We start from the raw sequence: 72,089 nt of genomic DNA, 5'->3' as shown, positions 1-72,089 counted from the left end.
GCCGGCCATGTAAAAGGGAAAAGGGGATGACCGCCCAAAAGGGATTTAGGGTTTTGTATATAAAGTTGAAAAGTGAATGAGAAGCTCATTCTTGTGTGTGGCCAAAAGTAGCTCCCCTCTTCTTCTTCTTCTTCTTGTCCTTGCTTGCTTGAGCTTGTGCTTGAGAGAGGGAGTGTGAGAGTGTGAGGGAGTGAGTGTGTGAGGGTGAGGGACCGAGGAGGAGAAGCTCTCCATATTCTCCTCTCTTCTTCTCTTCTCTTCTCTTCTCTTCTCTTGTCTTGCTCGCAGCAATGGAGCTTGGAGCTTGGAGCGGGAGGATCGAGCTTGCTTGAAGCTTGCACTTGGATCGTGGAGCTACCGGAGTGCGCGGGGGAGGAGGCAACTCAAACGGCACGGAGGTTAGCTCACTACACCTATAGATATGGATGGCGCGTCAGTTATGTGAGAGGTAGCCATTAGTGCTCGGCTTGGAATGCTTGAAACAATAAGCGGTCCGTGGATCTTGGCGGTTGAGTGAAAGCTCCCACACTAGAATTGGTATTATAGCCAACTCGACAACTAGGCAAATAAGTGAATAGTTGTGCATTTGATTGGAGGCTAGTGTCTTATGATTGATGGTTGCAAGTCTTAGGCACGAATACATAATTGGAGGGTTAGTAGAATTTGCAATCATGCATAGAATGTTTGCCTATAGTGTTAATACCATAATCATTCTATGACATTATTTAGCATCTTTGTAGGCTTAACTTTCATTTGCAAAGGTGCATTGTTGACACAAAATGGGCAATTTGATTTTTGGCTCAAGGGATGGTTTTCTATGAATAGAAGCATTTTCTTTATAATGATTTACACTCACATTAGGTTTAAAACACAAATAGCTTGCATAGTCACATCAATGCAGTCAAAAGAGTGAAAAGTTTACTTATAAAGGCCACTAATGCTATATGTTGAGGTCCACATGCAACAAAAGAAACATGAAGCCTTTCTAAAGAGCCACTGACTCTTTTAGGAGTCTGGTTGCTTATGTATTTACCATTCCCTAAAAGAACAAACATGCCTAGAGCCTTGACTCAAGGAGCTAGGCTAACTCGAAACACTTACTTGTAAATCTTCCATCTCATATGTATTCAATTTGAAAATAATGCAATGTATTGGTTGACTCTTGCAGCATTAATACATCTATATTGAAATTCAAAATCCTAAAATGTATTTAGTAAATCTACAGCATTAAGGCACACCTTAAACAAATGCATGATTTCTATAGTATGGTTCAATCTTAGAGAGTGATTAATATGATTAAATTTTAGAGAATGATAAGGACAAAATTCATATACCATGTAGGCTCATCCAAATGGTCATCTATGTAAACTAATAGTTCTTATCACACATTGCTACTAGTTATCTAGATGAACTCAACACTAGTTTGGAGTATTTATGGTGTGGGAGCTCCCATAATTTGTGCCAAAAGGTCACTGCCCTGAAGAGTGCCTTTATGGCTATAAGTGTTGCCTGTAGCTTTGCTTTGACAATGGGATTTAGGGTGGAGGGCTTGCTCTTACAAATACATGCTATCATAATGATCAATGGCCTTTTCATGCTCTTCCATGCTATCCCATTCATGATAATAATCTCTCTCTCTTCCACTTTATGAGTGGGCTTAGGCACTTGTGGTACAAGCTACAACCCTATACCTCTACTCCATATAGTAGTGTTGGTGTGACTAGGGTGTCAAACAACAATTCTTTGGTGCAAGACTCCTAGAACTATGTAATGTGCCCGCCTGAGCTTTCCTTGGGTAGTATGTTCTTAGTAGCCCATCAAGAGATGCCCTAGAAAACGTTGCACGAGATTTTGATGAAAACCCTCGCAGTTTGCTAACTAGGCTCACTTGAGTCTACCCTGCAGTGGAAGTTTTAGCCATTCCCACGAGGATTGACTTAAGCCTTTTTGGTCAAATCAACTACTAATAGTTGATTAGTGTTAGCAGTTTGAGTTTCCATTCCTTATAGAAATTACTGACTGAAACATGATTGCATTGTGCTAAGTTCAAAGAGAATTGGAGACGAAGGGAAGTATCGCAATTGATCCCTTCTGCCCATGGTTCTAAAGTGATGCGAGTCAAGCTTTTTGATCTCTAATGGTCCATTAAAAATGTGATTTTTTTTCCTTCTTAGGAAAGCTCTTGGCTTACTAAGACCACCTAGCCATAGGTGTGGATCCGTCAGGGGTCCATCCTCCCACTTCCCTCGAGAGAGTATTTTTAATTACCTAATTACCTACCACCTCAGGTTCAACATATAAAAATAGCTTCTTTGAATTATCTCCTGATACAAATTCGTTACACGCCTTTAATTCACAACACAAAAACATAGTAAAGCAATCCCTTCTCAATAGTTCCTTTAAGAAAAATAACTTGTTACAATGTTTTCTGTTCTAACTAGAATGATGTCAACCTAAATGTATTATTCATTCCAGTTCCTCAACTAATATTGGAACTTTCAAGATATTGTTTGAAAATCGAAGGGTAGTTGGCAGTTCGTAAGAGCTAAGACCAGAGCCCTATGGTATCCTCACCTCCTCTTGCCGACTAGAGTTTCCTACGACAAGAACTTTTGCGTCATGATTGGTCTATAATCACTAACGTGAAACAAAAAAAGAAAACCCCTTGGAGTAGGTTTTATTTACACTGACCGTAGGGAGGTCTAGCGCCATCAAGAACACTGCCTCAATCGGTGTTCTGTGCTCAATGGGATATTGCCTCAGTCAACGGTCTATACTCAATCATCCATCTTTTAGCTTGATGATTTTAGGAAATATTAGTACCTAACTTATAATCACAAATCTTAATTCAAATGCATCAAACATAAACTTTTAACAAATTTATTTTCAAGGCAATTATTTTCTTTCCAAAAATAATAATATCAAGGCAAAACTTAGGGTAAGTGGCAATACCTTCCCATAGTCTTCTCGGATTTCCCTTTCCTCAAGATCTAGTTGGACTAAATCTAAATAAGAATTCTATTCTTGAGAATAACTCCCTTTGAGTTTGGTGGGTCCTTTCCCGTGATAGAAGAAATATTGGTTAGTTTTATTACGAAAAGTATTCTTTCGACAATTCCATCTCAAGGTCTTTTATATACTGAGAATTAGCATCTGTGATTATCCATCAGAGGTTTCGTTCGATCAGTACAAATAAAAGTTTTTAAGTATTTTAGGGACATAGTACCTTCCTTATACTCTCCTTAGTACATCTTATATAAACCCAAATTACCCCTTGGAATTTGTGATTAAAAATTCATTTAAAGGATTATATGCAGAAAATGAATAAAATCTTATTTTACGTATGCAATTTTTTGTTTCTGATTCATGGGATGATGACCTGCTAGCTACATTATTATCAAAATATAGTACCTGGGGATTCATGACGAGTGCTTGGTTGATGGTATTCACAGCTTCATTTGTAATCCTAGTACTCGTTGTTCCGTGTAGTGATTGTGTCCACAATGTTATTGGCAGCTCTTGCCTCCGCGACCTTCACAACTTTCTTCTTTGGGGCGATGGTATTTAATTGTGAGATCATAGAGGGGATTTTGGGTAAGAGAGCTTGATGGTCGTCACAATTGGATTGATGGGAGATGGGGATCACTAGGGATTTAGAAAAATTGAGAACAGTCTTGATTCCATAGGGAACTGGGGCAGAAGGGATGGAGGATTCGATTCCAAAAGCCCACGGAGTATTCTCCTTGTCTTCGTGATGAAAATTCCCGTCCTTGTGCTTCTCTTGCTCCACTCCTTTTTGCCCTATACTCTCGAGAAGAGCCTCTCCTCTCTTGCTCAAGTTGCCTCCCAACGACTCCTCATGTCTCGTATTTATAGCTAAATTGAAGAAGAAGGGTTGTGGCCAAGAAGAGGAGCTCTTTGTGGGGGGTATCTTTGGCAAATTAGCAATGTGGAAGCTTTCAAGATGCAATCTGATGCTAACAATTTGATCTTTGAGGTCCAAACATGCCATGATTGATTGGCTTGGCTCTCAAATGATCTTGCTCCAATCTAAGCCCCTCGTCGAACTGAGAAGAGGGGGAGATTGCTAGAGTTTCTTGCTAACATTGAGGACTCCAAGGAGAATTCATGCTTTTTCTTCAACAATCAAGGACTCCAAATTTGGGGAAAGTCATGCGTCATTTTTTGATAAAAAAGAGGGGGTAGCTTGTTCGTCGTCGTTTTTCTCTTCTTCTTCTTTTTATTTATAAAGCTTTTAAGTTTTAAAGCTTAAAGCTTTTAGACTTGTCTTTCTTTGCTAAGTTTTAAATGGGTTTGATCAATTTTGATTTATGGCTCATGACTCGCATTCGCATAGTGACTTCCATGAAGGATGGCTACGGTCCTATTCCACTCGGGAAAGTGTCGTGTTATGAACCTTGAACTATTTTGCTCAAGACTTCCTCTATTTGATAGTCTAGAATTCTTCAAATCTATTTTGCCAGAAGTCGAGAAGATTGAAAATAAAGTCGGAATATCACAAACTGTATGTGAGTACATTCACTCTTAGGTGCCCCTAGTGCTGCATAGCCTTGTACTAGAGCTCCTAGATAGACATATTCCCTCACATGCTTCACTATGTCTCCTCTAAATGTGAATTGGTACATGGATCGATTCACCCATGTTGCTAAAGTGTTGAAAATCATGGTTTTTTTTGTAAGTTTTATCATGAGGTCTCTATCTCTACAAAAAGACATGCAAAGCATCTAGGTGACATTCAATCCCTCTAGTGAATCTAATATGAGAACAATATCATCTACATACAATAGCATCAATATTAGCACCTTGCTAAGCTGGCTCAGGTTCCTGCTCGTTACTCAATGTAATTAGACACTTTATCTATATATAAACCAAATAAAGTGGGTGAAAGTAGGCTTCCTTGTTTCACTCCTATAGTACTGTCAATCTTCTCTGACAGCTCTGTTAACATCAATTTGAGATGGTGAAAAAATGAAGGAAAAAATAAAAAATGGTGGAAAAATAGCAAAGACATAGAGGCGGCCCCTAAAGCTAAGCGGAGGTAAAAAGTGCAATTTTAAATGAAATGCGCCTTTAAAAACTCTAAAAACTCTTGTAAAAGAGCACCAGGCTCCCTCCTGTGCCATTTGTAAAAGAATAGACATGTATAGGCTTAGGGCATGAAGCAAAAAGAGGGAATTAGAAAAATGGACCTTGCCACAATGGCTGGTCATGTAAAAAGGGATGGGTACCCATGGGATTTTAGGGCTTGTATATAAAGTTCAAAAAGTAAATGGAAGCTCATTCTTTGGTGTGTGGCTAACAAGAGTCCTCTCTTCTTCTCTTCACCTTGCTTGTGTGTGTGCTCTTGAGAGAGGGAGTGTGAGAGTGTGAGGGAGTGAGTGAGTGTGTGGGAGTGAGGGATCAAGAGGGTGAAGCTCTTCACCATCTCCTCTTCTCTCTCCTCTTCTCTCTTCTCTTCTCTTCTCTCGCGCACGCGGCTATGGTGGATAGAGCTTGGAGATAGAGGAGGCTTGAGGATGCTTGAGCTAACATCTAGGATCGTGGAGCTACCGGCGTGTGCGAGAGATGAGGCAACTCAGCGCGTCGATTAGGTGAGAGATAGCCATGAGAGCTCACTTGAAATGCTTGAAACAATAAATGATCCGTGGGTCTTGGCAGTTGAGCGTGATCTCCCACTACATTTTGGTTTCATTGCCGGGACCAATGAATTCAAGCTTGAGCACTTGCACACCTCATATCAAGTATCAAAGTAAGGGATTCATCCCTGAAACGGAGCTTGAGATAGGTAGGAAGTTTGGGTTTTTTAATCTTTGAAACAAGCATTTTGGGTTATTTTGTTGGTTTGATAATTGAAAAAGATGGAGAAATCATTTTAGTTTTTTGCATCCGATCTTTGTTGCGTTTAGTGTAGGTTAGGATTAGAAAATCGGATCAGAAAAGCGTAGGGTTTGCTGCTGTAAAACAGGGCAAAATAGGACACAAATCATGCAAAAATGGGAAAAAAGAGTGCTTGGGATGTTTAATGTCAGCAAGTGAGTGATTGGGGGCATCAAGACCTTACCCAAGAAGGGGTTTAAGGGCCAAGAAGTTAAGGAAGAGCTCATTTCATACCCTGACATTGAGAGAGAGAGAGAGAGAGAGTTCTTGGAGATTTGATTCGATGTTGCCGCTAGGGAGTCTACCGTGCTTTCCAGGTATATCAAGCCCTTCCCCTTATGCCTTGGTACTGATCTGGAAGCTCTTGTGTGATATGATTGCATGTGTCGCAAGATTTGAGCAAATTAGTGCCTTCGCTACCATCGTCGTGCACCGTTCAGCCTGTTCAAGTGGTCGCGGTGGTTCCTGGGCTGACTTCCAGAATTGGCCCTCGATCAACTCGTCCACTAGTCAATTCGACCTATCCGAGCATATCACTTGGCCCACTCGTAACTCGACCCTTGGCCAATCTACCCCATTCGTCCCTCGGCCCGTTCGAACGAATCAACCCGTCCAAAAGTTCACTCAGCCATATCAAAACTTGGTCCTCGATCCGCGTGCCTCGGCTTGTCCAAATAAGATCCCCTCAGCCCGTTCGAGTGAATCTCCTCGTCTCGTCCGAATCACCCTGTCCGAGCTTCCCATTTGGCCCTTGGTCACGACAACTCGGCCCACAATTTCCATTCGACACTCGGCCCGCCGTTTGAATCCATCACTCAGCCCTGCAATTCTGAAGAGTTGGGCCGAGTCAAGATTTTTTTCATATTTTCAGGAAATTAGACCAGACCCGACTAGATTTCGACCGCCACTTAGCAGCTCGAGTAGGCTATTGCGAGATCCAGAGTCCTAGCAACAGCTAGTTAAGCCAAAGACCCTGAACAAACCTAAAACGGGTAAGACAACGCAATGAGAAACCCTAAAGCCAGGCAAGACGGCCAGAAGTGGGTCAACAAGCCTATCAGGCCTAAAACGAAGCGAGAGTACGTAAGCCGCTTAGATACTTGTTTTTCACACTCACCCTGAATTTTCGTATTTGAAGTACACTTAAGGTCAACTGAAAGCTTGATTGAGCACAAGTGCATGGGAAACAACACACACTGAGTAGAGATAAATTGAGGATCGGATGCAATAAGTCAAGGAACTCACTCAGATAAACACCTCAAGGAACCCACCAATAGGAGAAGATCCTAAGACATAGACGAACAACCGAAGCACAGAGTAAAACCAAGCAAGCAGCGCTAGAGAAGTGGATCTAACCAACTTGCTGAACTTGATTGACAGCTTGGTGGAGCACGAGAACGTGATCATGACAGAGGAAAGCTCAGACTGCAGGCTGAATGAGGAACTTGACTTAGGAGTTTTTCTAGAGGCAATTTAGCAGCTAGTGAGCAGCTACGATGCACACGCTCGATATGAGCACCGCGACAGAATGGCAGAGGCCATCATAACAGACTTGGAATAGGAACGGAAGCTAGCCCATAAGGCGTTGCAAGGCATAGTGAAATACAACAAAGACTAGCATGGTAGGAGCTTAAGGCAGAATGCGGAATTCCACGAGGTACAACGGGTGCTGAACCTAGCATGTCCGATCATGAGAGAGCCCTAGAGGGAGACTTGACATTGAGTGAGCTTCTCATGAAGTGACTGCTCAACAACATAGCAATGGAGTAGAGTGCTACTGATCTAGCAACATCATTACTAGCAGGATTAAGAGCAAACCAAGGCCCTAAGGGCTAGTCTAAAATCCCAATTGTTGCAAAGTAACTTGACAAGTACCAATTCCACGATAATCCATACAACTTTGTAGAGCGATTTGAGCAAGTTTGCGAGGCCAACGACCTCACTGACTTGACTCAATGCTCTCAAGCATTCGGGCTTTGCTTAGGCGACAAGGATAGGTGTTTACCACAGCACAGAGGAGCGGGAAAATGGAGCAGAGAAGTGGGAAAATGGAAAAAGGAGATAACCGAAAGGGCACAGGACAAAGGAAGGAAAAGGCGCCCCGGATGGAGGTCAGACCCCGAAAAATTTGAATCGAACCACCCGATTTTTGGAGTCCGACCTCCATCCGGGTCTGACCTCCATCAGGGACCGACGGAATCAAGCCTCGAGCACCGCGCGCATCGAATCAAGCATAGAAGTAGGGTTTGCAGCCCGAACCGGTGCTAGAGATAATTAGGAGATTTAGGAGGTTTTAATCCTTGGAGCAAGTAAGTATTTTGATTTCTTGTTGAATATTAGAGCAAGACCATCCATCTCCATCTCTATTTTTTAATTTTGTTGCATTAGGTTAAGATTAGGATAGGAAAAAGAAGGAAAATAGAAAGGGTTCTGCTACTGGAAACAGGGAAATAGGGGTACAAATTCTGGAGGGCCATTCGATTCGAGCACCACAGTGATTCCAGGTATGTTTGGCATTTCCTTGTAGTGTTTTGCACCTATTTGGAAGGCATTAGATGATTCCATGGAGTAGGCGTTGAGCTTGAGTCATCGCGCGTAACCCGTGGGCTGTCGTCTGTGTAGTCGGACCAAGTTGTTTGCGTCCGATTCCTAGAATCAAACCACCCGATTTTTGGAGTCTGACCGTTCGGCTGTGAGAATCCGACCGTCCGACTACGAGAATCAGACCACCCCGTCCGATCTGATTCCAGCAGTCGGACCTAGTGCCAAAATCAAACCACATGTCCTAGTCTCAAAATCAGACCAACTGCAAGGATCAGACCACTTTTCCTAGTGTGAGAATCGGACCATTGGTCCTAGCATCACAATCGGACCACCTTGTCCGATTTTCACAGTCGGACAACCCTGTCCGATTTTCACAATTGGACCAGCCCATCCAAGTCTCAAAATTAAACCACTTCACTAGAACTTAAAATAGAGGGTTTTTGAATCTGCCTGACAGTCTTGGCCACCATGTTCACATCTCTGACCCCCCCTGAAAACCCAATTCAGCCCTTAGAAGCTAGAGATTAGACAAGATAACCAAGGATTCATCCTAAACAGCTAGACACAAAACAGACCGAATTTAGAACTTGACTTGACTTTCGGTAACCAACCAACCAACCCTGAAGCATAATAGAGAATGCAGCATGGACTTTCAGTAAGACCTTAGATCAGCCAAAACCTGCGCTTAGAGCCATATCAGGCTACGAACATGAGGGGAAGAGTGGAGTTTGCATTGAGCATTTCCTGTATCTGCACCTCACTTTTGATTTTATCACCAAAGGTGCACTACAAGAAAAGAAAAAGCATGTTTTTATATTGAGCACTAGAAAGCACGAAGCACAACTTGTGAATAAGATTGACAACTGCTTTCAATAACAAGGAACTCATTAGGAGATATAATAACATCAAGGAACCCACTATTAGGAGAAGATCCCAAAACATAGTTGGGTGCCTGAGAGCCCCATCAGTAGGACCTTAAGAGGACACGAAGATCCAGAAGGTGACAACATAGAGGATCGGACGCAGCCGGAGCTACTCAAATTGATCGACGACCTTGTGGAGCTGGAAGTGGAAGCAATGTCAGGATCACGAGGCGGACAAGGAGAGGACTGACTGGACTTGGGAGAATTCCCAATCTTAGTGCAAGAGTTAGTCAATGCTCTAGCATACAGGATAAGGGAAAGAGTATTGACCAAGGCCAAGAGCTGGCTGAGGTGAGAATGGAGCTTGCATGATTGCAAGACCAAATGAGGAAACCTGTGCAGTTGTTTGTGCAGTGTATACACTGTGGCAATAACCCACCTCGCAGCTGAGTGCCAAGATCCTAGATCTAGGCCGTGCTTGAACTCAGTAGGTTCAGTCATGATGCATTACATTACAAACTGCCAAGGAGATTCCCATATGCGTAGCAATATAACCCTCCATACTTAGGCAACACGCCACCTAAACTCTTTGGCAGGGGAGCCCACTTGGCGCTTCCAGCGCCAAATGATGCAAGACCGGCCATTCCTAGGCTAGAGATGAACCCAACAGGCATACCCAAATCACCAGGGCCCTATGTAACCCATGTTGGGGGTAAAGGTGCCTCTGCCTAGCCGCATGTAACTACAGGTGGTGGACGCCCATCACCGTCACTTTATTCTTTATTCTTTTAGTGACAGTTTGAATAAAGGAAGGCCCGGTCACACATTGTGACTATTGGAGTTCCCATTTCTAGTCTCTCCCTTTCTTACTCTTGCTCTCCCGCCATAGCTCTCGAGTCCAACCTTCGATCCGTCGCTCCCTTTCAATTGGTATCATAGCTTTGTTTTTTGACTCTTGAGCTTGGTTTGTGGCATTCTCAGCATCCCATCGACTCCCTACTTGCATTGGGTCTCCTTTCCGACAGCATATCCGACTCCTTCGAGCTCCCATCACTCCCCGGCTTCCCGAGCACCTTCTTGGTATTGTTGGGCACCTTCAAGCATTACATCAGAGGTATTTGATCATTTTCTTTAGGGTTTACTTCAGTTCTCAGGTCTCATAGGTTGTAAACAAGTTGTGGGCAGCCATAGCTCACACCTCTTGGAGCTTCCTTCACCTGGATCTTGCTTCCAACCTATCAAGGCTTGCTGAGGCTTGGTGTAGGCCTTCTTTGGCCCTCATTTGTGCCCCCTTTGGCCCCATTTTTGACATGTGGGATAGTAGACCCCCCAGCCAGCTCACGTTTTTTTTGCGCCTGTTTTAAAATTTGGCCCAAAAATAACTCTTTTTGTCATATCTCGGGCATTCGGAACCCGATTCAGGCAAGGTAAGAATCTAACTTGGGATTTTGGCACACTTCTGACGCGATGGTGATGTTGAATTTGCCAAATTCTGATGACAGAATCTTTTGCAACAGATTTCAGGTCTGAGACAATATGTGTTTGTATGCCTATGCTTGTTTGGGTATAACTACATAATCGGTTTGATGTCTATTGCATCCCGATTGATTAGGGGATTAAAGCTACATGTAATGCTATGATTTTGGCCTGATTTTTGGGCTGGAAATACATAATTCATAACAGTAAATGCATGATGAGTACTCTTGGGCTGAAGCTATCTTTCATGCTTTGACATATGCCTATTGGTTTCAGATGTATGTCTTGGGTTATGCTATGATGTATTGATCATCGAGGGACGACTTTGAGCTTGTCATTGAATCCGGATGATTTTGGAAGCTTGAGCTTATTTCAGCCTACATTTATTGACATTGCTATATGCTTTGACAGTGATGCTTCTTGGGTTTATGCATACCGTTGCCTACGGCTTGATGCTCATGTCACAGTTGATTACCCTATGCATACATTGAGCTTGAGTGCTCATTGAAGCTCCACCTTGGATGCATTTTGGATTAACTGGAGTAGTCTTGGATGTTATTTGGCTTGTCAGATTTTGGATTGGGATGTATTTGATGTCTTACATGCTTACAGATGCTCTACCACCTACATGTTTGGGATGTATTATTGATGTATTGTCTTGGACTTATGTCATTGGCACTGTGTCTTACCTTAGCTTGAGCTCTTGAGCTCGTACATACGACTTTTGTGCAAGTGGGAGTATTCTTGAATGCTTATTAGACATTGAGCAGACGGTACTTTTATTAATTGAGCCATTACATGCCATTGAGCAGTTTACAGACACTTGAGACTTTGGGACTTATTATCTTTTGGGATGATACATCATATGTCTTGGTTCACTGTATGCTTATGAGCTAAGTCTCAGTTTTGGATCTGTATCTTTGTGAACTGACACCTACTTGTGTCAAGTTTTGGTAGTGGCAGGAACACTTTGCCCCGTTGATTAGGGGGTGTGCCTACTCACTGGGACAGATGTTTGTATGGCATACTTGGGTGTTGGATTCATGCTTATCAACCGTCATATGCTTATGCTATGCCCGCATGATGCCGGCTTTGGTCTTGGCAATATCTGATTTCCTTGGGATCCGATTTTGACACTATTAGCTCTCTTTTACTAAAATCTGAAATTTATTACAGCAAGCATATATGTATGGACTAACATGGATTTTTCATGCTGAAACACTCTGAAATGATATACTTTCACTAGTACTTGGTGGGCAGTAGCTTTGGTTCCACTTTCCTTGCCACTTTTCCTCGATTTTGGTGATTTTTTTGTCATTTTCTACAGTAAACAGCAAGTAGTTTTGAATTACCTACAGTCTTCCAGCCTGCATTATGGTGAGTTCATCCACTGATCATACTATTTTCAACATCACTAAGCTTGATGGTACGAATTACTCTTATTGGAAGAGCCAAATTTGGCAGGTGTTGGTGCAAAAATCACAAATCAAACCTTTGAGGTTAAGCAGGCATCCACCTGCAACTATGCCAGATGAGGAATGGCTTGAGCTTGATGAGTTATGCAAGTCCACAATTGTATAGTCTCTCATAGAACAGGTTCACTATAATGTATTTGAGGAAGAACAAAGTGCATGGCAGTTGTAGGATAAAATAAAAAATCTCTATGACAAGAAAAGTCTAGCGAGTCAAATGTATTGGCTGAAGCAGCTTATGGATCTGCGCATGAAGGAGAATGTGACTATGTCTGCTCACTTGAGCCAGTTCCATGCTATACTCAAGAACTTGACTTCGCAGGACATCACTTTTGCAGAGGATGCCACTCCTCTTTTCTTGCTTGGTACTCTTAATGAGTCATGGGATGTATTCTGCACTACATTATGTGCCTCTACTGCTACCTTGAAATTATCTGATGTTGAGAGTGCTCTTCTACAGGAAGAGGTTAACCTTAAGAATTTGGATGCCTCTCGTGTGTCGCATGCTATGACAATTAGAGGTAGGAATTATGGATATGGAAAGCATGGCAGTGGCAGTGGCTGTGGACGGGATTCTCAAAAATCTCGGTCCAAGTCTCGTGGGAAGTCACGTAGCAAATCCTGTGGTAGGAATGCAGATGTTACTTGTCACCATTGTGGGAAAAAGGGCCATATTAGGTCACAAAGCCATGAAAGGCACAAAGATAAGAGGAAAGACAAAGTGCAGGATAAGTCTTCTGATCGCGCAGCATAGTACTTGCAAAGTCCAGTGTTAAAATTGAAGAGATCAATGTTATGCAACCTGAGGATGTTGATGATGATGATTATATCCTTGCAGCTTCTTCTAGTGCTTCATAGATGACAGAGATACACTCTATGTATGCACAGTGTTGGCTCTTGGACTCAGCCGTATCCTTTCATGTGACACCTTGTCGAGAGTGGTTTCATTTGTACTGTACTGTTTCGGATACTGTGCGCTTGGGTGATGACAGCTCTCTTGATATTGTGGGCATTGGTGATGTTAGGCTACAATTTCCTTCTGGCAGCAGTTTTGTTATGCAGGATGTACGTCATGTACCTGCTTGGACACGCAGTCTCATGTCAGCTAGACAGCTTGATGACGCAGGTTATCATGTATCTTTTGGAGACTCTGCATGGAAGATCACTCATGGCAGACTTGTGATTGCGAGAGGTGCCAAGGCTGGCAGTCTCTGCCCCTTGATTGTATCAGCTTCTTCCCTTGATCATGTTTTGTCTGTGGGTTCTATCCCACATGTATCTCTTTGGCATGCCCGTTTGGGCCATATGTCTTTGAAGGGAATGAAAATGCTTTCTGGTTTGCAATACTTACCGCCCCTTGATTATACATGTTTTGATTCATGTGAGCATTGTCTTTATGGCAGGTAGACTAGGTCTACACATAAGAAGTCTGGTAGGCCACGCATGAGTGAGCCCTTGGCATTGGTACATTTGGATGTCTGTGGGCCCATGCCTTGTCAGTCTATGGGTAGTGCAAAGTATTTTGTTACGTTCATAGATGATTTTTCAAGGAAAGTTTGGGCTTATCCCATTAAGCTAAAATCCGATGTCTTGGCTGTGTTTCAGAGATGGCTTGCATTGGTTGAGAACCAGTCTGGGTATAGGCTAAAATGCGTAAGGATAGATAATGGGGGTGAGTATGTCTCACGTGCTTTTGAGTAGTTATATAATGAAGGGGTATTAAGCGTCAGTTGACCGCCCCCTACACCCTCCCCCCCCCAAAATGGTTTGGCTAAGTGGATAAGAGGGGCGTCAGTTGACCACCCCCTACATCCCCCCCAGAATGGTTTGGCTGAGCAGATGAATAGAACCATCCAGGAGTGTGTATGCAGTATGCTTAGCCATGCAGGCCTACCACAGAGCTTTTGGGCTGAGGCAGTTAGTACAACTGTGCATATCATAAACAGATCACCCTCTAGTGGTTTGGATTTCCAAGTTGGAGAGGAGGTATGGACTAGAAAACCTCCCTCTTATGCGCATCTCCGTGTCTTTGGATGTGAGGCATTTTGCCATGTGCCCAGGGACAAGAGAAGTAAGCTGGATCCCAAGAGTGTCAAATGCATTTTCCTTGGTTATGGGGATGTAGGCGAGATGGGTTACCGTCTCTGGGATTCGTAGGTGTGGAAAGTCATCCGCAGTCATGATGTAGTTTTCCATGAAGACAAGATGCATAGGTAGCCTGAGAGAGTTGTTGAGATCCGTAGGGTCATATTTCAGGAGGATCCGAGAGCTCCCGCACAGCTAGTTGGACAGCCTACAACTGCAGTAGATGCTCATGGTCAGGGCGTTGGACAGGCAGCTGGGTAGACAACAGAGCCTGCCATGAGACGGTCTATTAGAGACAGACATCCACCAGATAGATTTCAGCCCTCGATGCATTATGTCTTGGTTACAGATGCAGGAGAGCCTTTCACTTATGATGAGGCTATGCACAGGGGTGATAGTCACTCCTGGGAGAGAGCTATGCAGTCTGAGATAGACTCCCTGCATAAGAATGACACTTGGGATTTCGTTTCCTTGCCTACGGGCAAGAAGGCTTTGCCATGCAAGTGGGTGTACAAGCTGAAAAGTACCCTTGGACACCTCAAGCCGGCATACAAGGCTAGATTGGTAGCAAAGGTTTTTAAGCAGGAGCATGGTGTGGACTTTGATGAGGTCTTTTCTCTTGTAGTTAAGATTACCACCCTGCGCTTAGTCTTGGCTTTGGTTGCTCAGCTTGACTTGGATTTATACCAAATGGATGTCAAGATGGCTTTCTTACATGGGGACTTGCATGATGAGATTTATATGGAGGAGCCTAAGGGCCTTGTAGAACTTGGCAGGGAGCACCTAGTGTGCAAATCAAAGAAAAGTCTTTATGTCTTGAAACATGCACCTAGGGAGTGGTATCATAAGTTTGATGCCTTTATGCAGTCACAGGGCTACAGCCGAAGTGCTATGGATCCGTGTCTTTACACGAAAAAAGCCTGTGATGGTTCTTTATTGATTTTGGTACTCTATGTGGATGATATGCTAATAGCAAGGAAAGCTCATGATGAGCTAGATGTTCTTAAGGCTCAGCTTAAGAAGAGCTTTGAGATGAAAGATCTGGAACATGCCGCTCACATACTTGGTATGCGCATTACACGCGACAGGCATCAGGGACTCCTCTACTTATCACAGAGGGAGTACATTCATAAAGTCCTTAAGCACTTCCACATGCATGACGTAAAGCCTATTGGCCGTCCATTGCCTTCTTATGTGAAGGTATCACAGGCTGATTGTTCGCAGATAGATGAGTAGAGGACCGAGATGGCCAAGATTCCCTATGCATCTGCAGTGGGCAATCTTATGTATGCCATGATAGCCACTCGTCCAGATATTGCCTTTGTAGTTGGTGTTGTGGCACGCTATATGGCTACACCTGGCAAGAAGCATTGGGATGCCGTGAAGGGTATCATGAGGTACCTGAAGGACATTGCAGATATGTGCATATGCTATGGCAGCCAGGATATAGGAGTCATGGGGTATACTGACTCTGATTATGTAGGACATGCAGATAGTAGAGGAAGTCCACTTCTAGCTATGTATTCACATATGCTAGAGGTGTTGTTTCTTGGATGTCCAGCGTGCAGAAATGCACGCCCCTTTCTACTACAGAGGCCGAGTATGTTGCAGCCACTAAGGCTTGCAAGGAGGCCATTTGATTGGGTTTAGTTTGCTAACCTTGGTATTGATGCTATCCCTACACTGCATTTGAATTCTATGAGTGCTATTTAGTTAGCCAAGAATTAGGTCTTTCATGCGAAGATGAAACACATTGAGGTGAGGTATCACTTCATACATGGGGTCGTTGAGGACAAGTCTGTTGATCTTGTTAAGATCTCGACTGACCAGAATCCTACAGATCTGCTCACGAAAAGCCTCTCTACAGAGCGCTTTGCCTTCTTTCGAAGGTTGATGGGCGTGGGATGAGATGACGTCTTTCCTCATCCTATTGTACATGTGTACATGTTGTATTGTCTTTTTTCTTTTCCTTTTCACTCCTCACTAGGGCAAATTCACCTTTAAGTGGGAGGTTGTTGGGGGTAAAGGCGCCTTTGCCTAGCCGCCTGTGTATTACTACATTGACAATCACCACCACTGCACACTACAGGTGGCGGGCGCCCATCACTGTCACTTTATTCTTTATTCTTTTAGTGACAGTTTGAATAAAGGAAGGCCCAGTCACACATTGTGACTGTTGGAGTCCCATTTCTAGTCTCTCTCTTGCTTGCTCTTGCTCTCCCGCCATAGCTCTCGAGTCCAACCTTCAATCCACCTGCAAGCGCCCATCACCGTCACTTTATTCTTTATTCTTCTAGTGACAGTTTGAATAAAGGAAGGCCCGGTCACACATTGTGACTGTTGGAGTTCCCATTTCTAGTCTCTCCCTTTCTTGCTCTTGCTCTCCCGCCATAGCTCTCGAGTCCAACCTTTGATCCGTCGCTCCCTTTCAACCCATCCACCGAGTGACGCTCATGTTCACTATGTGGAAGAACCTAGTGAAGAGAAGACCTACGTGAACCCATACATATCCTATGATGAGAAAGGCAATCCAATCCTAATGGACTATCGACCAGTACCGGTGATGGTACTAGGTAGAGGAAGAGGCAGAGGCTTTGGAGGACCCAGCCAAGATCCAATCTCATGCTGGGCTTGCAGTCATCCAGGCCATATTTCATCATGCTGCCCGAAAAGGAAACATGCAAACAAGGACAAAGCTGACCTTCGATGCACCGAGTGTGGAATCACACACCTATTTCTTAACTATCCTAAATGGAAGCCATCAACTAGTTCTGCCAACATGCCCTCAGTATCCTTGGGGCTGTTCGGTGTGGAGACCTTTGACAGTGAGGATACGCCCATCCCACTACATATCATGACGCAAGCACAAACAAAACAAGCAGGCATCTCATTGCTTGGGCCAAGTAACCTGGATGTAGCCTCCTTGTCATGAAGGGAGTGGATTACGACATACTACTAGGCTGACCATGGATGAGGAACACTCGAGTTATTGAAGATTGGGGTAACAATCTTATCTTCTTGGGGAATAGAACATAAGCAGTAAGGGTTGAGATGGATACATGGAAGACTACCCTAGCCGACCTTGATGCTATCTCAACCATGCTAAAAGGTGATGCACAAGCAAGCAAACCCTATGGGTCATTGACCAAGTACATCCCTTGCCCTGAGGACAAGCGGGATTGGATGCACGTCTTGGCAACCATTGACCTACCGTTCTCAGATGAGGAAGAGCTATATAGGCAAGCTGCTAAATCCCCAAGCATGCTAGCAAGGGAGCCCATCGTGCCACTCTGCATGATGGCAGGAAGCTCATGTAACCCAGGGAAACTGGTCTCGTTTCATATCCCCACCAACAAGCTCGAGCTTCAGGAAATCATAGAGTACATGATCGATAAACTGAAGGGCAACATGGCAGCCAATGTAAAACCCCTAAGTGATCTTTTGGCTAAGCCTGAGTGGAAATGGACTAAATTTCACGATTTGAACCTATTATACAATTGGGCTTTAGTCACTGACGAAAAGGAGATTGGAGAGGAAAGCCTGGGGGATGATGAGTAGTCAGAGGGGCAAGACTTTGATGATGAGGAGTACAAGGACTACCGCTCTATTGGAGACGAGAGTGAAGAAGAGTTAAACATGATAGAATATGACATGAAGAGAGAACGATCGAACAGATCAAGGCAAACTCTAGGCCTAGAAGGGAAAGGGCAAGCTAAAATGAAAGAGGAGTCATGCAGATGGAGTGCGATAGATCCTGGTTGGAGCACATAGGAGCCATGGATTACGAGCAGGCAGGAGTGGCGCAACCATTGGTAGTTCTAGTGCTTAAGACGGATACACCTACTGAATTACGACCCTTGGCAAAACTCCTTCCTCAAGCAAGGGATGTGAGTTTAACTCGGAGTTAGAAGTCAGTACAGAGAGTGATCTCAAAATACCCGAATCCTCTAAGGTCAGACTCGCCAAAGGGGACTTGCCAGTCCACCTAAGGCGCAGACGGCTAAAGGAGGAGGCCAGGAAGCGAACTAAGGACTTGGAAGCAGAGAGGCAAAAGAAGCCACATGATCTCCCTAAACGCTTCACAAAGTTTAAGAAGGGTGATAGAGTGGTGATTCTGTTAGGAGTGAAGAGATAAGGGCAAATCAGTGAGCCGATTGAGGGACTCGCCAAGGTCAAGGAAGTCAACTTGGCAGGGGAAGGCAAGAAGCCTCGACCTGTGTTTATTGCTGACGACTTGACTAGGGATGACGAGGCTAAACTTGTTGCTCTCCTACGAGAGTATGTCGACGTGTTTGCCTGGTCCTTGGAGGAACTTAAAGGAGTAGATCCTAGGGTTGTGACCCATAATATCCCAATGGTTCCAGATACGGTGCCAACAAAGCAACGACCTTACCCTATGAATCCCAAACACGCCCATGCAGTGGAGGAAATCGATAAGCTCTTGAAGGTGGGATTTATATATGAGATTGAGCACATGGATTGGGTATCACCTATAGTGATCGTTATGAAAAAGAATGGTAAAATTCGAGTGTGCATGAATTACAAGAAAGTTAATGCCGCTATGAAGAGGGACAACTACCCCTTACCGTATACCGAGCACATGCTGGAGAGGGTAGCATGCAAAGAAGCCTACAGCTTCCTGGATGGCTTCTCTGTCTATAATCAAGTGCAAGTGCACCCTGACGACAGGCACAAGACTGCCTTCGCCACGGAGTGGGGTGTACTCGCCTACATCGTTATGCCCTTTGGGCTAATGAATGCACCTGCAATCTTTCAACGATTAATGTGCACCATCTTCAAGGATATGCTTAGACGCGAGCTAGAGGTGTTCGTAGACGACTTATGCGTACACTCTAGTTAGGTCGAACACTTAGAAAAGCTGAGAGTTGTCTTTGAATGGTATCGGTTATACAACCTCTCGTTGAACCTCTTAAAGTGCCAGTTCTAGGTAAAGCACGGATGTATCCTAGGGCACGTAGTGTCAAGGAATGGCATTGCTACTGACTTCTCTAAAGTCAGGGTCATTGTCGACCTACCACCACCCATTAACTACAAGGGCATTCAGTGTTTCTTAGGCCATACGGTGAACACTACCACTAAGAGAGACAACTACCCATTTATGTACACCAAGCACATGCTCGAAAGAGTGGCGGGCAAAGAGGCCTACAACTTTCTGGACAGTTTCTCTGGATATAATCAGGTGCAGGTGCATCCTACCGACATGCATAAGACTGCCTTCGCCACTGAGTGGTGCGTCTTTGCTTACATAGTCATGCCCTTCGGGTTGACTAATGCTCCAGCCACCTTTCAACGCCTCATGTGCACCATGTTTAAAGACATGCTTGGCAAGGAATTGGAAGTATTTGTGGATGACTTGTGTGTTCACTCGACCTAGAGAGAACACTTACACAAACTCCAAGTAGTCTTTGAGCGGTGTCGCCTATATCGTCTCTCCCTAAACCCCTTAAAGTGCCAGTTTTGGGTGAAACATGGATGCATCCTAGGGCATGTGGTGTCAAAGAACGGCATTGTCACTGACTTCTCGAAAGTCAAGGTTATTGTTGATCTTCTGTCCCCAGTTAACTATAAAGGAGTTCAATGCTTCTTAGGCTATACATGATCTTCTGTCCCCAAGGTTATTGTTGATCTTCTGTCCCCAATCAACTATAAAGGAGTTCAATGCTTCTTAGGCCATACATGATACTATCGATGGTTTGTGTTGAACTATGCATTGATTGCCAGACCTTTATACAAGCTGTTGATCGTCTTCGAGTGGACTGAAGCATACCAATAAGCGTATGAGGAATTGAAAAAGGCTATGACTATTGCACCGATTCTACGAGCCCCAGATTGGACCATTACCTTCCACATGCATATTGATGCTTCGAAATTCATCATGGGGGCAGTGTTGTGCCAACCCAGCGAACACAACCTCAACTATCCAGTGAGCTTTACTAGTAGAAAACTCATTGAGACTAAAATGAATTACTCGACGAGACTGAGAGAGAGTGTTTAGCCATGGTATTTGTTGTAAAGAAGTTTCGGCATTATTTGTTAGCTATGCCTTTTACTTTCTTTGTGGACTATCAAGCCTTGATATATCTAGTAAACAAACCCTGCACTACATGACGCATAGCTTGATGACTCCTGCTTTTAGAATTTGACTTCTCCGTGGTTGTACAGAAGGGAAAACAACACTATATGGCTGACCACATATCACGCATCCCCAAGGGAGAGGCCGCTGGACAAGGCATTGCCAATGAATTGCCAGACGCTTGCCAGACGCCCACCTGTTTAACCTTTCCAGTGAGAGAGATTTATTCAAGGCAAATCTATCACCATATTGGGCAGATGACATTGTCCAAGTATACTGGAGCATGGACTGCCTGAGAAACCGATAGAAAAAGCTCAACTTAGGTGACTTATCCTCAAAATCCAAACCTATCAGTTGTTAACAGGCCAACTATATAGGCTAGGGTAAGATGGGTTGTTGCGTAGATGCATATGCGAGCATGAGATGCACGATATGCTTGCAGAGACGCATAGTGGAATTACTGAAGGGCACTTTAGCGGAGACACGACAACCCACAAGGTGCTGCAGTCTCAACTGTGGTGGCCCACATTTTTTCGCGACGCAGTATGATTCGTCAAGCATTGTGATGAGTGCCAGCGGACAAAGGTCCCGATTCACAAGGATCAAATGGAGTTGACCCCAATCATTGTACGACAACCCTTCAAAAAATGGGGGATCGACTTCATAGGACCCATTAGTCTTGCGCACAGTATTTGCAGGCCAAATATATCATTGTGGCCATAGACAACGTAACGAAATGGGCAGAAGCGAGAGCAACATGAAAGAATGACTGCTAAGTTCTTATGGAAGCAGGTGATCTCACGATTCAGCTGCCCCATCGAACTAGTCAATGACCAGGGCACATACTTCATCAATGAAGTGATAGCGCATCTTCTATCCACCTTTCTAATTATCCATAGAAAATCCTCTCCATACTACCCTCAGGCAAACAGGCAGGTAGAATCCACCAATAAGATCCTTGTAAACGTCTTGACCAAAGTAGTCTATGCTTCGTGCAACAACTAGGATAACAAGCTGATAGAGCAGCCTTGTGGGCTTACCGTACAGCTTATAAAACGGCTATCGGTTAGACTCCCTTTAGGTTGACCTACGAGACTGAGGCAATTCTATCAATAGAGTTCTTCGTTCCCAGCCTGAGAATAGTGCTTTAAGAACGATGGGAAGGGAAGGAGACATGTGCACAATGCTTGGTTGAACTTGAATGCCTCTCGAAAACTCGCCTTCTAGCCACTCATGCACTTATATGCAAGAAGGCACGACGCAAGAGTTGGTTTGACAAGCATGTCAAGCAACGTGACTTTGAACAGGTCTCGGAAACTTGCCTTCTAGCCACTCATGCGCTCATATGCGAGAACGCATGATGCAAGAGCTGGTTTGACAAGCATGTCAAGCAATGTGACTTTGAACAGGTCGACTTAGTGCTCCTATACTCAGTTAAAGGACACAAGCAAAAAATGAAGTTTAGAGGTCTTGGGCCTTTCAAAGTTCGTGCAATCAACCGAACTTGCAACATTGAGCTCGAGACTTTAGATGTCAAGGGCATAGGCTTCTTCACTGGCAGTCGCATTAAGAAGTACTACCCTTCCACGCATCCGCTGCATGAGCCACCAATGTTAGAACCCCTTGTCAAGGTACGAGTCACCACAATCATGGAAATTGATGATGAGGATGAGGAAGCCGTAGAACCCGCATACCTTCATATTATGGTCACTGCCAAGCAAACATGCGCTTTCAATGCCTTGATCGATAAGGGAGCAGACTTCAATATCTTAGCTCACGATCATTGGACCCAACTTGGTAAACCACCACTAGAGCAGCCCACTAATGCCAAATTAAGCCCATATGGGGGCCGCTCAGATCCACTTCTCGGCAAGTGCAGGGCCGCTGTTGCTATCAAGTCTGAGACTATACCAATGATCTTTTAGGTGTTGCCAAACACTAAAGACGCATGCACAGAGTCATTGTTAGGGCAAACCTTCAAGAAGCAAACTCACTGCAATGTCGATTATGAGTCGCAGCACATCCACCTCGCCATAGGCAATGTCTGCATTGTTACAGCCTTCAACAAGGGCTACGAAACCTCATCAAAGTCCGCAAGGCCACCGGTAGAAATACTTGCAGCCAAGTCTACGGAGGGGGGTAGTGCTCGGCCACCATCCACCGAATCTCACGAGCTGCTGCTCACAGCAGTAAAAGCTAAGGCCCAACAACCTAAGTTTCAATGGAGGCCTAAATAACCGCAATTGTCGCCTAGGAGTAGATCCTCACGTTCTCATAACACAAGAAACTCTAAACCTAGGAGGAGGAGACACAATTATAGAAATTGAAGCATGACCAAGCCAATATAGGTTCCTAAAGCCCTCTTGCACGTGCAAGACTACTAGGAGGAAAATGCATGGGTATGGATCCCTAAGACTTGAATGGCCCACGGCACTACTCACACGCCGCCCTTAAGCTTGATCACCTTGAGCCCCATAGAACCTCAGAACCAGAAGTTGCAGTGCTTCTAGGAATCGCCTCCTACAAGCTCATCCACGTATAAGCCCCAGAAGAGTTGAGCAAGCCTATCGTCCCAAACCATAAATGCCTTTACACACTTCAACCCCTGCTAGTGCCGATAAGACTTGCCAAATCCAATCCGAGTGTAACAACCCATCCGCAGCAGCTACTACTCCAACGCTCATCCACGAGGCTTAACCACCGCTTCATGGGCAATTGCCACTATCTTTCGCCAAGCCTTCTAGCCTCATCAAACCCTAGCCACCTGCTGCAGGCCTTAAACCCTCCTATGAGCAGAAATCATACTTAATTCTGGCCACAGACCTAGCCAAAGACACAGGGGATGATGTTGTTGCTTGTCTTAGATGCTTAGATGCCATGTTCATGTCACTAGCTCTAAGTTATGACCACTTGGACTTAGACCTGTTTGCAAGAGCCTTTCGCAACTAAAGTTTACACAATGCCTTGTTCCTGGGGAACATTCGAATTCGCATCTCTCAAAACACCCCACTCAGCTACCGAGTTGCTATGCATTGAGATATCAAGAGAACAAGCCATCAAACAACGCCTCATTATGTCCTACGATAAGTGCGTGACTTCTTCCGTCACTGGAAAAGAAGTTGAGGAGTTGAAAGCGTTAGCTGACAACGACTTCCTATTTTTACGAAACTGGTACACTCTGCGATTACAGTGGGAACTCGAAGGATGTCAAATCATGACCAACGCTGAGCAGCGCCGCGCAATCACATCAGAGTATGACCCAACCTATGTCGCACCCACCTCATATAGAGTGTTAACCACTCTTGATGGCCGACCCATGGAAGAGCACGTCAAAGGACACCCATATCTTGATCGTCTCCTGACCGAAGAAGAGCTACACACATCGCTAGCAGTATTGATTCCGACAATTTCCTAACGGATTTCCTCACTTACATCACACATGTAAGTATTCGACCCTTCGATCTGGACCGCAAGGCTCAACTGGAGTATAACCCAGAATTCTATAATTGGCTCATGTGCAAGTAACCTTTATATCTGAATGTTGAATGCCCTTGACCTCCTAACCTTCAATCCTAGGAAGGATTCTTCTCAATATGGAAGGGGAGGGGGTAAGGTGAATCAAATTAAAATCAATCAAGATAGAGCAAACGCATAAACAAATATGAAACTAGTGATGTAGGAGGAATGTCACAAAAGCTTTGAAATAAAAGGCAAAAATTCTGAAGGGAAGAATCTATGTTGGATCTTAATGCTTTCGTTCAACAAACATAAAGTCTTTCTTTTCAGAAAATTATTATTTTTAAAAGCACTAATGGGAAGTATGGTTCATGACAAGAATGAAAGATGTCGCAACAAGACCGTGCCCACCGACTCCCCTTCACGGAAGAGGAGAGGACCTAGTACGACATCTCCTTGGCAAGCCGTGCCTACAATCAACTAAAATTTCGAACTATCCATAACATTGAGGAAGTAGTGGCCAAGGAGGAAGCAACCAAGAGGGTCGTAGAGTAGTGCAACCTTGCTAAGTATCTCAAGAAGTTCACACAAGAGCCTGACCACACAAAGTATGTGGAATTCCTCATAACTTACAACCCAGATCAAGAATGTGGAATTGTAACAGTGGGAAGGGGGGAGAAGGCCAAACATGTACAGGTACCCTTGAACCTAGCCTTGGTGGAGAAGGCACTTGGGTTAGAGCCTAAGGTGGAGAAGAAGCATATAAGAGATGTCTATGCCATGCTTAAGATGAAGAGGAAAGAGGTGCTGACCAATGAGGGCATCAACATCCAGGATATCCTTGATGCTAAAGTCTGCATGCAAGTAAAACTGGTGCACTTACTGTTCTGCAGCCAGCGCTACAATTCTCTCATACACCGGATCAATGTGCCTATGCTAGAGAATGTGGCAGCTCGTACCTTAGATGAGGTTGACTGGAATGGCTATGTGTGCGAGACCATGGACCAAGCAGCAAAAGTACTAGCCTTGGGGAGCAATTCAGTAGGTGGGGAGTCCCCGGCCTCCAAAAGCACTAAGAGAAAGAAAGCCTCATCCAAAGCCTCTTTCATCAGTATGGAAATGTTTTGACTGCCTCATCCAAGAGGCAGTAAAAGAGGCACAGGATGCAGAGGAAGGAGAAGGAAAAACACCTGACAGATCGCCACCTCACCAGAACCAAGAGTTGTCTAGCGACATGACTGAAAGTGACGAAGAAGGGGGAGAACAGAAGGAACAATCAAGCAAAAAGCAAGCAAAGAAACCTAAGAAGAGGACGACACAAAAGAAAAAGCACGACAAATGCCGCAAAAAGAAGAAAGTGGACTTAGAGAAAGCAAAAAGGGAATCCCTCAAAGAGGCAGAAGAGAGCGAAAAGAAGAAGAAACAGGAAGTAAAAAAGTCGAAGGAAGAAGCCAAGAAAGCCAAGAAGCTATCAAACAAGAGGCTGAAGAGAGAAAGAAGAAAGAAAAAGAAGAAACATATAAATTGGAGGAAGAATCTAGGAAAGCAAAAGAAGAGGGAGAGAAGGGTTGCTAAGGAAGAGGAGGAGTTGAGAAGGAAGACATGACCAAAGCCACACGTTGGTCTATAGAGTAACAAAGCATAGTAGATGACCTAGGAGCTCTGAGCCCGCCTAGGGTGGAGGGGCCAAGCTCAAGCACCCAGGTGTCGGAGATCATACCGCTAGCCGTCACTAAAGGCAAGGGTAAAGACCCCATCCATCCTATCCTGACCCTCCTGGTGCCTACCACCACTGAAGCAGCCACCCTTACCCCAAGCATCCCCACTAGTGTCGACGTCTCAAACTTTATGGCTTGGATGCAATATTTCATCAATAAAGAATTGGCCCAAGGGAAGAGCATGGAAACCACGGCCACGGGGCAGAAGAGGCCGGCCACGGGGCAGAAGAGGCCGGCCACAGACGCCGAATCTAGACAATATCCAAAATGCTAGAAAGTGGAGGCCTGAACCACTCCGATTCACACAAAGATGACGCCACCAGCTAACTATGATGAATACATTGCTGGATTGCTCTCTCAATTAGAGAAAGCTAAAGAGGAGAGGAAGATAGCTGTGGCCGAGTTAGCTATGGAAAAAGAGTCGGTAGTTGCTTTTCAGCTTGAAAAGACCGGACAGATAGCCATGCAACAAAAGGAGATATTTGATCTCAAACAAGAGCTAAAAGGCTAAGGATGACAAGGAGGAAAGCTGGAGGTAGCGGCTGGAAGATGAGAATCAGGAGTTGGTAAAAATGCAGAGAGAGTATAAACTCTTGATCATGCAACATGAAGAGCTAACCGCAAAAATTGATCAGATCAAACGAGGCATGGAGGAGTTTGCTGCCAAAGAAGAGGAAAGGAAGTAAGAGGAAGAACAACATCACAAGGAGATGGAGACCATGACTGAGAAGCTGAACTTAGAAAGAAAAGAGCACGAGAGAATGAGCAAAGAATTGAAAGACCAGGAGTAAACACTACAAGGGAATGGGGCAATAGCGACGCCGATTAGCGACGGCGAATGTCGACGTCGCTATAGGCGTCGCTATATGCGTCGCAATTGGCGTCGCTATATGCGTCGCTATTTGCGTCGCATTTGCGACGCATATAGCAACGCCAATTGCGACGCCGCAGGGAAAAAAAGCGCGGCCGAAACCAGAGCGCCGTTTTCATTTTGTTTTCTTCGCCTTTTGAGAGCGAGAGCGAGGGAGAGAGCCAAGGCTTTGTGGGAGAAGAGGAGGAAGAGACTTGCCGCCGCCGCCGCCGCCGCCACTGCCACCGTCGTTGTTCGTGAAGGAGAGGAGGAGCCCTCGTTGCAAAGAGAAGCCGCCCACGCTCGCCATATCTCATTGGTGAGTCTCCCTCTCTCTTTCTTTTACTTGTTGAAGGTTTAAATCGTTCTCTTTTGTTTGTTTAGGAGAGGAAATGAAAGAGAAGGAGAGGGAGAGGGAGAGAGAGGGAGAGAAAGAGAGGGAGAGGGAGAGAAAGAGAGGGAGAGTGCATTCTCTCTCTCTCCCTTTTGCTTGTTTAATGTTTAAATTACTTTCTTCTTTGCTTGTTTAGGAGAGGAAACGAGAGAGTAAGAGAGAGGGAGAGGGAGAGGGAAAGAAAGAGAAAGAGAAATAGAGGGAGAAGGAGAGGGAGGGGGAGGAAATAGGAGAGGGAGAGAAAGAGAAAGAGAGGAAGAAGGAGGGAGAGTGCATTCTCTCTCTCCCTCCCTCTCCCTTTTGCTTGTTTAATGTTTGAATCACTTTATTTTTTACTTGTTTAGGAGAGGAAATGAGAGAGAAAGAGAGTGAGAGGGAGAGGAAGGGAAAGGAAATGAGAGAGGGATAGAAAGAGAAAGAGAGGGAGAGTGCATTGTATCTCTCCCTCTCCCTTTTGCTTGGAGGATGTTTAAATCACTTTATTTTTTGCTTGTTTAGGAAATGAGAGAGAAAGAGAGATAGAGAGGGAGAGGGAAAAAAAGAGAGAGAGAGGGAGAGGGAGAGGAAGAGGGAGAGGGAGGGGGAGGGGAAGGAAATGAGGGAGGGAGAGAGAGAGGGAGAGGGAGAGGGAGAGGGAGAAAGAGGGAGGGAGAGGGAGAGGGAGGGGGAGGGGGAGGGAGGAAATGAGAGAGGGAGAAAAAGAGATTGAGAGGGAGAGGGAGAGGGAGAGGGTGAGGGTGAGAGAAAGAGAGGAAGAGAGGGAGAGGGAAGGGAAGAAAATTTAAGATAATATACGTATTGATAATGGTATGCAATGTGCTTTGCATACGGCCACGTACTTCATCAAAATGAACCCAAAATTATTGTTATAGAAAAAGAAACCCTTAAATTGAGTATAGGATAATTTCTCTCAGGTCTTATGACTATGAGTAGAATTGATTGAAATAAATTTTATTACTATAGTTATAAAATTTCATAGATGGCGCGCATTAATTTTAAAATGGATTACATATAGTGCAGCGTGGTCGCGCGGACGGTATTTTCGGATGGAGCGTATTGACAAAATGCGCTCCACAATGGACTGTGGTGTCATGGCAAGGTTTGAGCAAGAGAGCCGGCGACGAGCAACGGATCCGAACACGGTTGTGGATGAGATGGAGTATTTTGGGAATTTGCAAAGTATTATTACGGTGGATTACCGTAGCTTCTCCATGATAATATTCGACGTGCAGTGGTTCAAAGTGGTACTTGGAGGAGCTGGCGCAACAGTTCGACGAGGTCCATCTGGATTTCTCGAAATAGATTCCGAAAAAAAATGGATGGATTTGCGCGACACCTTTGTGTTGCCGGCCCATTGTGAACAGGTGCAATTAGGCATTTGCTTGCTAATTGTAATACGACATGGTTTATGTCACAATGGTTTGAAGACGGTTTGTAAGTGTTTGTGAACATGTAATCTTCTATCCAAATCCCCGACAACCTCGATGGTGGTATGTTATACCTTCAACTCCTCGAGGTGCGAGAGTATACGATCAAAGCGATGTTCCAAGCATAGATGAAGAAAATATGCAAATAGAGGGATCGAAATTACAAGGGGTGGAGGCCACCGCAAGCTTGGAGCCTGCATCGGCTAACAATGATGGAAATACAGAAGTCGTAGAATTTTTTGAGAACGAGACAGACTCGTTGTTTTGTGGTGACATGTCTATCGACCTTCCAGTGTATGCAGAGTTGTGTCAGGAGATGAACATGGGACCATAGAATACTTCATTCTTGGAGAATTGTATTACTCAATTCGTTATTTAGATCTTCCATAAAGGTAGATAAGATATGCATTTTAAGAGGGATTTTTCAAAAATGATTTTATTAATGTGCTTTGTATAGTTTAAATTGATTATTCTAACATTATTTTTTATCTGTGCAGGTATCGACATTTTCAGGATGAGTCGAGGGATGAGCGATGAGGAGTTTCAGGAGATGATGGCACATATGTCTCCAGATCAGCTCGCGAGATTCAGAGAGATAGCAAATCAGGAGCTGTCTCGTTCTTCGTCAGGATGCTCTGCTAGATCAGCTTCGGCGCGATCAGATGCTTCAGCTTCGAGTAGACGATCTCGACGCTCGCGACTTGGGCCAGAGGGAGGGACTGCGACTGCAGGAGGATCAGGGGGGTGCTGCTGTGGAGACACGGACGCGGTGTCTCCGTCTCGTCGTTCAACTGGAGCTCGGTCACCGCCAGGATTTGTCACACCTGTGGGGACGTCCACTCCAGTTACTCCGGCTTTTGCGCAGCCGTCGGCAGATGTCACGCCTTTTGGTGGCACTCCTTTTGGTGGCACTCCTTTTGGTGGCACACCCTCTGGCGGCACCCCTTTGTGTGGCACTCCGGGAGAGGGTACCCCCGTCGGTACACCAGATGTTCAGGGATCTCCTAGATATGCCCAGGAGCGTGGACGGAGATGGGAGAGGGCCCATACAAGGCACACTCCTAGGGATTATGGATACCTAGTGGATGGCAGGTCAGGAGCCATCATCATGAATGATGAGGGGAGGAGGGTGATGGCTCGCATGAGGGAGTTGTGCCAACAAGTTTTTCGGCACAACGTCCTGGATCATTGGAGGAACATACCGGAGGGGAGCAAGGAGTACATAGTAGCATCCTTGCACGAGGAGTTCCCGGTGCCAGCCGCAGTGGATAGATTCTCTACGGGCTGGATGATGGATTGCATGCGTGCATACATGTCACATAGACGATCCGACGCACGCAAGGCAATCAAGAGTGGGGCTCCAAAGCCCGAGTGGTTAGATGCAGACGACTGGCACCGACTGAGGGAGGAGGCTACAAATTCGCCAGGACGTTGGAGTCAGCAGCGGGAGGCGGCGAGGGCACGAATCGAGGCCGGATCGGTACATCATCTTGGGAGTGGCGGCCACAGGACATATTTGGAGGACTTTGTAAGATTCTCTTTTGTTTTGCTTATTTGTTTTTTTGAGATATTCTTTGTACTGACAATCATGTTTCTAACAGTTAGCATTTTGTTTTCTTTGCAGCACTCCATTACAAATCGCTATCCGCAAGGCCTTGAGACTCGATATGCGGAGAGGCACGGTCTCAGATCATTGATCGACCGATTGTATAGACGCGGCGGCCCAGTAAGTCACTCATCTTTCTTGTCCGTAGTTACCATGAGATATTTGAATGCATTATTGTATGGTGGATTGATATGTTGTTTCTTTTTCTGCAGAATCCGTTTGATGCTCCTTTACAGCGGGAAGAGCTTTCGGGGGACGACGATTTGTAGCTCGCCCTTGGATCCTTAGAGCTCACATACCTTTAGTTTTTAGTCGCCTGATCTATGTAGACATTTTCTATGTATTAGTGATATTATTTTATGATTGTACCAATCGCATTTTATGCGATATCATGTATTTATTTCATCCATCAGTTTTATGATTTCAGTATACATTCTTTTTGTTTGCAAACGCTTTGTATGAAGCAGTGCAGAAACTATTTTGTATGGCTCTCATACAGCACACAGTGCTATATGTGGCAGGGCAGCTTGCTGCCCTGCCACAAATTTTTTTTTCTCTGTTACCGTCGCTATTTGCGTCGCAAATTTACTGCACGCGTCGCTATTGCCGTCGCTATCAGCGTCGCAAATTTTCTGTAATCGACGCATATAGCGACGGTTATAGCGACGATTCTATGGCGTCGTCAATAACGACGCTTTTTGCGACGACGGGGGCAAATTTTGTTGTTTGTATTTTCGTCGCTTTAAACGTCGCTATAAGGTCTATATCTTGTAGTGAAAGACTCATAGCTCTAGTGCAAAAGCAGGGGAAGGCATGGAGGAAATGAAGAAGAGAGCCGAAGAATGGGTGGGATAGATTGAACGGAGGATGAAGACCTTCGCGAGTCAGCTGGCTCTCGTGGAAAAAGAGAAAATCCTCGAAGAGAGCAGAGCAGAGGCCGCCCAAGTAGCCTTCAACACTCAACAGAAAGCCTTCTTGAATACACTAATGGATACCACCCACTCAGAGGAAGGGGAGTCCCTCGAGGTGTCAAAAAAGAAACTAAGCATAGCTCGCAGGGCCCTGCAAGCAAGACTGCACATGCCACCCCAACCCGATGTCATGGGGCTGAGTCTTGATGATCAATGGAAGTACTTATTGATGGCCAGCCTGATCCCCCCAAGAGGTCGATGCATTAGGCTTTGAAGAGGGAACACATCAAGCAGACTGACAGAGGGATGAAGTTGAACTCCAATTTGATATGGGCAAATTTAAAGAAGAGGTGATCCCACAACCCCCCTCACCACATTCCCAAGGGCAGTCATCAATTGACACATCTGCGAAAAGACAAGCCACCCTTAGGGAAAGGAGAATGAAACTAGTGGAAGAAACCCAGAAACAAATGAGAGCCAAGCAGCCCTTAGGGAAAGGAGAAAGAAACTAGTGGAAGAAACCCGGAAACAAATGAGAGCCAAGCCGGTCGTGCAACCATCCGCACCCCTACCACCATGCCCAGATGACCTCCCAGTAGGTTTTCACGCTGAATTAATAGTTTGGGAGTGATAGGAAAGGGAAAAAAAACCCTTCTCCTTTAGCTTCCTTTTGCCCAATAGCCTGAGGAGAGTCATGCCACTTAAAGTAGTGGAGGAAGTGATTGCAATTGGAAGCTAACTAGGCTAGCAATGGTTGGAAGAGAGAGAAAAGAATCCCACTCTTTGGGGGACTAAAGAGGCAGATTTTTGGCAGAATAAGGTCTTTGAAGTGCCACATTCTGTACAAGGCTATAACTGCCAGCCCATATGGAGGAGATGGATGTGCGACATTAGCATGCTTGCCTGGACCGCCTTTTGCAACACCTTACCCTACAAGAGGAACAACCCTACATTTATGGCGTACCCTCGTAAGGTAGGAGTAGATTTTGACATTACCCTCCATGGATGCTATGACTTCCCCATTATCTATAATCCTAACCGTGCCTCTTTTGAACAAGCTCTCACCTTCACCTTTGAAAGCCTAGACATTTCCATGACCCACTTCCTCACCAACTTTTCCTCTTGCCCCGATCCAACCTTCATAACCACCAGTAACTACCTTAGGCTTCTTAAACTCTTACTTAAGTAGGACCCTACCCCACAAGAATGTGGCCTCCCACCCGTCTTGTTTGATCCTAACGCCATCGATAGCTACGCCATGACACGCTTGATGACAAGAGCTAGCCTTCTACCTTCTTTTTGCATAGCTCTTCTTGAAGATATGAACGATAGCCAGTTCACCCAATGTAACCACCCCTTTCTCTCCACCACTTCACTCTATGTTCGCATGAATCTCAAGGGATACATGCAGAGTTGGCAGTTTTTTGAGCAAATCTATCCAGTCCCCTTCTCCATCTCACTATGACGATGAAAGTTAGAAATTGGCTGTCATCCTAGCTTTTTTTAAAAAGAGAAAAAGAAAAAGAAAATAAAAAAAAAGTTTTAAAAAATAAAAGAAAGAAAGGAAATCAAGAAAACACATCACAAAAAGAAAAAGATATGGAAAGAAAGACTCACATGAAGACACAACTAGGACCACACAGGACATGATCACTGCACCTAGGGGTCCTCAAGTTAGGCATGTCCGGTGGCTTCGATCGGTCGGCTCCACTCCTAACCCCCTAGCCCCTTTTTGACCCTCCACTTCACGCTTAGGGCACATCAAGGGTAGAACATACCTAGGGAGGTAACACTTGCCTATGGTTAGACCTGTTACCCTACGCTACATACACCGCACCTCGCTACCACACGAATAGGGTCCTCAAGTGTGGGACATCACCTAAGCCTGCCTATGGTTAGACCCAACTCCCTGTTCCACCAGTACGAGCACAATGCACCACACAATAAGGTAGATACTCCCCTTAGGTAGAGCACCGCACCTTCTCCTTTCAGGTACTACAAAATGCGGCAAACCACCAACTTCGGAGGCCCCATCATCCACTTGACATCTGATTAGCTCCTTCGTCAACCATCATTGCCAAAGCTGCCAAAGCATCTGAGTCCAAATGTGGCCCTACCATCACCTGACCAACAACTTGCCAACCGTCTACCCTTTCCCAACAAATAGCTAGAAGTGCCATGGGACCGGCACTCGTCTCGAAGGGGGTAAATGTTAATCTCAATTTAAGATGACGAAAAAATGAAGAAAAAAATAAAAAAAATGATGGAAAAAGAGAAAATACGTAGAGGCGGCCCCTAGAGCTAAGCCGAGGCAAAAAGCGCAATTTTAAATGAAATGCATCTCTAAAAACTCTAAAAACTCTTGTAAAAGAGCGCCATGCTCCATCTTGTGCCATTTGCAAAAGAATAGATGGGTATAGGCTTAGGGCATGAAGCAAGAAGAGGGAATTAGAAAAAGAGACTTTGCCACAAGGGCCGATCATGTAAAAAGGAATGGGTGCCCATGGGATTTTAGGGCTTGTATATAAAGTTTAAAAAGTAAATGGAAGCCCATTCTTTGGTGTGCGGCTAATAAGAGTCCTCTCTTATTCTCTTCTTCTCTTCACCTTGCTTGTATGTGTGCTCTTGAGAGAGGGAGTGTGAGAGAGTGTGTGGGAGTGAGGGATCAAGAGGGTGAAGCTCTTCACCATCTCCTCTTCTCTCTTCTTCTCTCTTCTCTTATCTTCTCTTTTCTCGCGTGTGCGGCTATGGCGGATGGAGCTTGGAGATGGAGGAGGCTTGAGCTAGCATCTGGGATCGTGGAGTTACTGGCATGTGCGAGAGAGGAGGCAACTCATTTCGGCATCAATATAAGCTCACTACACCCCGAGAGGATCGACGGCGCATTGGCTAGGTGAGAGATAGCCATGAGAGCTTGCTTGAAACTCTTGAAACAATAAGCGGTCCATGGGTCTTGGCAGTTGAGTGTGAGCTCCCACTACAATAGCTTCCTATGTGCCCATACATGGCTTGTCACTATCTCATATAATGCATAATAACCCAATGTATACCCTTTAGTACTCCAATATGATGCAATCTTTGCATAATGCGTGTGTGAGTCACTATATGAAATGCTTTGCGAAATCCACAAAGTAGCAGACTCAATTATGGTATACTTGTGTTTGAAACTTACTTGTGCTTGTGCTCTCTTGCCTTGCATCTTAGCCCACTAATTGAGTTCATAATCTAGTATAGATGCATATATCTTGGCCAAGGTATGGTCGATTATGATAGTCTTGTAATTGCTAGGGATTAAAGGATCATTCACAGCTCTTAAAGAGCATAATTATGGTATTGTTTGATTAGCTCATAGGGAAGCCCTCACATCCAGCTCTATTGAACAATATATTGTGAACTTATAGTATTGTTTGACTAGTACTATTGAAGGATTATCACAGAGAGAGAGAGAGAGAGATCTATTAACATCTCTAAAAGGCTAAGGTGGCCTATGAGACCATAACCAATACAATTGGTATCATTACATCTCATGAGAGAGAGAATATTGTGACCTCAGTTTTTATAAGTTGGAAAACTATTTTTGCAAGTCCCAAATAAACCAGAATTAGTAGGAGAAAAGCAAGCATGTGTATGAGGCCGGTTACACATCGGGGCTATGGACGAACAAGAGGTGCAAGTTGTCCATTACTTTGTTTACTCACTAAACTGCGCCCATGATTTTCACCAAAAGGAGGTAGCCCATTGGTAATGAATGAGAAGTGTGAGAGGATTGGTGGGGGTTCAATTCCTATTAGTCTTGCAGGCCACTTTTTGGAGAAAAGTGTTGTCGTCTTGTACATTGGACGCGCTCGAATTTCGAGACGGGAGAGATCCCCCGCCCAGAAGTGTTCTCTGTTTGCAAAAATCGGGCCCAATGGCTTTTTGACACGTAAGGCAGTGGACGCCTTTTTTCCACCGGTGTGTATCAGACCTGAGAGGGAGAGAGCTGGAATATATTATTAACTTATTTTTTACATTTTCGAGTTTTAAAAAAGGCAAAATTAATAAAGAAAAGCAACCTATGGCTGTGCGTGTTAAAACATTGCCGGGTTCTGAAGCAAGTACAGGAACCCGTGACATAGGTGACGGCTACAGTGTGGATAGCTCGGTCCTATATAGTCCTAAAAAATTTCAAATTGCATGGAGGAGGAGGCAGAAGAAGAGCAAGGAAGGACGAGGAGGAAATGGTGTTCCCGGGAGGGGGTGAGATCGGGGGAGCCTTAAGGTGGCGCCCCAATCTCAATCTCCCTCATCACGGGCACATCGCCCCTACTAAGTCCGCACGGACCGACAACCTCCACAGCAGCAACGGCGGCGACCATTCTGTCAACCCCAAGAGACCCATGAAAAGGTTCCCTCTGAAAGCAGCCCTCACATCGGGTGTCCTGGCTCTCACGGGCGACACTGCTGCCCAGCTGCGGTCTCGATGGATCTCCACTCACAGTGAGAGCACATCTTCTGGAGAGGTGAATTGTTGTTGTGATCTTGAACAATATCCATGTGGGTGGTTTTTTATTTGGGTCAATAACGTTGCCTTAGCTTCTCCCATGAGAGTACATGCTGGCGATCGCTCCTGAGGGCAAACGCAGACATACGTGCGTGCTATCATTCTTAGTGGCTCCTGGAAACACAATAATAATCAGTGGCTGGAACACATGTATCTGTGTCTTGGATTTGGTGAATATAGGGTCCTGAAACACAATTTGCACAACGATTGTTAGTGTCTCAAACACATTGCGTCTTGGGATTTCTGAAGACTTAATGCGTGCAATGATAGTCAGTGGCTCAAAAAGATGTACTTATCTCTTGAATTTGGTAAATATAGGTCGAAAAGTAAAAAGACTAGATCCGTCACTTTGTTACTGCATTCCTCAATTGTCATGGTTATTGTCACGTTTGCCTTTAATATACTCATATATGATCAATTTCTCACGTTATTGCTTCTTGAATATTGTCTCTACAGAATACAAAACTTCTAAATCATGATTGGCTTCGGGCACTACGGATGACAACCTATGGGTTCTTTATCTATGGGCCAGCTTCTCAGGTTTGGTATAGCTTCCTGGATAACACGTTTTGGCAGAGAACGCTAAGAAATCTTTCCCTAAAGGTACATAGCTTCTTCCTCTTCACAGATACGTTTGTGGGTTGATGCCATTGCTTAATAAACTAGCAAATTGTTCAAACTGTAAGTATCAGAATATACTTGCCAATTGAACCTTTTAACTCACAATATTGTCACAATCTTCCAAGTGAATTCCTGCCTTCCTTGCATATTATGAGTGCCTATATGTATTTCCATTTCAGCAGGGTCAATAAGAGACCTTGAGAGTGTCTTGCTCGTAGCCAAAGTGTTCCTTGCATATTGTGATTTTCTATGATTCCCCATTTCAGCAAGTATGCAATTGCGAGTTTTTGTGGGAAAACTAAAGGGTTCCCTTGTCGTAGAAAGTCTATGTAACTTGACAGTTTTTGCATGATAGGGAATCTAGCTTCATATACCTAGTTAAATCAAACAAAGTAATTGAAAACAAATGTATACGGAGTGGTTGAAAGGAAGAACAGGGTGATTATGGAGGCAACTAGGGCCATGTTGAATGAGAAGGATAAACCATTGTTTTATTGGGCTGAAGTGGCACTTACGATTGTCTATGTTATGGATAAAACACCTACAGCAGGAATATATGAAAAGACACCTTATGAGCAGTTGTATGGCTACAAGCTTGACATCCGATATCTGAAAGTATATGGTAGTATTGCCTATGTTCATGTTCTAGATGACAAATGGAAGAAACTTGACCCTACAGCAGTGAAGTGTGTTTTCCTTGGATACTCACATGAAAGAAAGGCATACAAGTGCATTGTTACGACTACTCAAGAGATATTGCTCAACCATGACATCGTGTTTGATGAGTTAGCATCTTGATATGATGCTAAGCAGGCTACAATATACGATGACGCTTCGTTGGGCATGTTTGCTGAAAATGGATAGCAAGACAATATGTCTACTAGTGGATCTGCTCAAGATGCATTTGGTTGTGTAAATCCTTGGATAGGCAGGCTACAGAGCCACGAGTCTCCTGTTGAGCTAAAATATGCATTACTTGTTGATTAGCCTCTTAAACAGCCCCAAAACACACTAAAAATGCTCTTTTAGAGTAAAACCCTAAAACGGGGAGCGGTTCGAGAGAGTTCAATGGAAATCCTAAAACAGGGAGCGGTTCGAGAAAGTTTAGTGGGAACCCTAAATTTTGGGGCGCCCTTCCACATCTATAAATAGACAGGTTGTCCCCATTCAACCATTATTCTTGTTTGCAGGTTACACCAGCCCACACACCCTTTGCTGCTGTTGGCGCTCAATTTCTAGCTTGCAGCCCGCCTCCATCTGTTGTCCAATCATCATCGACTGCAGCCACATCATCTTCAGCCTGTCCATTGCTATAGGCGACATCTCTCAGCTGCTGGCGACTGCTCTAAACTGTCCCAGATTGCTGTTCAGCCTGTTGTCTATCATCTCTAGGGTCAGCCAGCCTGCGTTTTCAGCATTGCAGGCCCTGATGCTCTTAGACACTGTTTCCAGCAGGTTGTGCACAGTTTCCAGCCCCCGATCGGTGATACACTATTGCGTTTACCAGTTTCCAGCCTCCAGACTGCTGCATTTTGGTAACCAGTCTGTTGCCATTCACTACTCAGCACTCCTACACTCCGATTGGCGGTCATAGACTTGGGATTCGGCTTTGGTGGACGTCACACATTGACATTGCTTTGCCCTTGAGCACACTGTACACTCTTACATTCATTTACAGCATTCATTCACTTAAGAGTTGTGTTCTCTCTCTCCCTTCTTCTGTTTGTGTTTGAGTTTTTGTGTTTGAGTTTTGAGTTTTGCGTTTAGGGTTTGAGTTTTGCCCTCTGTGTCTGTGTCTGTGTCTTTGTGTTTCTGTCATGGTCGTATACCCTGTGTGTCCTCAGTGCAAACCCTAGTAGTCTTCTTAACATCTCTATCCACTGACATGGATATGTCAATGAGGGGGAGAGATCGAGGAAAGAGAAGGCTTTTAATGATGCTACAAGTCCATTGACTTTAGGATATGAATCTTCTGAGAGTCTAGATAGCGAGTTTGGCATGCCTGCAGTGGTTATACCTAGAGTTAAGTAGAGATACATACTGTCTCATGAGAGAGTAGAATCTAGCTCACCTCCATTATGGAGATCACAAAGAGAAAATAGCTCTTCTCCGTCCGTTATGGAGATCACAAAGAGAAAAGAAGTAGGTGGATAGGCCATTTGGGTGAAATCTAGAGCAAACTCGAGGAATTTATTTCTTGTGTTGTAGTATATGGTACAAGGCCTTTGCTTGCTAGAATTCTTGCAAATGCAAAATAAGAAAAGAGTAGAAAATATAAATATGTTATGAAGAGATCCTCCTCCAGCAAAGCTCTATCCCAACACACAATGATAAATGATTCTAGGTATTTTACAAAATTCACCATTCTCAAATCTTGAAAATATAGTTACCAGGAACGCGGAATGGGACCCCCTGGAATGGGGGAAACGCCCAAAGTGAGAGTGTGTGTATATATATATATATATATATATAGAGAGAGAGAGAGAGAGAGAGAAAGAGAGAGAGAGAGAGAGAGAGAGAGAGAGAGAGAGAGAGAGAGAGAGAGAGAGAGAGAGAGAGAGAGAGAGAGAGAGAGACTCAGTACATTCGTTTCATGTTATGGAAGGACTCCTTGCATGCAGGCATCTCATGGATTTCTTGGTCGCATGTATGTACCCCCAAACGTATGGGTTGTGGGGCCATTTTGAATGCCGAAACCCATATGTTGGCACTTCGTTGGTCGCTTTTTCGTGCTATGTGCTTGGATCATCACCCGTGGGTCTTTATAGCTCGTTATTTTCTAGAGGAACATGGACTTGTCCTTAGAAGCTTCTTAAAGAAGCTTCTAAAAAGCTTCTGGTTGGGCAGATCCACATGGAAGATGGAGGGGCTTGGAGTATCTGTGGCATGCATGCTCGTCTGTGTGCAATCTGCATCTGAGTCAGGTCCTCATCCATGAAGATGGGAGCCCCAGTCATCCCTCCGAGCGAAATCCGCTTCCGAAAGAAAGCGGCTATGTCCTCCGGTGTGCTCATATGTAATATCATAGCTCTGACCCTGGTAGTATCTCGTCCTGCACGCCATGCCTGAGTAAAGGGCATGCTCGTGTACCCTAGTCGGGTGCATAGCCCACGTGCGTCCTCCTTCGGAGAGGCCCCTTCAGGGAGCTTGGTAATACGCACGTTCAATCTACGCGCGTTCCTGAGCCTCTCCTCCTCTAAGGTCTCCTGAACCCAGACTACCTCCTCTTTATTTTCTTCTTGGACCTCCTTCTTAATGTTCTTCTTCACTACCTCAATCCACCCCTCCTTATTCCCTTCTAATTCTTCCTTCATGTTTGCTTTGATTTTTTCCTCCCATCCCTCTCTCGAAGCCTCAACTTCGGTTTTAATGCATACCTGGAGGTCCTCTCGGCATTCCTTCGTGATAGCCTCTCAGAGATCCGCTTTGAAATCTGCGTCCTCTCTTGCCTCCCGTAGATGTGACACTTCCGTTAGTAGCTTGTCCAGGTCGGTTTTGAGATCCCTCTTCTCTTCCGTGAGAGAGAGAGAGTCAACACTTGTCTTAGAATCTAGAGAGAGAGATCATATCAACCATAATTCGTGAAATTAGAATCTAGAGACATAATAATCAAGTTTCAACAATAATAAAGATTCAGAACATTGTAACCAACAATGGATTGTTGCATTCATAATTCAACATTGTAATCAACAATGTTGCATAAGTCCAACTGGCAACAAGCGTGTAAAACACAAAATATGCACTAAACTTTAAAGCCATAAATAGTAAAGATCCAAGTTACAAGAGCTCCAATTTCCAAGTCAATACTCTGAAGTTCCAAAAGGCTAGCTACTAAGTGCTCTGATTCATGGAAGATGGCTCCATTGCGTGTGAATGCTCATCCTGCTGAACAACATCTTGCCCATCACCATCACCATCACCATCACCATCACCATCACCATCACCATCGTCATCTTTTTTCCAACGTATAAAAGAATCAGCCTTTGCAACTGATGTACGAGCTAGCAAGCGAAGATTGGAGCTCACATAAACTAGGTCATTCGTCTTCATTGTACCAAGACGATTTCTCTTCTTTGAGTGAATGTGATTGAATGAGCTCCATAGTTGCTCTAAACAAGAAGAGCTAATTGTTTGGCTAAGAATTCGAATAGCCAAACTCTGCAACTCTGGAGCTTCTGCCCCATAGTCCTCCCACCATAAAGCATCCCCAATATTTGTCTTGTCTTCTAGTGCATCCTCTGTACCAAACATCCCTAATGTTTGCCGATATACAGAGAGCTGATTTTTAATTTTGTGTTGCATTTCACGGCTAGGATAAAGCCTTGTAAGCAATGTATTCCAAGCCTTGACCACCTCAAGGTCTCTTTCTTGCATCTTTCCTTGAAACTCAAGATCAAGCATATATGCTGCAGCATGGATAGGAGAGTCATACTCATTCCATCTGTTGATGCATAACTCCTTGGATCTGCTGATACCTATCTGCATTTGGTTCCAAACTCTCCAATCTCTCAATCATGCGATCGATACCTTCATAGATCTTTCCAATGCATGGATCCATGTCATTTGCAAGCCTCAACATGTGCATAATAGGATCAACCATTTGGTTGGTGCGATTCACCTCATCCCAAAAATCTCTATTAGAGACATATGCATTACATAACACAGCAGTAGCAGTGGCAGCCCCAGCCCAATTTTCATACCCATCACTAGCAAATAGCTCCCTAATTGCATCTTTGCAATAGTGTAATCGACCAAGCATAAGAAAGTTATATGCAAATCGTGTATCCGAGTATTTCAGAAGTTCTTTGTCACTTCTCTTGCGAAACTCAGCATGCAAGTACTGATGATTACATATAAATGTGATAATCTTGTTGCGTTTTGCAACAAGAGATGCAATCCATGGCAAGTCTCCAATATCCTTCAACAAGTTATTCAAGCAATGCGCCATGCATGGACTAAAGGTGATATGTGGATACATTGCCATTAAAATGTTTCCTGTTCCCCTGTCTGTAGGTTCACCATCTGCCACAAATTGCACTATATTTTTTGCTCCAACAGCCTGCACTGCCTCGCACCACTCGGATGCCAATACAGCTGCACTCTTTCCAGTCTCTGAAGCATCATGACTACCAATGAAGTATACAACCCCACAAGAATATGCGACAACACCATGTATGGATCTATGGCGTGTGTCACTCCATCCATCTGCTATCAATGTCACTCCATTTTTTGCCCATTGATTGCGAATATTTGCTGTTGCAATCTCTATGGCTGCTTTCTCCTTCTGAAGCAATGTAGTCTTGATAGTTTCTGATGAAGGGGGCTTGTATGTGGGTCCATACTCTGCAATCTTTGTCACCATATTTAAAAAATAAGGTGACCTGGCTGATTTGAATGCAATATGGTCATGGTAAAAAAAGCGTGCCACTGCTGTATCTGTTTCCTATTTTTTCTTTGGTTCCCATGAAGTGTGCAATGAACTCTGTTTAACACCACGACCTGATGCCATTGATGGCCAACGAGAAGGCTGCGTATCCACTAATCCTGGTGGTCTTTTGCATGAAGCACCATGCCTTGTTGGCCTTGGAGTCCATGTTGTTGGATCCACTGCTATATTTGGCGTCCTCCTGGCATGTGAATTTCCCATAGAAGTGGCTATGCAGTCAAGTAACTCCTGCCTTTTCTCAATTGATACATTGGTGCAAAAACGCACCTCTTTCCCCTTCTCATGTAGAAGATGGGTTCTCACTTTATCAGCCCCACTAGTGCGAGCATAAGAGCAAAGTTTGCATTTCCAAGGGTGATCCCCTCCACCTCTCAATGGCACCCCTGCATCTATCTCATCCCACCATGACCAAGTAGTGCTTTGACTTCGTCCAGTTGTTGACGAAGTACCTGTTGAGGATGATGAAGATCCCATAGATGTCAATGCTGCCATCTATATAGAAGTGACAAATAATCAGGAAACTTCAATGAAATTACAGAAATTTGCAGCCAAAATTTCAACATCCATGTGTCAAAGTTCAATGAAATTGCAGAAATTTCAACCAAAGTTGAAAGTTCAATGAAATTGCAGAAATTTCAGCCAAAATTTCAACACGAGCGTTGAGAATCAAGATTCCTCGGACCTCACTTAATCGCAATTGTGGGCAGGAGTTAGGCCAAGCAGGCAAGAGAGGTGGGCCGTACACGAGGTAGGTGGGAGAGGTGGGCGGGCGGGAGTAGGCACGGCCCAGGTGAGGTAGGTGTGATAGGCGGAGCAGCTGAGTGAAGCGGGAGTAGGTGGGCGACAGGTGAGGAGATGCGGGAGTAGGCGGGCGATAGGCGGGAGAAGCGGCACAGGCTAGTGATAGGACCAAGCGAGTCGCAACATAGGCGGGTGACAAGTGGATGGGAGCAGGCGCGGGAGTAGCGGGCGACAGGTAAGAGTAGCGAATGACTCGTTTTTTTTAAATTATAAAAAATTTTGTTGCTAGGGAATGGGGCAGGAAATGTTTCGCCAGCGTTTCTTGGGCTCGTACCTCTCGGAACACGCTAATCTGTTCCTATGTGCCGAAACGGGCGTTCCCTGTCTCTATGCTTGAAAAACTCTTCCACATCTACTTTTTTATTGAGAGGTGTGCATTTTAGACTCATGGTTGTGTCATGCATTCTTTACCCACAGTTGCACATACTTCATGATGCATTGGGCCAAAGGGTTGCTATCTCTAATAGCCACTGTTTCTACAATGTTGAAGCTTTTGGTAACAATAGCAATTAGTGGGAATTGGAAAACATTGGAAATTGAAATATAATGCTAAGCGTAACTAAGACAACCTTAGAACACAAATGTGGATGAATGTGGAGTGCATAGGAAACTAGGTGATCAAATGGCTACTATGAAGTAGGGTCTTTCTCTTAGCAATCGTGTTTGTTATGCTTGGTCATCTCTTGCTTGTGAGCCTCAGTCTAACTTTTAGACGGGGACACTAGAAGCTCTGACATGTGTTATGTGCTTTGACAGAAGAGGCAGCTTATTCTCGAGCATGGATTTCTTATTCCAGATGAGTTTTGTGTGCATTTCTTGCATTTCCAGTGAGTTACCAACCCCTACCAATGCCTACTTGTCTCCGGACTACCCAGGATGCCATGTCATCATTTTTTGGATTTTTCTGTGTAGTCGGATTGCATTTACGTTCAATGATTTTGATGACTTTGACGAGGAGATCTCTCATCACTCCTTTGCAAGGCGGCATGATTACTGCGAAGATTCGATATTTGGGAGTTTGTTACCCACCCTATTCCTCGTCCAATGGAGGATCCTTAAGTGGGATCCATGATGGATTGTTACGGGATTTGGCTCAATTCTAGAGCTCAATCTTTTCTCTTTATGAGCTTACAGGATTTTGTCTTGGTGCATGTGCGTAGGTTGTGGAAAGTAGTGGAAGTCTGGACAAAGCTTGCTTCTTATACTATCAAAATACATTTGCCCATTGGATTACTCTTGAGAGGAAATTACAGGTGCTTGCCATTGATGACTCTTCTTCCATGAAGGATCACATCAATAAGTTGGAGGATATGAGGGATGAGCTTTCTTCCCTTAGTAGGATCATCTCTTCATAGGATATGGCCATGATTCTTTTGACTTAGCTGCCCTCTTAAAAATAGGATGCCTTCTATAGTAGCCTTCTCACATTGAGGACCTGTGAGACTCTCTATGGGAGGAGCTTGCCCCTCTCATCTTGGAGCATGACGAGCGCTTGAAAGAGGTAGCCAATGGATCCAACTCCACGAAAGCTTTTACTGTAGGTATAGGAGGAAGGAAGAAGAAGGAGAAAACAAAGGCCAAGCCTAAGGAGACATGGGAGTATTCTTTAGGCTTTGACATAGATTTAGTGAAACCTTGATACCCACATTGTGGAAAGGGGACACATCTCGAGGCAAAGTGTTGGAAGAAGTACTCTCACCTTTATCTGGGAGTGAAGGATGGAGCCGTGGCATCCAGACCTTCCTCTATCTCTACACTAGCTATTACCCATGAGTCTGTGTTTCTTTATATCCATGTGGTGGAAGAGCCTTCTTTAGTGGTTAACTTGTCTTCAAAGAGCCCTTGGCTGATTGACAGTGGTGCTTCAAGTCATATGACTCCACTAGGTGATGTGCTACAGGATCTTCGTCCATTTGAGGGTTTAATTACTGCTGGTGACATTTGTTCGGTGCTTATTAGTGGTGTTGGCACTTTGCCGTTATTGTGCCAGATTGTTCCTCTAGCTCCATTTTGGAAGTCCTACATGTTCCAGACTTGGGCTTTCCTCTCCTCTTTGTTTATGGCCTGACTAGACTTGGTACCCAGGTCGTCTTCATCGGGCAAGCCGTGTTTATTGAGGTTTCTACTTCAGGAGCTGTTTTAGTGACAGGTTGGCAAGAGATTGGGCTTTACAAGCTTCATTCTCCTTCTCTTATGCAGGGTTCTTTGCAGCAATTGTCTATTATTGCACCCATTCCCACTTGTGTATCATCTATTCCACAGGTTCCTTCCCATCCCCCACCCTCTCCTTTGGTGGTTTCTTCGTACCCTCCATCCCTTTTAGAGGGGGACGATCTCAGTGATGTGGCTGTGGATTTCTTAGCCCCTAGTGTTTTAGAACAGGCTTCCCAAGATTGCGAGGAGCTTCTTCCTCAGTGGTCTATATCGGCGAACTTCATCGGCATTGGCACTCCTCATGTCACCCTTAGATCCATTTCTTCTTTGGCCTTCAGCCCCATCCAAGATCTGAGAGGGGGGTGTCAGTAGTCGTGTTTGTCATGCTTGGTAATCTCTTGCTTGTGAGCCTCAATTTGAGTTAGACGGGGACATTAGGAGCTTTGATATGTTTGTTATGTGCTTTGACAGAGGAGGCAGCTCATTCTAGAGCAGGGATTTCTTCTTCCAGTTGAGTTTTGTGTGCAATACTTGCATTTCCAGTCAGTTTCCAGCCCTTGCCAGTGCCTGCCTGCCTGCCTCTGGATTGCTGCCCGGGATGCCACATCATCATTTTCCGGATTTTTTTGTGCAGTTGGACTGCATTTATTGCAGTCCCAGGCTAATTCTCAGCAGGTCAGCCAGATTTAGTTGCTGGTCGGCCAGTTTTGGGGGTCTTTTGCAATATATAGCTGCCCCCCACTAGTTGGCAGATCATCTTCTTCTGTTCCTTGGCAGGTGCTCCATTAGGTGGCTGCAATCTTCTCTGTCTCTAGAGTGGACAGCAGGCTGGATATTCTCCATCTCCGTCACGTCACCATCACCATCGGTGCTACTATCATCATTTCAGCCTGATCCAGTACCCTCACTAATGCGTCGGGATGTATATCGGGACTGATTAGTCTTTTCCTTTGTATTCAGCATTCTTTTCAGTCAGTGCAGATTTCTTTCATCATCTCTTGCTGTCTGTCTGTCTGTCTCTCTCTCCATGTTCGTGTTCTCTTTTGTTGTGCACTCTCGCACTTCATGCCCTTTGTTTTGAATCTATCCACAACTAGGACACCTAGACACTACCATCCTTTAGATTGCAGATTTCAACTAAGTGCATTGTAGAATCACCCTTGCAACTGTTGTGGGATTGGTAGCTCATATGGCAAGATAGATGTATAATGTGCACATTGACTAAAGGTCAATTAACTAGATTTAGAATGCAATTGGCTTGTCACACCATAGAAAGACCACTCAAGGAAGGAATGCAAGTCAAAACGAAATACTAAGAAAGCATAACTAAAGTGAGAGCCAATAGTACTCAAAGGGGAGAAGATCATAATTGAACAAGACAGAGAATAAAACGAATAGTTTATTGTGTCTATCCAGTCGTCGACGAGGGCAGCAAGGCGAGTTTCCAAAGCATCTTCAGTGCTAAAGACCACTCTGTCCCAACTACGATCAAGATAAGATATGTCTTCCTTGAGAGATCACATTACTACCTCCATTCCCTTGCCTTAGCTCATCACTCTCGTCGAAGCCCTAATTGATTGAGAAGAGCTCGAAACAATGTCTCGTTCAAGTTCAAATGCTAAAAACCTAGATTTGGGCCCACAAAGTTTCCATTGGACGTCCAACATTAATCATGCAATATGACCAGCATATGAGGGTAGAGTATGCGGGGACATCTTAAAGCAGATAGCTAGGCTGACTTGGTCATGTTGGTGCTTTAATTGCCTGTAATAGTACCCTTGTAAAGGCTTAGTTGTTATCACACTAGTCTAAGGTTTGGAAGGGCACATATTTGCATGCATATGAAGGAAGTTGAGGTTGTGGCCTTTCTTGGGAAAAAGGAAATTGAGCCTTGGTTCTCTATCCTATAATTCTGCAGTTGGATTCGCTGCTTTAGTTGTTGAAGGTTTTGCAAGTCTGTAGTATTTTGATAGATGTTTCTTGATTTTTGTGTCTCTCTCTCATTCTATGCAATTATTCTCTAAGTCTCATTGTGTGATGTAGTCTCATAATGGTCATTGGTGTTTTTGCTAGTATATTGTAATCCTCTTACAGGTTTGCACTTTGCCTAGAGAAGTTCCGCAGCCCTTTTAGTATTTTTGTTCTTAGAATTAGGGTTGGACTTTGAGCCTTGTGAATTAAAGTTTACATCCTCACCAACTTGCTAGTCTTGAAATAGAGCTTGAAACCAAAAGGGCAGTAGATCCTAACACTGCTGCTTTTAATCAACACTTCAGACAATCAGAAAGCCACAACATAGATGGAGGTAGATGGATCATGGCCTGTGCACAAATGATACATCATGAGAGAATGAAAAATGCAAAGATGGTGGAGAGTGATGAATGACATGGGTTATGAATCTTAGGCGTGCCAAATATTGAATGAGCAATGAAGTGTGTACATGTGATGGCTATAAATAGCCTCTAGATGAAAAATCGCAACTTGGTCGAGGATGTTCTACCTAACCAGCTAGTCTGACCTAAAATGGCATTGTTGACATTTGGCATGTCATGGTTTAATTATAGATCATCTGTAAAAAAAAAAAGACTAAGAGACTAGAGAGATAATAGGGTTTGTGGAGAGAAACACAGTGTGTACGACAAACATCAAGAGAGAAGAGAAACTCAGAAACACAAGAAGAACATGGTGATGATGTCAAAAAAAGGGTATGCTCTGATACCATGTCAAAAAATGACAAAGAGACCAAAGAGACAGTAGGGTTGTGGGGAGAAACACAATGTGTATGGCAAACACTGAGAGAGGAGAAACTTATAAACACAAGAACACGGTGATGCTACATTGAATTATGCTATGAGAAGAAAAGTTGATACAACGCACAATGAAGGGAGTGAAACACAGTCCTTCGGGCAGTGGGCCATCAAAGTAATCATTGGAAGGTGAATGACAATTGTTGAAGGAGCAAACCACCGTCCTTTGATGTTGTCAAAGATGGGGAGGATGATCACTGGCTGTGGAGGGAGTGAATTGCAATCCTTTGATGCCAGGGAGATGAGCCAGGCTACAAACGCAAATGCTAAAGCCTAGAATGCTGAAAATGCAAATTGTAGAATGTTGATGCTTGTGTGGGAAAGGTTGCCAGATGTAGAGGCGATGCTTGATAATGGCAAACACAAAGTGGACTGTGGATGATGACGCCAGTAGGTGGAGATTGGCGCTTGTATGTAGAAACTCGATGCCAAGCTGCAGAAGATGTTGCCAAGGTGTGAGAAGTCCTTCAAAATGCCAAACATAGATGCCAAGGTGATACCAAATGTGGAAGAGGTGACGCTTGCTGGTGGAGATGCTCCTCGGATACAAAATGAAAACAAGAACTTGTCACCAGATGTGGGAGTGATGATGCTAGGCAGGAGATGGTGGAAGAAGGCCATGAACTGCGATGTCCTTTGATAGGGGTGTGGGCAGTAGCGGCGTGAGGAGAGAAGAGTGTCAGAGTGACAGAAGAAGAGGGTGAATAATGATTGAAGTGAGATATGGAATGAATGAAGTGATTGCCTATTTATAGGCATAAGTTGTCTAGGGCGGTGCACCATTGAGTGGGCGCCTATTGAAAAAATGACCAAAATGTGGACATCGGCCCTTTTTGGGGTTGTCAGTGTGAAACCCTAACTGAAGTGTATATAACCGAAGAAGTGGTTTCTCAATATCCCCTCTCAAGTCCAAAAAGGAAGGAAGAAAGAGGAGCGAAGAGAGAGACAATGAAGATGTAGAGGACCTCTGAGATTCAAGATTGCCACTTAAAAGGTAACTTGTAGTAAGGAACAATAGACAGGATGAATCGAAGAATTGGATTCCACCTTGGGAAAGAAGCCTCTAGTTTCATAACTCCATGCTAGAAGGAATTTGAAGGCCTTGTCACCAAGTCGTGGCTATGCAATCATTACAAAATTCGAAACCAGAGCCTTTTATATCAAATCTCCCTAAAGAGGAGAGAATCTAAAGGCCCTTTTGGCTCATATGGCCAAGTCTTTTGTGCGTGAGTTCCATCTGTGAATGAACTTCAGCCATAGCCAAGAACTTGCCAAGTAATTCTTTACAATGCAAATAATACAAAGTCCCCTTTTTGGTGTCTTTAACAATCAGCATAGAGCCCTTGCGGACCTCCCAAAATCCACCACCAAAGGTTGTAAAATACCCTCTTGTGTCAAGCTGCCCAATTGACAGTAGACTTTTCTTTATGCCAGGTACATATTTGACATCTTGTAAAATCAGCTTTTGGCTGTTTTCAAGAACTAGATGAATGGTATCTACACCCTCTATTTGACATGCATAGTTGTTGCCCAAGTAAACCTTGCCTAGGCAACCTGCAGTGCATTCAGAAAATGAGTCCAAGGAGGGAGTAACATGAAAAGAGGCACCGCTGTCCACTATCCATGATTGGGACAGCCCATCATGAGTTGAAAGTAAGGTATCAATTACTTCCTTTTTGGTGATGTGCATATCACCTGCTACTGCCATAACGTCTACATTGCATGAGGCTGCAACAAGTATCTCTCCAGTGTGAGAGAGCTCTTCAATGGCCACACTAGATGGAATATTTGCCTTTGGAACTTCTTTTGAGGGAGAGCTGTTATCATTTTTCTTGTCATCCTTCTTTTTCTTTTCTTGCTGTTTCTTTATTTCTTGCTCTTTCTTGTAATATCTGCACTCCAGCTTTTTATGCCCTTTACATCCACACTGATAGCAAGTAAAATCTGGTTGTTTGCCCTTGCTTTTACTTGTACTTTTGCCTTTATTTGTCGCATTACCCCTCTTCTCTAACCTACCTCTAAGATGATAGGTTGAACCACCGCTTTCTCCATTGGACTTTCTTCTAATCTCCTCATTGAGGATAGAGCCCCTAACACCATCATAGGTTAAAGTGGTGTTGCTGCTAAGTGATACAATCAAAGCCTTCGAGCTATAAAGTAAAGTCATCAGTAAGAAAATAGCTTTTAGTTTATCATTGAAGGGCTGTAGACCAAAGTCTTGCAACTGACTCAAAATCCGTGTGAAAGCACTCAAATGCTGGCTTAGACTCATCCAACTCCATGTTCACAAGCTTGCGCATGAGTTGTATTTTCATACGTATCCGTTAACTTTTTCCATACAACATAAGTTGTATCAAGACACTTAATGTCTGTAAGTACATCATCAGATACAACCATTTTAATGTATATAATGGCCTTCTTGTTGAGTCTAGCCCAATCCTCATTCGCCATAGTTGCAGGCTTAGTTTCCAAGAGAGCATCATCATACTCTTTGACAAACAAAATGCCTTGCATCCAGTCCTTCCATAGATCAAAGCCAGTGCCATCAAATCTCTTGATTCCAAGGAGGGACTTAGTGTCACTGCTGCTAGAAGCATCGGTGGCCACTTATCAGCAAAGTACCAAGTACCAATGCTAGAATTTATGACATCAAACAACAACCTGAATATTCAGCTAATTTCAGCTCAAAATTTCAGGAAATAAGAGCAAGGTTTAGTGCCACTGTATTACAGTTAGTCCCCAAATACAAGTACAGCAATAGAGGAAACGACTTTCAGCAATATAACTGAAATTTCAGCATACATTACATGCATACATTACTGCCAGGTGACCCCCACTTCAGCAAGGTCACCAAAAAATTACCTCTGCAACAAACCCAGATCTGCAAATGATCTCTAAGACTATTGCACCATGAATATTCAGCAATACATTAACTCAATAGGAGCTGCTTGACATGTATACTGCATATATATGTGTCCAAATCAACTTTTGATACACAAAAAATACCCAAACATTCTTTGCAAATTTTCCAAAATCTCACAAGTGGGAGATAAATGTTGGGGGTAAAGGCGCCTCCGCCTAGCCGCCCATGTATTACTTGTTAGAGATCATAGCCTGTTTGGAGGGTAGGCTGCTGCACAGTCGGACCAGCAGGCTGCTGCACAGTCGGACCAGCAGGCTGCTGCACAGTCGGACTGTGCAGTCGGACTGCCACGTGGCAGTCCGACTGCCTGCAGCCGATTTATTCCAAGCTGCGCCCTATTTTTGGCGCCCCAGTTCGTGGCTGTTTTCGACTTATTCCAAGCTGCGCCCTATTTTTGGCGCCCCAGTTCGTGGCTGTTTTCGACTATTTATAGTCGACGTTTCCAGCAGTCTGGCCACTCTTCTCTGTCGCAGATTACAGATCGGTGCCGTGCAGATTTCTGTCTCTATTCACAGATTTCAGACAGCAGACAGTGCAGACTGCAGCAGACTTCGAGGTGGACAGCAGGTCGCATCGTCGAGGTGGAGACACGCAGTCCAGCGCACTGCGCCCGTGTATATCTTTGTATTCAGCATTCTTTATACAGCAGATCTTCATTGTCCACTGTCTCTCTCTCTCCCTTCTCTCTCTGCGTTCTCTCTCTCTCAGTCCTACGCTTCCGCATCGCTGCACTCTGACATGGTATCAGAGCAGTGTTTGAGGGCTGACTGAGCGCAGAATCAACCTGAAGAGGAGTTTCCATCACGACACAAATTTGCGTTTTTTGCGTTTAAGGGCAGACAGGAGGGCTGCGCCTTGGAACAAGGCTGAAACGAGTGTGGGCGCACAGGAAAGGAGTACAGGTGGTGGATTTGCTGCTGTTTGACGCGGAGGAAGTTTGAGTTTTCAATCTAAAAGTGCAGGTTTTGTTTTTTTATCGCCTCCGGCGGGTGAAGAAGCTTTGGGACGCGGAAGAGCCTTAGCAGGCTGAGTTTACCCAGTCAGAGGGGGCTGCTTTTGCGTTTGAGAAGGCATTGCAGGTGAAGATGTCTACAGAGATGGACTTGGAGTTCCAGGCGATTATGGACCGGAAGGTGCCTGTCCTACCGGCTCTTCCTACAGATCAAAAGCTCGACGGCGACAACTACCGCATATGGCGCGTTATGATGTTGGCCATCCTTGAGTCCTATGATTTGGCGGAGTTGGTACAGGAGGATATTGACCGGCCTTCGGTAAGAGATGAGTCCAAACTCTCTTCCGATGCTCGTGCGGAGTTGGCCAGGGCCCAGTCTCATTGGGACAAACTGAATGCCAGGATTCGATCCTTTCTCTTTCTATCATGCACTACAGCCGTGATCGCTCACATCGAGCACTTGACAATGGCTCGTGAGATATGGCTGGAGCTTGATCAAATGTACAATCGGATGACCCTGATGAAGAGGGTTTCTTTGGAGGTACAGATGCGGACCTTGTCCGTCAATAAGTCTTCTTCGCTTAGGGAACACATTAACAAGCTAAGGCAGCTATAGATGCAGGTTCAGAATGCGGAGAAGCCGTTTTCCTCCGAAGACATGGCGATCACACTATTGTCCCAGTTGCCGCCACGATTCGGTACATTTTACTCTGCCCTTATTGCTTCGGGGCGAGAGTCTACTCTTCGGTGGGAAGAGTTGGTTCCTATGGTCTTGGACCAAGAGGAACAGTTAAAGGGACAGAATGCTTCCAAGTCGGAGGCGTTGACAGGTCAAGCCTCTCAGAAGAAGGGAAAGGACCAAAAGAAGAAGAAGGGGGATAACAAGTCCAAGAAGGACAAGGAGAAGGACAAGGACAAAGACTCCACATGTCATATTTGTGGAAAGACTGGCCATTGGAAGAAGGATTGCCCTGACAAAGACACGAAGGATACCAAGAAGAAGGATACCAAGGATTCTGGAGCGGTGGCTGCACCCTCATCAACTGCATTTCTACATTTAGTTGTCATTGAGGACGCTTCACCGAATGCTTCTGATGCTGCGATGACGGCTCCCCAAGCTCGAGAGTGGATTGTTGATAGTGGTGCCTCACGGCACATGACTTCTTCATCAGATGGTGTTGCCCAGCGACGACCTTCGCGTGGGCAGGTTCTCATTGGAGACAGCTCTTCAGTTTCTATTGCAGGTCGGGGTAAGATGCAGCTTATTCCGGATGGACGAGGTGGCACCCATACCTCAGAGGTTTTGCATGTACCAGGCTTAGGGTACCATCTCCTTTCAGTTCATAAGATTTGCTCCCTTGGTCTTTTGGTGGAGTTTGACAGTTCTACTGTGCGAGTCCTTGATCGTGAATCGAGGAAGGTTCTATCATCTGGATATGAGGAGAACGGCATTTACAAACTGAAGTCTTCCACTGCTCTCTCTACTCTTCTTCTTACCTCACAGTCACAGTCTGAATTATGGCATGCTCGGTTTGGTCACCTGAACTACGACTATCTTCGGAGGGCGTCACGTGGACAGCTTGTTCGCGGGTTGCCGGATATAGTGGTGAGCCAGCAGCCATGTGTCTCCTGCATACAGGGGAAGCAGGATAGAGATGCCATTCCCCACACCGCTTCGCGGCGGTCTACTTCACCGATGGAGTTAGTATCTACGGATCTATGTGGCCCTATGAGGAATGAGTCCCTGCGGGGGAGCTCGTACTTCATGCTGATCGTGGATGACTACAGCAGGATGACATGGGCCTATTTTTTGGCACTAAAGTCAGAAGCCTTCTCGCACTTCAAGGATTGGCTTCTCTTTGAGGAGAACCGATCAGGCCGGAAGCTGAAGACCTTGCGATCCGACAAGGGAGGTGAATTTGTGTCTAATGAATTTGCTCGGTTTTGTGCAGATAGAGGAATTCACCAGGAGTTTGCCAATACCAATACTCCTCAAGAAAATGGTATTCTTGAACGGAAGAACCGCAGTATGATCGAGATGGCACGCACCATGATGGAGCACCGACAGACCCCTCAGGTTCTGTGGGCCGAGGCTGTGGCTACTGCAGTCCACATCCTTAATCGATCCCCTACTTCGGCCGTGGAAGGGATGACTCCATTTGAGGCTTATTTTGGGACGAAGCTAGATGTTTCTTACTTTCGGGTCTTTGGGTGTGATGCCTATGTTCACATTTCCAAGACTCACCGTGACAAATTTGAAGCGGCTTCCCGAAAACAGGTATTTGTTGGCTACAGCTCCCAGTCCCAAGGCTACCGACTGTATGATCCCGTCAAGCGGGATGTATATACTAGTTGTGATGTGCGGTTTGTGGAGGTTCCGGCTTCTTCAACGGGTGATGAGCATCCCGTTCTTGGAGATCCAGGGGAGAGTTGGGCTCCTTCTACAGTTCCACTGGAGCCCGTGCCTTTTGATTATGATTCTGTTTCTGACACAGAGTCTACTGTTCCACCGGACCCTTCTGAGGAGTTACCCCCGGTGGACATTCCAGAGTCTTCTGCTGATGGAGAACGAAGAGGGGAGGTTCGGCCTCCTCCTCGCTGGGCCCGTGACACACTCCGTGATTCAGGGATCGAGGGGGTTCCTGAGGAGTGGGGACCGCAGGATGGTCCGCGGCGGTCACGGAGGCACCAGGCGCATTCTTCGGAGCTTGTTTGCTCCAATTATTGTTTGATGTCCCGTGTTATGCAGGATCGAGAGCCCACCTCCGTGAAGGAGGCTTTACAGTCCGCCCCATGGAAGAAAGCTATGGAAGCTGAGTTGGAGGCTATTGAGAGGAATGGCACTTGGTCACTTGTGCCACGCCCCCCGAAGAAGAAGGTGATTGGAGTCAAGTGGGTCTTCAAGACCAAATATCTCAGTGATGGTACTTTGGATAAGCACAAGGCTCGCCTTGTTGCTAAGGGTTTTGCCCAGCGCCTAGGGATTGACTGTCATGACACCTTTGCCCCCACAGCTCGTATGGCAACCATTAGAGCTGTTCTTGCTTTGGCTGGCCATAGGAGATGGCCTGTTTATCAGTTGGATGTGAAGTCGGCCTTTCTGAATGGTGATTTGAAGGAGGAGATCTACGTTGAGCAGCCTCCTGGCTTTGGTTCTTCAGATGGGAAAGTCTACAGGTTGAAGAAGGCCCTGTATGGCCTCAAGCAGGCCCCGCGAGCTTGGAACGAGAAGATTGATTCGTTCCTCCAGTCTCAGTTGGGATATCGGCGGTCCAAGGCCGATCCGCAGCTGTATGTTCACACTTCCGAGGATGGTTGTGTGCTGTTTGTATTATATGTTGATGATTTGATTGTCACAGGTGATGATGCACAGCAGTTCCAGGAGACAAAGTCAGCTTTACATCGGACGTTCGAGATGACGGATTTGGGGCTACTCCATTTCTTTTTAGGCCATGAGATTTATCAGTCTCAGAGGGGGATCTTTCTCTCCCAACAGAGATATGTACAGGAGCTCTTGGTGTCTTTTGAGATGGAAGATTGTCGGGTCCTCTCTACTCCTATGGATCCGAACTGGAAGGCCACTTCCCATTCAGCTTCTCCTTTGGCGGATGCGTCCCGCTATCGACAGTTGATAGGGTCCTTGATTTGGCTTCTCAACACGAGGGTTGATCTATGTTTTGCTGTTGGGCTCTTGGCCGGGTTCATGAGTGAACCTAAGACGGTGCATTGGCAGGCTGCTCAGAGGATACTTCGGTATCTGAGGGGGACGTCTGATTTGGGGATTCATTACCCCGCAGGGACAGATGGGTCAGATCTTGTACTTGCAGGTTGGAGCGACTCGGATTGGGCCGGTGACGTGGACCACAGGCGGTCTACAACAGGTTACTGCTTTACTTTGGGTGCAGGTGTTATTTCGTGGAGTAGCAAGAAGCAGTCCACGGTAGCCCTTTCGTCTACTGAGGCGGAGTATCGGGCCGCGTCTTCCACCACATGCGAGGTTGTGTGGCTTCAGAGATTGTTGGAGGAGCTTGGGTGCCCCCAGACTCGTCCTACATTGCTGCGATGTGACAATGAGAGTTGCATTGCCTTGGCGAGGAACCCTGTTTTTCATGCCCGGACGAAGCACATTGAGATTCAGTGCCACTTCATCCGAGAAAAGCTTCTGGATGAGACCATCACTGTGGAGTATTGCAAGACGGAGGACAATCTTGCGAATTTGTTTACGAAGGCGCTTCCTCAGGCTCTCCTTCGGCAACATTCCAGATCCCTCAGGCTTCTGCCCTGTCCAGGCTCTGAGAGGGGGTGTTAGAGATCATAGCCTGTTTGGAGGGCAGGCTGCTGCACAGTCGGACCAGCAGGCTGCTGCACAGTCGGACTGTGCAGTCGGACTGCCACGTGGCAGTCCGACTGCCTGCAGCCGATTTATTCCAGGCTGCGCCCTATTTCTGGCGCCCCAGTTCGTGGCTGTTTTCGACTATTTATAGTCGACGTTTCCAGCAGTCTGGCCACTCTTCTCTGTCGCAGATTACAGACCGGTGCCGTGCAGATTTCTCTCTGTTCACAGATTTCAGACAGCAGACAGTGCAGACTGCAGCAAACTTCGAGGTGGACAGCAGGTCGCATCGTCGAGGTGGAGACACGCAGTCCAGCGCACTGCGCCCGTGTATATCTTTGTATTCAGCATTCTTTATACAGCAGATCTTCATTGTCCACTGTCTCTTTCTCTCCCTTCTCTCTTTGCGTTCTCTCTCTCTCAGTCCTACGCTTCCGCACCGCTGCACTCTAACATTACTACACTGACAGTATCCGCCACTCCATACTACAGGTGGCGGGCGCCCGTCATAGTCACTTATTTTTTATTCTTTTAGTGATAGTTTGAATAAAGGGAGGCTCGGCCACACATTGTGGTTGTTGGAGTTTCCATTTCTTGTCTCTTTCTTTCTTGCTTTTGCTTTCCCGCCATAGCTCTCGCGAGCAAGTTTCGATTTTTCTCACCTTTCAACTGGTATCAGAGCAGGTCCTTTGCGAGCGCTTCCCGGGCTTCCCTGGCATCTTTACGAGGTATGAGAGCTTGCTTCTCACTCAGTTCTCAGCCATTCTTTGACACGAACAGTAGGGCTTCATGAAGAGGCAGCCATAGCTTCCATCATTGAAGCTTGTTCTCTTCATCTCTTGCTTGGACTTGTCCTAGGCTTATGTAGGCCTATTGTAGGACTTCATTGGGCTCTTGCTTATTCCCTATCCACCCTGATTTGGCCCCTCAAGTATAGCAGCATGCTCACGTTTTATTTGTGCCTGTTTGCAAAAATGGCTAAAAAATCACTCTTTTTGTCATATCTCGGGCATTCGGAATCCAATTTAGGCAAGATAAGAGTCTAAGTTGGGGTTTTGGCACGCTCGGGACGCAATGGTGATGTTGGATTTGCCAAATTCTGATGATAGAATATTCTGTAATAGATTTTAGGTCTGAGACAGCATGTATTTGTATGCCTAAGGCTTTTGTGATGCTTCTACTGATGTCTATTGATACTGGATCACTTGTGGATGTTATGCCTCTTATGTGAGACGTATTTGGAGTTGATTTAGCTCAGTCATTGACCATTTTGAATAGTCCTAGATTTGGCCAAAACAGGGCAGCACTTATCTCTTGAAGTCTATGCTTACCGGGATTGGATTGCCATCATTTTGGTACTGATTTGAGGTCCGAAATACTCAGTCTGGAGCAATGAATGTCTGCTGTAAACAGTTGGGCTGAAGCTATTCTGCTCATGTATGCTTATGCCTATGCTATTTGGGTCATGTCTGACCATCGGGGATTGGAAAAGAGTCCGACATTGCTTCTTAATCATTGGTTGAGCTTGAGCTTCGCTTTCCATAGCGTTTGGATATTTATCTTGGATGTATCTTGGTACTTATTGGTCTATGCTTGACCGCTTTGGACATGCACTTATGCTCATGTTACCTACCTATGTCAGTTACATTGTTTGAGCTTGGATGCTATTGGAGCTTTACTTGGGCTTAACATTCAATTATTTGGAGCATATTTTGGAGATTTATTGGCTTGCCAGAGTTTATTTTGGGATATACTTGATGTCTATGGATGCTACATATGGATGTTACACTGTCTCCATGTTCGGGATGTCTCATTGATGCTTGATCTTGGACACTTGTCACTGGTGCTTGTACATGCTTTGTTCGAGCTTTGTTGCTTGATGTTTACGGCCTTTATGCCAGTGGGAGCGTCTTTGGATGCTCGACAGACATTGAGCAGGCGGTCTATGCTATTTGAGCTTTTGAGACTATTTGGGATTTCTTACCTTTTGGGATGATGCATGTTTCATATGTCTTGGTTCCTTCCGATGCTTATGAGCTGACTCTTTGACTTGGGTCTCTTTCCTTGTGAGCTGACACCTACTTGTGTCAAGTCTTCGTAGTGGCATGCACACTTTGCTCCGTTGATTGGGGGGTGTGTCTACTCATTGGCAGATATTTCATGACATGTTCGGGTGTTGGATTCATGCTTATCGACTGTCATGTGTCTATGTTATGCCCGCATGATGTTGGTTATGGTCTTGGCAGTATATGATTGACTTAGGATCCGCTTCTGGTACAGTTAGCTCTCATTTACTGAAATCTGTCATTTATTACAGCAAGCTGAAATCTGCAGATTTTGAGCACTTCTCTGAGGGTAATGCTTACTATTTGATGTTATCTTGGTCATATTTGGTGGATAGGTGCTTCTCTTGGTAAAATCCACTCTTTCAGCCAGTTTTAGCAGTGGTTTTAATGCATTTTCTACTAATTATAGCAATATGCAATTTTGTCTTTTTTTGCATTGATTTGGGACAGTATGACTGGTTATCTGAAAGACACAGCTCTCTTTAACATTGCCAAGTTGGATGGTACCAACTATGGGTATTGGAAGTCCCAAATATAGCAGGTTTTGGTGCAGAAGTTGCAGATTAAACCCTTGCGTTTCAAAGGTGTCAAACCTGAGAATATGGATGATGATGTTTGGATGGAAGTTGATGAGCTATGCAAGTCTACCATTATTTTGTCACTCTCAGAAGAGGTCCATCATAATGTTGTTGAAGATGAGAATCAGAGTGCATGGGATTTATGAGAGAAGATTCAGGAGCTCTATGCGTAGTAGAGTCCTGCGTCACAGATGTATTGGTTGAAGCAGTTAATGGATCTTCACATGAAGGAGGGGACCTCCCTTTCATCTCATTTTAGTCAATTTCATGCTATCATGAAGAGTCTGTTGTCAAAGGGTATTGAGTTCAAAAACAACTTGCACCTGTTGTTTCTGCTTGGTACCTTGCCTGAATCATGGGATGTCTTCCGTACTGCCATATGCACGAACAAGCTTGATGGGCTGAAAATCAAAGATGTTGAGAGTGCTTTATTGATTGAGGAAATTAACAGGAGAAACAATGATGGTTCCCGGTCTTCACATGCATTGACCGTTAGAGATGGCTGATATGGCAGGCATGATAATGATTATAAGGATAGGGACTCTCAGAAGTCCAGGTGCAAGTCATGTGGTCGCAGTAAGTCCCGTGGACAGAAATTTGATTTTACTTGTCATTATTGTGGGAAAGCAGGACATATTAGGCCACAGTGCCATAAAATGCGCGATGATAAGCGCAAGGAAAAGGGAAAAGATAAAGTGTAGGAAAAGTCTTCTGAGCGCAGCATAGTATTTGCAAAGTCTAGTGTGAAGATAGAAGAGATTAATGTCATGCAGGCCACTGATTCAGATGACGATTACATACTTGTAGCTTCTTTATGCGATACCTTACAGACTTCTGAGATATACTTTACGTATACGCAGTGTTTTCTCTTGGATTTGGGTGCATCCTTTCATGTGACACCTTGTAGAGATTGGTTTCATACCTATCGTACCATGTCTGGTTCTGTGCGTCTTGGTGATGACAGGTCTCTTGATATTGTGGGCATTGGAGATGTTCGGCTGCAGTTTCCTTCTGATAGTTCTTTTGTTTTGCATGATGTGCGCCATGTACCTGTGTTGACTCGTAGCCTTATGTCAGTTGGACAGCTTGATGATGCAGGGTATTTTGTGTCTTTTGGAAACTTTGCATGGAAGATTACTCGTGGCAGGCTTGTACTTGCAAGAGGTGTGAAGTCTGGCAGTCTCTATCCCTTACTTGTATTAGGAGCTACAGTGGATCATGTTTTGTCTGTGGATTCTATTTCCTATGTATCCCTTTGGTATGCTCGTTTGGGGCATATGTCTCTTAAAGAAATGAAAATGCTCCCTGCTTTGCAGTATCTTTTGTCTTTTGAGTCTTCGTATTTTGATTCTTGTGATCATTGTTTGTATGGCAGGTAGACTAGAAATACGCATAAAAAGTCTGGTAAGAAACGTATTGGTGAGCCCTTGGCTCTTGTACACTCAGATGTATGTGGATCCATGCCTTGTCAGTCACTTGGTGGGGCAAAGTACTTTATTACTTTCATAGATGATTATTCACGTAAGGTTTGGGCTTATTCCATAAAGAGAAAATCTGATGTCTTAGACACATTTCAGCGTTGGCTTACATTGACAGAAAACCAGTCTGGAAAAAGGCTAAAATGCCTAAGATTGGATAATGGGGGTGAGTATGTATCACGTGCTTTTGAGCAGTTTTGTGATGAGCGGGGTATTAAGTGTTAGTTGACCATTCCTTACACTCCACTCTAGAATGGTATGGCTGAACGCATGAATAGAACCATTTAGGAAAGGGTCCGTAGCATGCTTAGCCAAGCTGGCTTACCGTAACACTTTTGGGCTGAGGCAGTTACTATTGCAGTGCATCTCATTAACAGGTCGCCTAGCAATGGCATTTACTTTTAGGTTGCAGAGGAGGTATGGACAGGCAAACCCCCCTCTTATGATTATTTGCGCGTCTTTGGTTGTGAGGCATTTTGCCATGTGCCCAAGGACAAATGCAATAAGCTGGATCCTAAGAGTGTCAAATGTATTTTCATTGGCTATGGAGATGCAGGAGAGATGGGTTATCGTCTATGGGATCCGCAGGCGCGGAAAGTGATCCATAATCATGATGTCATATTTCATGAGGACAAAATGCATATGCAGTCTGAAAAAATGGTTGAGGTACGGAGAGTTATCTTTCAGGAGGAGCCACCTGCTCTGGTTCAGCCCGCTCCATGGCTAGCTAGACAGCGTGCAGCATCACATGATGCTCGTGGCCCAGATTTTAGATATGCTGATGTTAGACAGGATGTCGGTCAGGCAGCAGAGCGTGAATTGAGGCGCTTTACTAGAGATAGACGACCTCTTGACCGTTTTGCGCCCTCTATGGATTATGTACTGGTTACAGATGCAGGAGTCTCTTATTTATGATGAGGCTATGTGCAAGGGTGATTGTCACTCTTGGGAGAGGGCTATGCAGTCTGAGCTTGACTCATTGCATAAGAATAAGACTTGGGATTTGGTTTCCTTGTCTCAAGGTAAGAAGGCTTTGCTATGCAAGTGGGTGTACAAGCTGAAAAGTACCCCTGGACACCCTAAGCCGGCATACAAGGCTCGATTGGTTGCTAAGGGTTTTAAGCACGAGCATGGTGTCGACTTTGATGAAGTCTTTTCTCCTGTAGTCAAGATGACTACCCTATGCTTAGTCTTGGCCTTGGTTGCACAGCTTGACCTGGACTTGTACCAGATGGATGTCAAGACGACTTTTCTATATGGGGACTTGCATGATGAGATTTACATGGAGCAGCTTAAGGGCTTTGTAGACCCTGGCAGGGAACACCTAGTGTGCAAGCTAAAGAAGAGTCTATATGGTTTAAAGCAGGCACCTAGGGAGTGGTACCATAAGTTTGATGCATTCATGCAGTCACAAGGTTACAGCTCTAGTGCTATGGATCCGTGCTTGTACACGAAGAAAGCCCGTGACGGTTCTTTATTGATTTTGGTACTCTATGTGATGATATGCTTTTAGTAGGGACAGCTCATGAGGAGCTCGATGCTCTTAAGACTCAGCTCAAGAAGAGCTTTGAGATGAAAGATCTGGGACAAGCCTCTTATATACTTGGTATGCGTATCACGTGCGATAGATCTCAGGGACTTCTCCCTCTGTCACAGAGAGAGTACGTATATAAAGTCCTTGAGCGCTTCCGCATGCAGGATGTTAAGCCTATTGGCTGTCCATTACCTTCTCATGTGAAGATTTCACAGACCGATTGTCCACAAACAGAAGAGCAGAGGGCCGAGATGGCCAAGATTCCCTATGCATCAGTCGTGGGCAGTCTTATGTATGCCATGATAGCTACCCGTTCACATATTGCTTTTGCAGTTGGGGTTGTGGCACGCTATATGGCTACACTTGGCAAGAAACATTGGGATGTCGTGAAGGGTATCATGAGGTACTTGAAAGGCACAGCAGATATGTGTCTTTGTTATGGCAGCCAGGATACGGGAGTCGTGGGATACATTGACTCTGATTATGCAGGACATGCAGATAGTAGAAAGTTCACTTTTGGCTATGTGTTCACTTATGCTGGAGGGGCTATCTCTTGGATGTCCAGGGCGCAAAAGTGTACGGCTCTTTCTACTACAAAGGCCGTGTATATTGCAGCCACATAGGCTTGCAAAGAGGCTATTTGGTTAGGCCGTTTGATTGCAGACCTTGGTATGACAGATGCTATGCTTACATGCATTCGGATTCTATGAGTGCCATTCAGTCGGCCAAGAATCCGGTCTTCCATGCGAAGACGAAACATACTGAGGTGAGGTATCACTTCATTCGCGAGGTCGTTGAGGATAGGTCTGTTGACCTTGTCAAGACTCCGACTGAGCAGAATCCTGCAGACTTGCTCATGAAAAGCCTCACTATTGAGCGCTTTGCCTTGCTCAGGAGATTGATGGGTATTGGATGAGATAACGTCTTTTTCCTCATCCTGCTGTACATGTGTACATGTTGTACTGTCTTTTCTTTTTTCTCTCTCATTGGGGCAGATTCGCCTTTAAGTGGGAGGTTGTTGGGGGTAAAGGCGCCTCTGCCTAGCCGCCCGTGTACTTCTACGCTGATAGTACCTGCCACTGTATACTGCACGTGGCAGGCGTCCGTTACAGTCACTTATTCTTTATTCTTTTAGTGACAGTTTGAATAAAGGAAGGCCCGGCCACACATTGTGGTTGTTGGAGTTTTCATTTCTTGTCTCTCTCTTTTTCTTGGTCTTGCTCTCCTGCCATAGCTCTCGCGTGCAAGCTTCGATTCTTCTCACCTTTTAATAAAAGACTCAAATTACACTGCTTACATTACCAAGATTGCTTTAGCGTGAACTGGGGCTTGTATAAATATGCCAAGTCACATCACAAGAATGTCAAACAAACTGTCGACTGATTGCTGTGACCGATTGTGACATGTTGTGAGCTGTCGTCTGCATCCTGCTGGTCAAAATTGACTGCCACCTGATCACGTGATCAATAAGACGCCATTCAAATGCAAGATATTCATTTGGAGAATTGTGTTGGCCCTTCACCGTTGTCGGAGCATGTTAAGTGGAAGGTCGATCTCCGGGGTACGAAACAGAAGGGTGTCTAGGGATTCAGAGATAGGAACAAATGAAAGAGAGGAGTTTTGGAAGAAAAGAAGATTTAGATGAGACCAATAGAGGTAAATCTTGTCATTTTATTTCATGGAGCTCAACATAGCATATATCTTGACATACATGTAATACATCAAGTCATAACCAAATCAAGACAGATACATCCATGAAGATGGGACTATAGCCCAAGATACATTGAGGCGATAGTTGAGCTCATACACAATTACATATCATGATCTTTGCTGGCTCAATCCAAATGTTGCTATAGGTATTCACCTCAACTCCTCATTAGACATTAAACTAATAGTGGTAGATGTCAAAGATCATCCATCGTAACCAAGACAAGTAACTGGTAAATCAAAAGCACTTGTCGAATCCTTGTCAAGGCTGCCAAAGCACATTAGCCTTGTTATTTATGTGTATTTACAACAGAAATTCTCTAGGCTGAATACACTAAAATGCCTCTCTCCAGTCTCTAAAGACGTTTTTCAATCTTGCATGGGCATTTTTAACAAGTGGTTCCAAATGGGTTTTTCAGGATTATTCATAATTAAATATTATTTTTTAATTTTAAAATATTAAAAATTAATCTAATAATTATTTTGGTGCGGTGAAAAATAATATGACGATTGGCCAATAATTAAATTGGTGAGGCAACTTTCATTCTAGAGTGTCTTTGCGCCGTCTTTAAACATCAGATTGGGATTAGGTACCATTAAATGACACTTCTCTAGTGTCATCAACTGACACTTATGGCCAAATGAATGACCTAGGCCAACAATTAGCACTAGATACCACTATCTGTGCGGCAAAACTTACAGTAACTTTTGCCTTTGACATCCTGTGGTTTCTCGGGGTCTCGGGCTTGTAAATTTACTCTAACTCTAGTTACACCTCCACATGTAACATTTACTTAGCCATGTGATTAAAAATTAATCCACATGTTAAGTGAGGTTTCAAAAATACATGGTTTCATGACAACCCTCCTCCTTAAAATCCTTGCAATTGAACTCGATTGCACTTCCATATGAATCAAAAGTAAAATAGTGGATTGGAATTTCCACAAGGCATCAAAGTTAACACAACATTGTGCATTGTTACTCAACCATTCCATATGCCCAACACATTGAAAATTACGAGCCAATCGTAACATAACATAAGACTCACAAAGAATCTTAAAGCATTGCCAGATTATCATGTGACATGTCTACTTCTCATGAGCTCAAATCATCTGGCAAAACTAAACCATAGCATAGCATAACCAAGCATAAACCATGGCTAAAACATCAATGGTATCATAACATATACTGTTGTCCATGGAACTAGATCTAAACCATTGAAAAATGAGCATAATCTAATCATAAACTGATCGCTTCTTGATTTGAGAATTGATCACAAACTGTTGCAACTGTAACCTTGAACTGATCACCTCATTGCAAAAACTGACCAGCAATAATCAGTGCAAAAATTGATCCCAAAAGTGATTATAATTGGTTCTTAAGTTGATAAAAAACTAAGTTGAAATTGATCGGAATTTTCGTCTTAAAATTGAGTCAAAATTCATGCCAAATTGATCATAAGGTGATGCAAAAGTATAGTCCTAGTGCTCTGGTGAGATTCATACTCATTTGCATACATCTCATAGTGACTAGTACACTAAGTAGTGACCTCATGGCAAACATACTGTCAACGCAGTGCCTTGGATGCATGCTGAATACATCCGAGATCCACTACATACAAGAGCTGTTCGTAACTGGAGGAGTGGAAGTGCTATCTCCCCCTTGAGCATCAGGCAATACTCCGGACCCTTGCTCTGCAGGTAAAGCTGTTAGACCCGAACTAAAGTCGGGTCTAACAGAAAGGCATCTAGGTAAAGCTGTAAGAATTGAGGATGGTCTACTAATTCATCATTTTTCATCCATTTGGCATTCATTGGTGAATAATTCTGAAATTTCACGAAGTATCTCTTGGAAACCTTGCCTTTGACCTTTCTTTCCTTATGTACCAAAATCTACTCGGGTACCAAAATCTCATCCAGCTCCTCAATCTCAGGTTGAATTTCAGCAGACATATCCTTTGGCACATCACCATGAAAAGGCCTCAATAAAAAGGCATTGTGTCTCCGCCAATGTGGAGGTAATTTCAGTCGATATGCCACATCGTTGATCTTCTCCAACACTTGGAAGGGCCCATAGTATCTTATACTCAACTTCGGATACAATCTTTCTCTTCCTTTCATCTTTTTTAGCCTCGTCTTTTCAAAACGCAGCAATACATAATCACCCTTCGCAATTGCAAAGCACGTCTGTGGCGATTAATTGCCTTCTTTTGCTTTTCTTGCGATCTTTGAAGTGCATATTTTATCTTTGCATAGGCTACATCCAAGTTTTTCACATAACGATCAGCCTCAAAGATCTTATCCTTAGTTTGTAGAATAGGTGGTACCTTCAATCCTTTCAAATGGAGCTTTGCCCGTAGAACTATGCACTGTGTTGTTGTAAGCAAACTTAACCAAGGGCAAATATTGCTTCCACTATGTTTTGTGGTTTGAAACATAGCACCTCAAAAGATCTAATACAGTGGAATTCCTTTCTCAGATAGACCATTTGTCTGCAGATGGAAGGATAATGAGAATTTCAGTGTGGTACCCATATTCTCAAACAACCCCTTCCAAAATAAATTGGTCATCCGGGGCTCTCGATCACTAATGATTGACTCTGGCATACCATTATACTTAAAGATGTGTTGTCACTAGGTGGTGATACTTTTTACAGTTGCTTTTCTTATTTACTTATATAAATATTTTATTTTTCTTTTCTTTTGTTACTGTTGCTTTTTACCCCCAGAGTTCTCTTGAAATAAGCGGGATCTTTGCATGGCCAGAAGAGGTAGCCACTGGGACAAATTGGACTAATGGTTTGTTTGAGCTTTAGGACCAGTTCCATATTGAATGGGCACTGAAGAATAGAATGCCAATGGTTTGGGACTGCGTGCTTAGCCACTGGAGATGGTGCAAGACAATGAGCTTGGCCAAGATAGAAGATGCACACGTGAGAATGCTCATGGAATAAAAGTCATTGTAACTGAGCCACATTATACTTTTGATGTGGTCGCAATGATAAAAGTTGCTTAGAACAACTTGAGGAATGCAAGGGTCATCAATCCTAAAATTTAGGGAGTTATTATTTTTAGACCCCAGAAATTGTTCACGTCATTGTCTTCGTTTTCACACGATGGATTAATTCTCTGGTTTGTGCTGAGGTCAAATTTTGCACTGATCGTGGAGAATTTTAGTCTGGAAGGTTTAAATGGGAAAATTGTTACATGTATGCCATGTGGCACAAATTCCCAAAAGAGAGAGAGACAGCATTAAAAAAAAACGTAATAGGTATAAGGGGCAGATGGGAGAATGAAGTTTGGAGGAGCTGAGGGCAAATTGCTGCAAGAAAACCAGCCGTGGAGAGTACTTCTACGTCTTTGACTCAAGCACGGAGGTAGAGCTTGCTCCCTCTGATCACCTCTCTCTCTATTCTCAGAAGAAATGCTTTGCATGATGGATTGAGTCCATCGAAGGTACAATTCTGTGTTTTCTCTGCTCATGTTGAATAAGAACAGTGAACTCTGCACATGCTGAATCGTAAGAATAGTGAACTCTGCTCATGCTGAATAAGAACAGTGAACTTTGCACATGCTGAATTGTAAGAATAGTGAACTCTGAACATGCTGAATCGTAAGAACAATGGACTCTGTTCATGCTGAATAAGAAGAACAGTGAACTCTGCATGAATAAGAACAGTGAACTTTGCACATGCTGAATCATAAGAATAGTGAACTCTGCACATGCTGAATCGTAAGAACAGTGGACTCTGTTCATGCTGAATGAGAAGAACAGTGAACTCTGCACATGCTGAATCGTAAGAACAGTGAACTCTGCACATGTTGAACAGTAAGAACAACGTGCTGGATAGTAAGAACAGTGAATTCTGCATATGCTGGATAGTAAGGGATGTTGATCTGGACATGCTGTACTGTTCCTATGTAGCTGGGATTTACTTAGAAGAGATTGTTCCTTGGGCACAATGCTAGAACTTTGGACTAGGAATAGAAGTTGAACTTCCAAGATAGAGAAAGTACTAGTCTGTTCAGCAATCAAGGCTGAAGGATTTTTAGTAAGCATGTGCACTTTACACATGAAAAAGTTAAACACATCTGTTTTAAAGTTAGTGTGATGTTTGTTGATTCATGACAGTTACAAATTGCAATGTATGTGCTCACTTGCTGAATGGTGCTTATTTACAGGTTGCTTTAAATCAGGTTGTCTTAGGGCCATTTGTAATTGCTGTAGTTTTTGCCTGGAATAGCTTATGGCAAGGAAAACTTGACAAGCTACCAGCTCTATACCATGAGCGTGCGGTCTCAACTCTTGTAGATGGTATGAAGGTTTTGAACTTGAACTGCTTGTTATCATCAATGTGCATATGATTCATAGACAGTTACTCTTTGGTGCAGGCTGGAAGTTTTGGATACCTGCTAGTGTGGTTAATTTTGGGTAAGGCATACCTCTACCATATACTAAAGTGTTTTTGGATGCAAGGCCTAACCTTTTTAAGGCTGATCTCTGACATTACTTTTGTAGGCTAATTCCGCTTCAGGCAAGGGTGGCTTTCATGTCATCTTGTTCCATTTTTTGGAATTTTTACCTGTCAACAACCATGGGGAAAGCTTGAGCTTTGTGAATGAAAAGATCAGTTTGTGTTTGTGGGATGCCTTGATATTTATTGAAGGAAGAGGTGGGTTGCATGATGTCCTGTTTCTGAACACCTCTCCTGAAGTACTCTGGTGCTACTAAAAAACAATAACAAAGAATTCAGCTTAACAGGTGAGCTGAGGAAGTTATGACCATAAACTTTTTTTGCCATGTTCTCATTGCCTTATATTGTCCTTGAGCAGTGAAGTGTCAAAAATTTTGAAGCTAGCACTTCAAAACAGCAAAGCCATGATTGATGACCAAAATCATAGCAGGTTTGAGCAAAAAGACATAGTACTGGGCTATCTTCCTGGTTAGAAGAGGACATCATGTCAAATTATTTACTAGAATTCCAACTTTGCCTGTAGTACACAGGATTGAAGGGTGTACGATTTTAAAACTAAATAGTACTTTCATCCATATTTCATCTGTGTTTCTTTATGGCCTGCTGGTTTTAGAGGTGATTACTGGGCATGCATCTTTTGGTCACGCCAGAATATCAGAAGCATAGGGATGGTTTTAAACTTTAGTTTTCATTCATTAAGTTTAAGAAGTGATGATATCCCAGGAGCGCACTCTTTAAATTGAATAGTAAATATATAGGCATTCCAAGTAAAAAATTACCAGTAAATTCCAGACTGTAGTTTCTTTGAGAACAGGTACACATGAATAGGAAAACTCATCTAAAATTCAAGTGTCCATCACTACAATGATTTGTGTCATCTATTAGGTGGAACTCTAGTTTTTTGGTTGTTCCAACTGGGATATTCTCCCTTGTCATTATTTGAGAAGTCATCCATGTAATCTATTTTGGGAATATCTTATGGCCAAGAGATGCTTACATTTTCTTAACACAAGCTTGGGAATGAAAATGAGGGCATGTTTTGAGAAGTTTTTGAGAAGTTCAATGCCATATTAGAAACTTGGATTGTATTCTGATGTATCGTGGAACAGGCCTCAAATTTAGAAGCTTGAAGCTTTGGTCCTTGGTAATAACAATGATGATATGGTAGAGAGATGGGTTTGTTTTAATATTAGTGGTGGTGATGAACAGCTGAGTATTCCCATGTACTACTAGTAATTATGATGATGATGATAACTTGTGTTGATCGTCCTAGAGAGAGAGAATTAAGCTTGTGTGGAGAGGTCATTGAGTAGTCCTCGATTATTATAATCATTTTGGCTTCCCTCATCATGACACCACAAACCCCCTTAATGGAAGTAGTACTCTCATTGATTTTGTGATTGCTAATGAGTGGATTGTACATGGTGGTGGATTAGCCTTATTAATGTGTTACAATCGATTTTCAATCCTTGGGCATGTGGGTCTTGGCATGGCAACAACGGCCAATCAAGATCGTTCAGTGTCCACTTTTTAAAAGCTTCAATGTAGAAGTCTTCACTAACTCCCTAAGGAGTTTGAGATTCATTGAGATCTCTTGCTAATAAACCTATCTACTAAACTTGCCTTTAAAACAAAAAGTCAAGTTTATTGAAGATACTTTCTTGTTCATAGCATATTTGAGGGTTTCATGTGAATAAGTTTGAGAGTAAACAATTTTAAAGTTTCCAAATATCTTCATTTAAAAGTTTCACATCATGAAGGATTAGGATATCATTATATTTTGGTGTTAGCCATTTAATCTATCTATGAGATAGAGAAGTGGATGAAAGGTTCAAATTAGAATCCACTTTTTGTACTTACATGAAGTGCACTTGGATTTGCTTTGTCCAAGGTAAGTAGATAAAAAAAGGCTGGTCCCTAATTGGAAAGTGGTAGTGATAAAATTTATGTGTCTGCTATTGTAGTGCATGCAAAAACTTGATTTGTCAACCTTTAGTTCTAAGAGTTGGGATGATTGTTGGCTTGAATATTAGATTGTAGTGTTTGGATTTCAATATTTGTGATCTAGTTCTATTCATAACTACCTACAAAAATTGGGATAAGATTATGATTATTCATAAAAGATCATGCTTTAGTATCAAGTTAATTATTACAAAGGGTGGTGGTTGATTGATAAAAATATGGTATTGTTGTGTGGAAGGGAGATGGCTACATTACTAGTTATGAATGGGTTAAATTGTAGATATTTGAGTGATTGGTCAATTTTTGCATGAAGTTTGTGTTGCGAGTCATGTGCCTTGCACAATCATCTCTTGCTTGTGAGCCTCAATGTGAGTCACATGGGGACATTAGGAGCTCTTAACACTTAGTTTGTCATGTGTTTTGATAGAGGAGGTAGCTCTACTTGGAGCAAGCATTTCTTTCTTTATTGCATTTAGGAGTATCCACACTGATTAATTATTTTTTAGCTTAGTGCATTTCTTTGTTAGTGGGTCTAGACAACGTTTACACTAGATAGGATGGGGTGACTAACATTTATGAAGGTGAGCAACATTTTCATGATTATTTTATTCACGATGATTGGTTGGCTTGTTTTTGGGTTATTTGTCTATTTATAGCAAGCCCTATTAGATGGTTGGATCATTCATAGGTTCAACCTTTATAGGTTTTAGTACACTTTGACATTCAAGGACTCGTTTAGCTTTCATCAATTTGGTGTAGATTTTCTCTTTTCATTCTTTTTGTTCATTGCAATCTTTCTCTTCCCTTCTCTCTCGATGTTTGTGTTTCCTCTTCTCTTGCGCACTCACACTGTATCATTGCCAATTTTGAGCACTCTAAGGTTCTATGAAGAGAAGACCACACTCAACTTTTTGTTTGGAGTAGATTTGTTGCGAAGAACAGATTTTTTGCATTGGAGGCCTTCTACAAAGTGTACAAGACATTTGCAACCCCTTGCAGCATGTAGTTTTTTCCTTCATTTAGGTAGTTTAACTTATGGGATTGCTTGACACCTTTGACTTATGGGCTTTGTTACTATCCAAGCCCTCATCCCATGGAGAATTCTTGCATTGATTCTACGATGGAGCAAGTGGTCCTTTTGGGATTGATTTAATTCTAGATCACAATCTTTTTCTTTATGAATTTGTAAGATTTTGTCATTGTGTATATGCACAGAATTTGGACTATAGTGAAGGTGTGTACAAAGCTCTCGTCTATACCATCAAAAGACCTTTGCGCATTGCATCACCACAGAGAAAAATAATTGAATACTTTTGGTTGATGACTCCCTTTCTATGTAGGATCATATCAACAAGATGGAGGACATGCCAAATCAGCTTGCATCCCTTGGCAAGATGATCCCATCGAAGGACATGGCGATGATTCTCATTACTCAATTGCAGTATGATGTCTTCTATACCAACTTGCTTACCTTTAGGGTTCGGGTGACTCTTCTATGGAAAGAGCTAGCCTTGCTTGTTTTGGAGCATGAAGATCGACTCAAAAGAGATTGGTACCAATAGAGATAGTCTTACTAAGGCTTTTAGTACACGTTTAGGAGGGGAAAACAAGAAGGATAAGAAGGCCAAGAACAAGTAAAAGAAGCATGTTAAACATTGGGATTATTCCTCATGCTCTGACATAGATTTAGAGAAGCCTAAATGCCTCGATTGTGGTAAGGGTATTCACCTCGATGAGGAGAAGTGTTGGAAGAAATACCCTCACCTTTGTCTGGGAGTGAATGATAGAGCTAAATCATCTAAGCCTTTCTCTTCTTCTTCACTAGCTACTACTATCCATATGAGTCCATGAGTTCATATTTTTTCACATCCACGAGCTAGAGGAGAGTTAGTAGCTGTCTTGTCTTTAGAGAGGATTGGCTTATTGATAATGGTTCTTTGAGTCATATGACTCCTCAAAGAGATTTGCTACAGGGTCTTTGTCCATTTGAGGGTATAATCACTATTGGTGATATTTGTTCAGTGTCGGCTCATGGTGTTGATGGTTCTGTTTTAAAAGTCCTACATGTTTCAGACTTGGGCTTTCCACTTCTCATTGGTCATGGCCTTATAGACTCAGTACTCGAGTTATGTTCATCGAGCAAGCTGTCTTTATTGAGGATTCTTCTTTAGGAGCCATTGTCATGACAGGTTAGTAGGAGAGAGAGCTATATAGGCTCTATTCCCCTTTCCTTGTGTAGCGTCCTCTGAGGTTGGTGGAAAATTTTAAAAATAAGAAAAATACTGAAAATGCTCCAAAATGTTATAAAATAAAACTTTAGAAAGTTTTAATAAATGAAAAATGAAAGATACTTAAAAAAAATATTTTAAGTATTTTTATGATATGAAAATAACAATAATTTTTTTCCAAAATTTTACCCTTCATTACTATTTCGTAAAAATTAAAAACAAAAATTTTTCAATAAAATCATAATTTTAATTATATTAAAATTATAAAACTAGTTCATAAAAAGATAAAAATTTGTGAAAAATATAAGTAGCATGATTGTCACTTTTACCATTTTTCTTGGATTTTTCTAAGATAGAAAATAAGTAAAACCAAAATTTTAAGATCAAAATTAAGCTAAAACTCATTAAATTAAGAAAATGGCCATACTATTGACCACACGATTATGTGATAGGAAAAAAAAAGTTTGGGGTTTGAGAATTCCTGTGAGTCTATATTCTATTGACTGATTTTCTTTATAAAGAAACAATGGGAGATATTTTAGCGATTAAAAAACTTTCTCATGTTTATGTAATTATCATGTATAAATAATAGAGAGGTGGCATAAGGGTAACCCTTAACACAGACTTTGAACATTACATTAAAAAATCTCAAATTTATTGGTTAATAAAAAAATAGATTGGATGACTAG

At 43.8% G+C, this 72,089-nt stretch overlaps 1 protein-coding gene across 1 annotated transcript; it reads left to right on the top strand.

Annotated features, from left to right (window-relative positions):
* Positions 1-34,955: 34,955 nt before the first annotated feature.
* Positions 34,956-67,799, top strand: LOC148012938 (Peroxisomal membrane 22 kDa (Mpv17/PMP22) family protein). Its single transcript, XM_087668022.1, has 5 exons — positions 34,956-35,296; positions 35,794-35,940; positions 66,918-67,050; positions 67,128-67,167; positions 67,255-67,799. The coding sequence occupies exons 1-5, from the start codon at positions 35,015-35,017 to the stop codon at positions 67,343-67,345; spliced, it is 693 nt and encodes a 230-aa protein (XP_087524148.1). The 5' UTR covers positions 34,956-35,014; the 3' UTR covers positions 67,346-67,799.
* The last annotated feature ends 4,290 nt before the right edge of the window (positions 67,800-72,089 follow it).

The sequence above is a fragment of the Lygodium microphyllum genome, chromosome 26, assembly GCF_053477565.2.
Source record: "Lygodium microphyllum isolate KBCC chromosome 26, Lygodium_microphyllum_v1.1.10, whole genome shotgun sequence".
NCBI classification, from domain to species: Eukaryota; Viridiplantae; Streptophyta; class Polypodiopsida; order Schizaeales; family Lygodiaceae; genus Lygodium; species Lygodium microphyllum.
The sequence above is the reverse complement of the archived record's forward strand: the minus strand, read 5'-3'. Positions and strand labels throughout refer to the sequence as shown.

Bases quoted from the DNA above. Each gene is read 5' to 3' on its own strand.
- LOC148012938 (XM_087668022.1), top strand. From the start codon at position 35,015: ATGGTGTTCCCGGGAGGGGGTGAGATCGGGGGAGCCTTAAGGTGGCGC. The intron at 35,297-35,793 runs GTGAATTGTTGT...TTGTCTCTACAG, and splicing joins AGAGCACATCTTCTGGAGAG to AATACAAAACTTCTAAATCA. The intron at 67,051-67,127 runs GTATGAAGGTTT...TCTTTGGTGCAG, and splicing joins GGTCTCAACTCTTGTAGATG to GCTGGAAGTTTTGGATACCT.